The sequence below is a fragment of the Chenopodium quinoa genome, unplaced genomic scaffold, assembly GCF_001683475.1.
Source record: "Chenopodium quinoa cultivar QQ74 unplaced genomic scaffold, ASM168347v1, whole genome shotgun sequence".
Lineage (NCBI taxonomy): Eukaryota > Viridiplantae > Streptophyta > Magnoliopsida > Caryophyllales > Amaranthaceae > Chenopodium > Chenopodium quinoa.
In genome coordinates, this window is record NW_018745533.1 from 464,272 (window position 1) to 535,737 (window position 71,466).

General features: G+C 33.3%; 8 protein-coding genes across 8 annotated transcripts; 3 read left to right on the forward strand and 5 right to left on the reverse strand.

The window, feature by feature from the left end:
* The first annotated feature begins 1,872 nt into the window (after positions 1 to 1,872).
* On the forward strand, positions 1,873 to 4,883 carry LOC110715703 (vacuolar protein sorting-associated protein 2 homolog 1). The gene is made up of 5 exons (XM_021894299.1): positions 1,873 to 2,136; positions 2,614 to 2,744; positions 3,847 to 3,951; positions 4,129 to 4,389; positions 4,484 to 4,883. The coding sequence occupies exons 1-5, from the start codon at positions 2,100 to 2,102 to the stop codon at positions 4,625 to 4,627; spliced, it is 678 nt and encodes a 225-aa protein (XP_021749991.1). The 5' UTR covers positions 1,873 to 2,099; the 3' UTR covers positions 4,628 to 4,883.
* Positions 4,884 to 6,118: 1,235 nt separating this feature from the next.
* On the reverse strand, positions 6,119 to 7,513 carry LOC110715704 (RING-H2 finger protein ATL52-like). Its single transcript, XM_021894300.1, has one exon. The coding sequence runs from the start codon at positions 7,007 to 7,009 to the stop codon at positions 6,470 to 6,472; it is 540 nt and encodes a 179-aa protein (XP_021749992.1). The 5' UTR covers positions 7,010 to 7,513; the 3' UTR covers positions 6,119 to 6,469.
* Positions 7,514 to 15,118: 7,605 nt separating this feature from the next.
* Positions 15,119 to 16,772, reverse strand: LOC110715856 (serine/threonine-protein phosphatase 7 long form homolog). Its single transcript, XM_021894475.1, has 3 exons — positions 16,745 to 16,772; positions 16,213 to 16,647; positions 15,119 to 16,131 (listed from the first exon to the last, which is right to left on the reverse strand). The coding sequence occupies exons 2-3, from the start codon at positions 16,606 to 16,608 to the stop codon at positions 15,727 to 15,729; spliced, it is 801 nt and encodes a 266-aa protein (XP_021750167.1). The 5' UTR covers positions 16,609 to 16,647; positions 16,745 to 16,772; the 3' UTR covers positions 15,119 to 15,726.
* Positions 16,772 to 18,877, reverse strand: LOC110715855 (serine/threonine-protein phosphatase 7 long form homolog). Its single transcript, XM_021894474.1, has 5 exons — positions 18,641 to 18,877; positions 17,872 to 17,969; positions 17,137 to 17,793; positions 16,908 to 17,046; positions 16,772 to 16,832 (listed from the first exon to the last, which is right to left on the reverse strand). The coding sequence occupies exons 2-5, from the start codon at positions 17,962 to 17,964 to the stop codon at positions 16,813 to 16,815; spliced, it is 909 nt and encodes a 302-aa protein (XP_021750166.1). The 5' UTR covers positions 17,965 to 17,969; positions 18,641 to 18,877; the 3' UTR covers positions 16,772 to 16,812.
* Positions 18,878 to 25,737: 6,860 nt separating this feature from the next.
* Positions 25,738 to 30,211, forward strand: LOC110715927 (mechanosensitive ion channel protein 10-like). Its single transcript, XM_021894545.1, has 7 exons — positions 25,738 to 26,033; positions 26,118 to 27,616; positions 27,709 to 27,832; positions 28,009 to 28,302; positions 28,393 to 28,595; positions 28,743 to 29,035; positions 29,857 to 30,211. Exons 2-6 carry the CDS (start codon positions 26,286 to 26,288, stop codon positions 29,014 to 29,016), a joined length of 2,226 nt encoding a protein of 741 aa, XP_021750237.1. The 5' UTR covers positions 25,738 to 26,033; positions 26,118 to 26,285; the 3' UTR covers positions 29,017 to 29,035; positions 29,857 to 30,211.
* A 1,880-nt stretch (positions 30,212 to 32,091) lies between these two features.
* On the forward strand, positions 32,092 to 35,366 carry LOC110715935 (mechanosensitive ion channel protein 10-like). The gene is made up of 6 exons (XM_021894552.1): positions 32,092 to 33,495; positions 33,591 to 33,714; positions 33,847 to 34,140; positions 34,228 to 34,430; positions 34,593 to 34,946; positions 35,027 to 35,366. The coding sequence occupies exons 1-5, from the start codon at positions 32,306 to 32,308 to the stop codon at positions 34,855 to 34,857; spliced, it is 2,076 nt and encodes a 691-aa protein (XP_021750244.1). The 5' UTR covers positions 32,092 to 32,305; the 3' UTR covers positions 34,858 to 34,946; positions 35,027 to 35,366.
* A 468-nt stretch (positions 35,367 to 35,834) lies between these two features.
* LOC110715783 (replication protein A 70 kDa DNA-binding subunit A-like) lies at positions 35,835 to 40,019 on the reverse strand. Its single transcript, XM_021894397.1, has 2 exons — positions 39,380 to 40,019; positions 35,835 to 37,757 (listed from the first exon to the last, which is right to left on the reverse strand). Exons 1-2 carry the CDS (start codon positions 39,637 to 39,639, stop codon positions 36,146 to 36,148), a joined length of 1,872 nt encoding a protein of 623 aa, XP_021750089.1. The 5' UTR covers positions 39,640 to 40,019; the 3' UTR covers positions 35,835 to 36,145.
* A 6,454-nt stretch (positions 40,020 to 46,473) lies between these two features.
* LOC110715713 (40S ribosomal protein S3-3-like) lies at positions 46,474 to 49,593 on the reverse strand. The gene is made up of 5 exons (XM_021894308.1): positions 49,289 to 49,593; positions 49,014 to 49,185; positions 47,240 to 47,294; positions 47,019 to 47,150; positions 46,474 to 46,920 (listed from the first exon to the last, which is right to left on the reverse strand). Exons 1-5 carry the CDS (start codon positions 49,464 to 49,466, stop codon positions 46,726 to 46,728), a joined length of 732 nt encoding a protein of 243 aa, XP_021750000.1. The 5' UTR covers positions 49,467 to 49,593; the 3' UTR covers positions 46,474 to 46,725.
* Positions 49,594 to 71,466: the final 21,873 nt, after the last annotated feature.

The following is a 71,466-nucleotide window of genomic DNA, read 5'->3' on the forward strand; positions in this document are numbered from 1 at the left end:
GTCTATTTTCAGCCAAACATCATTGTTCCTCGTAACAAACCTACTATAGGTAAACCTCGTAGCCCAATTGTCAATCCTACTTCTTTGGTTGATAATAACCCTTATGTTATCCTTTATGCAAATGAGTCTATTGGAGATATACTAGGAGGGAATCCATCTCTTCCTCCTAAACCTCATGAGAAAATTCCTATAGATGACTCTCAAAGCAAACAAGATGATCAAGGCTCTAGCTTTCTAGATTCGGATCGGATGATGATCTTCTTTCAGGTTTTACTACTCCTCCAATAATGGAGTATGGCTCCAACTTACCTGAAATCTCAGGGAAGATTTCTGAAGATGATCAGCTTTTTATGGAAAATTTGGGTATTAACTCTCCCACGGAATCAATGAAGCGTAGAAGGGCTGATGATATCTCTTTTACAAAGATCAAAGCACTTGATGATTCTAACAATACATAAAATCCGAATTAACTAATATACTCCTTGGGTGTAAATAAGCTTCACGAACGAGTTCGGTCAACGCTCGATCAAAACTTGTTTGTTAAGCTAACAAAAAACCTTGAACAAAAGTATTAAGATTGTCAAATAGATGAACAAAGACCGAACAACATCATGTTCAACTTGATAATGTTTGTGAACGGCTGGTTCAAATTCATTTAAATGAATACGTTAAAACTTGAAAGAAATCATTTTTCTATGATAAATTAGGGCTCGTCTATTAAATTAAGCCCAATTTAAACCCGTTTAAGCTTGAATTTATACTTGAAATGCAAACAATTATGTTCATGAACAAAGCTCAAACAAGTCATATTCTTAATGAGCCAAGCTCGAATAAGATTTTTAAAGGCTCGTTCAATCTCGAGATATATAGGGCTTGTTCTCATAAGCCGAACTCAACTGAACTGAACTGAGCTGAAATGAATTGAACTAAACTAAACTAAACTGAATATTTTATAAGAGAAGTAAATTAGGAGCTGAACTGGACTGAATTGAACTGAAAATAAACGTATGAGAACAGACCCATAGTTCAAACATGAATAATTCTTATCAAGCTTAGCTCTAACAGATTGTAAATCGGATCGGCTCAGATAATTTGTAACCCAACATACCCCATTTGCCCTATATTTTTTTTGTCCAATTTAAGTTTTCACGGTTTTCAATATATGTTTCAAAACAAAAATATCTTTATACATGTAATTCCAAGTTCCAACATGTTAAAAAGTTTGAGATAATTCTTATAAGTAGTATTTGCCTATTTGGACAAGTATACTAAAAAAATCAAGACATTTATTCGTTTTGCGTACTTTCACTCATAAGTGTTTGGTAACAACTAAATTTGCACCATAAAGGCCAAATCGAAAGAATTCCTCAGACATGACTAACTATATCATATGCGTTAATCGCCCTTGTAATTAGATCAATTCATTATTCTAATACTTCCTCCGTTTTTAAATACTTGCTCCACTTTCCATTTGCAGCCGTTTTTAAATACTTATTTCATTTCCTTATTTGGAAAGCTTTTACAATATTTACTCAATTTATCTCACCTAGTGGTCCCAACATATATTCTCTCTCCTCCAATTCTATCCATTATTTTTGTTTTTTATAATTTTTATTCTTCCACCAACCCCACTCCCTCTATTTAAAAACGGAGGGAGTAATAGACATTGTAACTAATCTAAACTGATCCTACTAATCCACTAGATTAGTTATCCTTGACTAAACAAAACACAAAAATAGCCAAACAAGACAAAACAATCCACTTTATGAAACAAAAAAAAAAAAACAAAAAAAAACAACGTCAACTACCCACCATAAAACGCACCGTATGACCCTACACCCAGTCACAGAGGATCCAGAAATAATGTCATGTAGTAGAGGGGACCTTTCCGCGTTAAGCAACCAAGCTTTTTGTTTAGCCTTTCAACGGCTTCGCACCTTCCTTCCTCTTCCCCTCCTTTTATCCTCTTCTATTTTCAACTCTTTATCATCATATTTCATCATCTAATCTAATTCTACACAATTAAAATCCCCCAATTTTATTCAATTTTTTCTGCAATTTATTCGATCGAAAATCCTGATTTAATTTACTTAATCAATATGAGTTTCATCTTCGGAAAACGCAAAACTCCTGCAGGTTAATCATATTCTTTTTTGATTATTTATGTAATACAGTAAATTCTCCCTTTTTTTTTGTTTTTGATCTGATCTGTTATGTGACGGTCCAATTTATTTGATCATTTTGCATTGTAGATTAGTGTGTTGAATTTCATATAATTTGGATTTGCTTTGTTAGGGTTTTTGTTTGATTTTTAGAAAAAAAAAAAATTCAATTGTTTGAGTTTTAAGGTTTATTATACTGCTAGAGTAGTATAAATTAACTAGGTAATTCCCGAATTATGCTTGATTTTTAAAAGTGATTCTCTGTATTTGGAAATAGAACCATTGTTATCATCTTTAATGCAATTGTTTGTTACTAATATGTTTAGTGGCTCCTAATTTTGATGATCTTGAACTAATGAGATGGATTTACGTTGTTTTTGTTGATGTTAATATTAATTGGGTTATCAGTTATGCAAGATTTCTGAAGTATGTTTGTGATTTTGTGTGATAGAGCTTCTGCGGGAGAATAAGAGGATGTTGGATAAGTCGATACGAGAAATCGAAAGGGAGAGAGCGGGTTTACAAACTCAAGAGAAGAAATTAATTGCCGAAATCAAGAAGAGTGCTAAGCAAGGACAAATGGTTTGTCAATTTTATTCATTTTACGTTCTGTGTTAGCTTGTTTCGTGGCATTGATCGTTCTGCTTGAAAGTTAACTAGAAAAACTAGTTTAAACATGAAACATTTACTAATGTCAAAGTTAAGGTTATGATGGGTTGAATTGAGATAGGGCAATAAGCCGTATGTTCCTCTTATTGAATTGTGAAACCTTGCAGAGTCATCTTATTTAGAATCATTACATTGGTTTGTTTCCGTTATATATGAGTCTGCTCTTTTGAAGCATAGAGGTGATGATGGTACATGGTAGTGATTACTATGTTGTTTGACTCTTTATTGCACCTCAGCTACCAAACTACACATGTCGGTTACTCGATTTTTAGTCATTGACATTAGAATGGCTCTTGAAGATTTAAACACTTCATTTAGGGGCAAAAGTAGCCAAAAAACAAAAAACATAAAAAGGTTGCGTGGCATTTGGATGTATACCCCGATACCTGTGTGGCCATGCCTATCACTTCTATCAAAGTCTTACACCATATATAAATAGGGAGATTTTTAGGGAAAGTGAAGATTAACTTCTCCCTTACTTGGATGCCAATGGGGTAAATGATGGAAAAGAAAATTTCCTCGTCTTAATATTAACCAAATCCCTTCATTGTTGGTGAGATTTGGAAGGAAAAATGGAAGGTCACTCTTTCCCTCCCTTCCACTTCCCTTTCTCTTCCCTCTTTCTCCTTCTTGTTCCTTTCTCTCTTTACTATTGTTATCCAAACCTAGTATAACATAGTTGATATTTATAACATGCTAAAAAAAAACAAAAACAAATTTTATGGAGTAAAAACTGTCTATAATTGTACTGTTAAGGCTTGCGTGTACTGACTCCACTTACTATGCCGTATGTTGGAGCTCTAAGATGCAATAGGGTGATGTTGATAGTGATCATCTTTCACCATCTGAAAATAAGCTAATTTTATGGAGAAGCTTCATTTATTTCACCATGTGAAGCTGTAGAGTGCTGAATTTTGGAATGTTCTTGGCCTTTTATTTATTAATTGAAGGAGTCTTGTGTGCACTTTATTTATCAAATTTTGATGTTTGATTCTATGAATTCTTTTGTTGCCAGGGAGCTGTCAGAATCATGGCAAAAGATCTGATTAGAACAAGACATCAGGTTGAGAAGTTCTACAAGCTTAAATCGCAACTTCAGGGTGTTTCCTTGAGGATTCAGGCATGTCAAAATTCTCATTCAGTACAGTATTTATTTTCTTATTCAGCAGCATGCCATTCCATGCCATGATAGCGTTTAATCTATTTGGTGACTGGGCACCAGTGTCTTACTTTAGTGTTCATATAGATTTGCTTCTTGTTACACTGTTATTAATAATCATTTTCCTTGTACAAGCAGACATTGAAATCAACCCAAGCCATGGGAGAAGCAATGAAAGGAGTTACAAAGGCCATGGGCCAAATGAATAGGCAGATGAATCTTCCTTCACTCCAGAAAATAATGCAAGAGTTTGAGAGGCAAAACGAGAGAATGGAGCTCACCAGCGAAGTCATGGGAGATGCTATTGACGACGCTTTAGAGGGAGATGAAGAGGAAGATGAAACAGACGAGCTTGTTAACCAAGTGCTTGATGAAATTGGTATCGATGTCAACCAAGAGGTATTTTACTCAGTACTTTGGCAATTTCTTCTCTCTGATGAAGTTACCTCGCCAATAAATTCAATACATGTTTCTGATGATGTTTTGTTTGCAGCTTGTGAACGCACCATCAGGTGCAGTGGCTGCACCTGCAGCTAAGGGCAAGGTTGCCCAGGCTGAAGCAACGGCTACTGGTAATGATGATGGTGGGATTGATGATGACTTGCAAGCAAGGTTGGATAATTTGAGAAGAATGTAGTCTCATATGTCACATTAGTCCATGCTTTAAACAAGAGAGTTCAATATATGCTGTCTATTTTGAGCAAAAGTTTCAGCTTAATGTTTGATGCATTGCCAGCTGACTTTATTTTGTTTGTGTATATAATAAACTTTTAGATTGATTTGCTTCCTAATGAAGTTGCATTTGCTTGGTGAGGTAAAATAGATGATGTTATCAAGTTATTACCACTCAACAGAGTACATATGAATTTATATACAGTACATTATTTTGCCCACTTTTTCCATGTTCAGTGATTCCCCCCTGACTATGGTATGTGTATTTTTTTTTCTTTTAAAAACGTTTCTTTTTATTTATTGATTTTCTGTGTACTGCATTAATTTTATTTAGCTAATACTGATAACTTGAAGAGTTGTTCTTGCATACATCTGGTCTTTGGACATTTTTTGCTTCATGATGTTGATCTTGTTACTTTCTCACAATTGTTTTAAAGCTAGCAAATAGCTGTATTATCACTCTCTGGCTAGCCTCTGAGTCATCTTCTTCCTGGCACTTGGGACACTATTGCTATGTTTGGTACTGTATTGGTTGAGTTTTCCGGTGAAAGCAGTGGTGCTCATCTTCTTTTATCTACCACTAGATAATGTTGAAAGCAACAAGGGAAACTGAGGCCTCAAATTCAGATTTTACCGGCTGTTACTGACAAATTGACAGTCGTTCTCTATCCTGCCTTCTGTTTATTTCAGTTCAGATTCTGATGAAGGATGATAGGGTACACTTAGAGGAAGCCCCAGTTAATCAATTTGATAAACAAAGTACACTTGAGCCGCCAGCTTAATATATGTACGATTACTGCTCTTTGTACCAAGGCTGACAATGTCAAAGTTAGCTTGCTGATAGGAATTTTTAACAGACAACACCTTATTAACCATAAAAACTACTCCTATTGATAAACTGATAAGGACTGAATTGTTGAAATTTCAATTCTATATAAAAAAATCATAGTAAGAAGAATAATTGTGTTGTTGAACTGTACTCACTAGGTTTCGATATTTTTCTTATCTCTTAGCAATTTATTGTCATATATTTTTTTCTTTAATTGACCTGAAATTATGAAGAATTGGCATCTAAAACATGGTGTTTTTGAATTTATGAATGTTGCAACAAATCGAAAGTTTGGCGATTGCTAGTAGTCCAAAATTTATGTGTATCGGGAAGATGGGTAGAGATTGTTATATATACCCTGGGTGCACCGTACACCTACGAGTATTTTATTCTCATTTTGACAATTATTTTTCATTTAATCATCAATTAAAGAGCAAAAACTAACCTTGGATTAATTGGGTGTATAGTGTACCAGATTGTAAATAACAAATTCCACAAGTGGGTGATAGGTTTCAATTTGGCAATCGCCAGCTATTAGAACTCGCTAAAAACATATACTAGTATTAGTAACATAGATGATATTATGCTATCTTCTAAATGCATGTTCAAATTGTATATACTAGTATGTTGTAAAAATAAACCTCTTGTAAGATGTAACATTGCAACTAATAGAATAATAGATGTATTTTTTCTTACAAAAATTGCCATCAAATTAGTAACCCTTTGTGTATTACTTTACTTCTTAAGGTATAAAGTGGAATGGAATCCAATAATATAGAAGGAATTCAAATTCATCCATAATTTTCCAAGTTTGTATGATTGAAGTATATGGCTTAATGACAACACTACTTGTCTAGTTGTCTAATTTGAACATTCTCTACACAACTAAGACAACAAGAAGAGATAACTACATATTTAAAATCAAAACAAAACTAAACTTGAGCACATAAAAGAAGAAAACCAAGACATCTATAATAATTATACAGGAAGAGCACCTGAATCTGATAAACCTGCACCTGAATTATTCTCAGACCGAGCAACACCGATGTCTCCGCCACCACAACCACCCACCGGTGCTCGACAAAGCGGACAATCAAAATGCGAATAAAGCCACATATCAATACAAGGAGCATGAAAAGAGTGCTTACATCTAACCAACTCCCTAACATCTTCCCCTTCTTCAAACACTGACAAACAAACTACACACTCTTCACAGCAACTACTGTCACCTTCTTCTGGTAGACTGTTTTTGTACTTATATAGATTTGAATCCAATTCCACAATCTTCCGACCATTGAACTGCTTCGGAGCAGTTCCGATGACTTCCCTGTTTCTTGACCAAGTAGAGGACGGGTAGTCAGTGCACCAGTTAAGTGCTAAACAATGATAGATAGCTAAAACAAGTCCAGCCGTCACGACGACGAAGAATCCGCAGTATAACATGCTCAGATTGTAGTGACCGGGATGTTGCTCGCCTAGTGATGGAGGTTCTATATGATAGTGTGATGGATCACTCATTTTAGTTTGTTGGTTTTGTTTTCTGGGTTTTCTTATTTTATTTTATTTTGGTTTAACAAGTAAATAAATAAAGAAAAGTTGGAAAAATTCTGCAGGTTGATGTTATATGAAGGGGTTGTTAAAGTAGAGTTTAAGGAAATTTTGTTTGATTTGATTTGCGGTTTCCTAAGACTGTAGAATCATCATGGAAGTGAGGACAAAGCTTTATTTGCTATATGTGCTACCAAACAACGACGGCTGACATTTATTTTTCTTATTTTTATTTTTTTTTTAGGTTGTTGTCAAATTTATTTTCTAAATACAAAGGCTATGAACTTAGATCTTTTTTTTTCTTTTCTTTTTTCGTTAAAGGAACCTCTTAGAGGTTCCCTTCTAATGATGGATTTGAAAATCGGAAATATATTTAGTTGAGTGAAATTGTAGTTGATGAATTTTTTTATTGGGATCGAATGATACTGAGAATAAGCTTTATGTTCTTTAGTTTTATACTTGATGTTCATCAGAAGCACAGTGTACATTTTGAATACATTTATATCATCAAATTATTTTTCATTGTATTAAAATTGAAGAGCTCAACCGATAATATTCATTTATAATTTTCTTGTCCAATAATTTAAGAAGAAAATTATGGGTCCACCTCTTTGTAACTCTCATAATTATTGTCACATACTAGGACTCTCACAGATATGACATAAATAATTGCTTTCATTTATATGTCTTTGTGAAAACCCCTGTTTTTTTGTGGGTGATGTGAAGCTTGAGCTATAAAAAGCTGGATAGAAAAAATCTAGTTTCCTGGTATTAGATCTTTTTCTGTTGTGTGAATATATATCTTCCCCTAGGTTGTCCTTAACTATTTGATACTCCGCTTATCTACTATAGAAGTAAAGCAGATATTTATTAATGAAGAGGACACACTATTAAAAGGAAAATTAACACACGCGATTGGTGACTAATTGGGCCAAAAATTGACCTTATTCTAAATGCCATAAATATTAAAAATAAAAAATAAAAAATAAAAAAAAAATTAAAAATTAAAAAAATAATAGATCTTTATGGATAAAATTAAAAATTAGCTAGTTTGATACGATTAACTCGAAAATCATTACATTTTAAATAATAGATCGGATTTGAAGCATGTGTTATGAAAAGTTTTGTTTATTTTGTTGAGACGTGATTATATGCATCTCATATTCAAATAATGATGGAAATTGTAAGATCAAGCACCCATGCGGAGTCTAATTAAAGGAGAATCTGATTTATTTAATATATTAAGAGTAGTTTGTTGTAAACTTGTAATTAATGCAAAGGCTACTTGTGGGTTTGGGTAAAGCCTTTGCATAAAGTGGAAGAGAAAAGAAGTTTTACTTAACCTATATAAGTTGGTTGATTACGACAGTTATAGAGTTTTTAATCTTTTTTATTTATATTGTTCTCAAAAACACCGAATATCCAAAAATTGAAAAACTTAACTGAGGCAAATTCTTTTTGTATGCAATTCTTAGTATATTAATACTACCTCCGTTAAATATTATGTGCAATTTTGAAATATTTTATATCTCACAAATAATACTTCAAAGTTGCACATAACATTTAATGAAGTGATGCTTTTTTTTTGGAGGTTTTATTAATGGTTGGTCGCAATGAATCCCAGCATTATAAATTTTTCTATTTCAATCTAATTGACAATATGGGTCTGTTCACTTCAACTTAATTTCAGTTCAGCTCCAATCAATTTAGTTCAGTTCAGTCCAACTTTTAATTTCCTTCTCTTACATAATATTCATTTCAACTCTATTTTATTCAGTTCAGCTCCAATCAATTTGTATATGAGTGAGTTAGAGAGGTATTTTCTTGGAGGAGAGAATGTACATGAGTGAGTTAGAGAGGTGAAATGCATGGAGTACATGTGAGGGTAGATTTGTCAGTTGAAGTTAAAATACGATCACTACCTGGTAAAACATAGGCGTGGTTTAGTGATTAAAAAAAATCTTCTGTTTTTTATATCACGATATTTAAGAAAATTGAACCTCACATAATATACGAAGTAATACATTTAAAATGGGGTTAATAGGTTGTAAGGAGCATAATTAAGTGGGTCAAACGCTTTAAATAAAGGAAAAAAATATATGCAGCCCTAATGGCTACATATAAGAAGCTAAAAATAGAAAGAATTGACAATAAATAAACACTTATTACACCGATTTACTCATGAATTGTTGATAAAAATAGAAAAAGCCACAACATTGACCACAGCAACAATAAAAATACTAATACTAATTACTCAGGGTTCGTTTGGCATCGCTGTGATTTTTTTTTTGGTTTTTTTAGTTTTTAAAAGTATATTATATATGTCACATAATGATAAAAAAATTATTTAGACTTATTAAAATGATGATAATTTTGAAAACTGATAACAGAAAAGTGGAAACACCTTTTTCTTATTTCTTGTTTTTGGTTTTTAGTTTTAAAAAAAAAAACAGAAAACTAAAAACCAAAAATAATGTCAAACAAGCCCTCAATTAATCACAAAATTGCTAATAATTATAATAATATTACAAAGATAACAATAATAAATTTGATTAATTAATCAATAAAAATAAATAAATTTTACATCTTCCCAAAAAATTAGGGTGGATCCACTTAAAATTTCGGATCCACCTAGGAAGATTCGAAAGTAAGATTCGGAAATTTTAGGCAGATGTGGAGATCCGCCTAAAATTCCTGGATCTACTTAGGTGAATTTGGAAATTTTAAGTGGATCCTAATTTTTTAGGCAAGTGTTTTATTTCAATTTTTTTTAAAAAAAGTACGACGACTTATAGAATCCTTCGACGAAGTCTTCGGTGTCTGAACGTTGTCGTTGTCTATTGTCCTAAACCCATCGCTAATGTTTTGATAATTTATTTTTTTTAAAAAAAGCTCGGATTTTTGGTGGTAGATCGAATGTGGTGAGGTCGAGTTTTTTTTTTTAACATGTGGTAGTAAGTGCGGGGGGTTGGGAATGATAGTATACCATTATATACTACAACTTACACAAAGGGTAATATCGTCCTTCCATATCAAAAAGGGAGTGATGTCCTGTAAAATAGGAGCTTTGTTTAGCAGTTCAATTAAATAAAGGTAATAGTACAATTTTCACTATAAAAACCTTCTTTTTATTCTTTGCAACTACGGATTATTATGGAGTATGGCATATTTATTTTAGGAAAGTGTTGCAACTATAAAGAAACTGAGCTTTTTTGGTGCAGCAGGCCACACCGTGTGGCCTGTTGCTAAGTCAGTAAAAATAACGGATTATGCGAATATAACGGGGTTACTATTCACTCACATAACGGGGTTACTGGTTTTGTGGGTTACTTGTATTTTTTTTTTCAGGGATTACTTGTATTTTTTTTTCCTGGGGTTACTTGTATTTTTTTTCTGGGGTCACTTGTATTTTTTTAGGGGTTACTTGTATTTTTTTTCAGGGGTTACTTGTATGGATTACTTATTCACGAGTTACTTGTATTTTTTTTCAGGGGTTACTTGTATGGATTAATTATTCAGGGGTTACTTGTATTTTTTTTTCAGGGGTTACTTGTATTTTTTTTTTTCAAGATTTACTTGTATTTTTTCAAAGGAGTTACTTGTATGAGTTACTTATTCAGGGGTTACTTATATGAGTTACTTCAAGGTTACTTGTATGAATTACTTATTCGAATGTTACTTGTTATTTATTCAAGGGTTGCTTGTAAGCCCCATACCGCAAACCAGTAACACCCTACTAGTAACCCTTGAGCAAAAGTAATAACACCCTATAAGTAATCCCTTACCAAACCAGTAACACCCTACAAGTAACCCCAGAAAAAAAAAACAAGTAAACGAGCTGGTAATACCCTACAAGTAACACTCCTGAAAAAATACCCTACAAGTAACCTTTGATCAAAACCAGTAACACCCTACAAGTAACCCTTGATCAAACTAGTAACACCCTACAAGTAACCCCTGAAAAAATACCCTACAAGTAACCCTTGTCCAAACCAGTAACACCCTACAAGTAACCCTTGACCAAACTGGTAACACCCTACAAGTAACCCTTGACCAAACTAGTAATACCCTACAAGTAACCCTTGACCAAAACCAGTAACACCCTACAAGTAACCCTAACCAAACTAGTAATACCTTTACCAAACCAGTAACACCCTACATGTAACCCCTGACCAAACCGATAACACCCTACAAGTACCTGAAGGAGTTATGTCTTCGATAAGTGCAATTACTAGATATATCAAGGATCACTATTATGGAGATAATAAGTTCATTCTATAGGGTCGTCAATGTTTGGTGCTAGATATGACAATTGATCTTTGGGCTAGTTTAATGGCCCAAAGCCTTATATAATGGATCCTACAAGGTTACACATAAGAGTACTGGGTTAAACAAGTTAGAGGCCCATTATTGGGCCTCATGAGTTCATGACATACCACATTGATATTTGGGCTTGGATAATTAGAAGAGTCTAATGGGTTTTGGACTTGACATGGTTTTATTTCTAGATATGATCTATAAATATAAACCATGCCTAGGGTTGCATGATATACATAACAATTGACATACAGTAAATTGTTACACAATCAACCAAGCATCCCAAACCCTAACTCTCTATCTACTCGGCCCTCTCTCTCTCTCTCCTCCCTGTCCGTACGACCCTCCCTTGTGGGTGGCGCGTGGGTGGTGTTGTGGTGTGTTCGTGGCTCGGATCTCCGTTGAAGGTTGATTGAAGTGTTCAGTCACAACTAACTAGCATTAGTGGAGGTTTAATCCGTGCTCGTAGACTAAGTAGAGGAATCACACGTGGGGTTCTTGTTCTCCTTATTGTTCTTGTTCGATCACTTGTGGAATCACGCTTCAAAGGTATTATTCTTACTCTTTATGTGTTATGCATGAGATCCTTGGTTAGGTGCTATATGAATATGATTCATGATTATTTCCGTTGCGTAGTACCTATAATTCCCTACAGTGGTATCAGTTAGCCTCTTGCAATTACATATATTGAGTATCCATCCTTTGATAATCCACAATTTTAATTCAATTAGGAGGGAGAATAATTTAATTATGGGTCAATTAGTATATTAAATGTGATTTAACATATAGAATCATTAAAAGTTGTTTAATTTTCTCCATATTAGCCCTATTTTGACCCGATAATTTCCCTATGAAGTTCAAAAAAATTCAAACCCCCCCCCCAATATTTCGAAAATTTCGAAATCAAGAACCCTAATTTATGAAATTTGTGTTTTTGATTTTGATATAATTCGATATTATGTGTTTAAAGAATTTAATCCTTTTGATTTCATGTTAAATTATGAATTTTTCATGATCACTGATTTAATTTAAAAGTTAAATTGAATAGGGGATTAAATTCATGAAGAACCCTAATTTTGAAATTGAATATGATTTAATTTTAAAATGAGATGGACCACATTAATTTTAATTTTAATAAAAATATTTTGTTTTAAATTAAAAAAAATCAATCAAAAAAATAAATAAAAAAAAGGATTGAGGTGCGGCAGCCGCGGCTGGGTGGCGCAGCCGCGGCGACTGCCGCACCGGTGGTGGTCTAGGAGGGAGGGTGGGTTGGGCTCGGGTCGGTCAAGGGGCAGCGCAGCAGTGCACCACCCCGTTGTGTGTGCTGTTGCTGCTAACCTTGCATCGTTGCAGGGGCAGCGTACACTGCAAGGTGTACGGCCACCGTGGCCGGCTTCGGCTGACCACACCACGGTGGCTGACGCGGCTTTTTCAAAAAAAAATATATTTTATTTTATTTTGGATAAAATCAGTTTTTCAAAAATAAAAATTAAAAGATAAGTTTTGATTTTGAAAAGATAATTAACAAAGTTAAAGTTTTTAATTTTGTTAAGATAGGATAAATATGGAGCAAAAGATTCTATTTGGATACTAATTGATTAAATAATGTGATTATCCCATTATTATTTTAGGATATTAATTGATTTAAAATATGTGATTGGCAAGTAATTAGGATAGAATTTCCTAAAAGTTAGGATAATCATGGAAAATAAATATGATTTATCTTCCATAATTAAAATAAGATTTGATTCTATCTCATACCTAAATTAAAATATATGATATTTTATAATTGGTTATGAATAATATATGATATTATCTAATTACAGTAATTAATTAAATATGAGATATTTAGGAGCCATGTTTCCTTTACTGTGAACATTCGATGTTGTAGTTTAGGAAAGCATGATGAGTGATTTATTATATGGCATTTTATAATATATGATGTTATATATAGCTATATAGACTAGTATGACCCATAGATTCTAAATACGATCTGCGCATCGTTTCGTATTTTTGTAATCTAAATACGGTCTGCGTACTGTTAAGTATTTTTGTAATTTATTTTATTTTATTTAAGTAGTAGATAGAATAGAATAGTATTACAGGTTGCAGTTAATCCAAGAATCCATGGAGTGGAGGCCCAAAGGAGCAAGATGGATGAGATCCATGAAGGTTCAAGTGGGAGCTTTTGCTTTATTAGTTTTCTTAGGATTAAGGGGCCATACTATGTCATGTTTTATTTATGCATTAGTAGATTATGCATGTTAGATTTTATTTATGTTGTTTGATGATGCGCTAGAGTTCACTAAATAATCACAACATAATGAATCTAGGTCGTAATATTGAGGTAGCTTTTCCAATCAAAAACCCGATGAAACCTACGATATTTATGATGGGTCATGCCAAAGCAGGGTGTCATATTATATCTTAGGGGAGTGGGGGTAAAACAAATTTTACACTTTTGATTGGTTATACTCAACAAGGTTACCTAAAGAGTTTAGAACCTTGAAGCTAAGGGTAATAATTAAACATGTGATGGACAATTATTCAACCAAGAATTACAAAGAGTTGTAATCAGTAAAGAGTTTACTCACCTTGAAAATGTAATAGTTGATGGTAGGGCCAAAGTCCGGTCAATTATTGCACAAATAAAGGATCTTGGAATCATTCTATTCAACAGGGATCAATTAAATTGAATGAATGTTTTAAAGTTACCAGTTTTATAATCGCTTATGGTACTTTAAAATTTTATTAAACATAATTGAATTTTGCGATTACTTTTAAGTAACATGTCGTTCTAATTTTATTATTATATATAATCTCCTCGATTGAAAATAAAGTTGAGAAACGTTCTCAAAAGGTTAAAAGATAATCCATAAAACTATATTCCAATTTTGCTAAGATGGGTCTAAAAGGCAAGTTTTAGAAATCCATGTCACATGTCTAAGGTTGGTTTTATTCAAAATTTTTGAGTAAAATGCCCACACATCTTCATTTTGAAAAGTGTTTCAAGGGATACAATGAGATGGGAGGTACAACTCTCTAAAAGACAAGTATAGAAGTCCAATAAAATCTCTTATCTTCAATATGATTGAATATAAGAAAGTGATTGGAAAACTCTATGATCAAAAGTTGATCAAATGACGCTATTCTTCATCCACTTTATATAAGAGTTAAATAGTTGATTAAACTCTATTATAAATAATGATTGAATAGACTTAGCAAAATCATGAAATGTGCTTAAAGTAGTTAAGCAAAGCATCATTTTGAACCTAAGAGAAGTGTTCTAAGTGGCTCAAATGGGAAAGGTTTAGGAATATATGAGGATTGCATTAAAAAGTTATAGGCCAAGAAATGCAAATAAGTTGCTACTTCTCAAACCTAAAACTACTTATATGCTAAAAGTTGTTATGAACAACAAATGTTTCAAATTAAATGGACCAATTCCAATTGATTAGAAACTACCTCATATAGTTGGAAGGTAAAAGAATGGAAATGTTCCAAATTTAAGAAGTGTATTATAGAAATTGATTTAGCATATTGCTACTTCTTGGACATATGATGTCTTGTTTAGATCACTCATTGCACAATGTGGTTGAACTAAAGGAAGAAGTTATAGCTAAAAGAGAAATAAATCTACAAGTTTAGAAGCAAATGTTGCTACTTCACAAGTAGAATCTACAAGTCTAGAAGCAAAAGTTGCAACTTTACAAGTAGAACTTATATTTCACCTTACCTTGTTATTGGCTAGAATTAGGACGTTTTACCAAATTGAGCTTTAAACGGAAACTATTTACGAAAATGGTTGCGTGGCAAAACTATTTACCAAACTAAGCTTCCAGCATAAAACGCTGTCTCGGACAGCGTTTTACCCCTGGTTTTTTTTTTAAAAAAAAATTCAACTACAACTATTTTATATGTTCAACATAAAGCTCTGTCTCAGACAGCGCTTTATGCTTGAACATAAAGCGCTGTCTCAGACAGCGCTTTATGCTTGAACATAAAGCGCTGTCTCAGACAGCGCTTTTCTGCTGGAAACAGCAACCAGCATCCAGGCAGAAAACAAGCTTCAGCAAACAGCTTGCATGCTGCAGTCCTCCAACAGCCACCACAACAGCCAGCTCCACAGCCCTACCCCACCACCGTCGACCACCAACTCCGCCACTCCCCACCACGTACCACCACCATATTCTGGGAGTTCCGTCAACTTTAAGCACTGCAGAAAACTCGAAACAGCCCAACAACAGTCCAACCACCAAATTAACTTCAAAGCACACACGGAGTCATTCAAAAAAGATTTATTATATTAATTTCATAAGTGTTATGTACATCATTACACAAAATAACAGGGAATACAACAGATAATACTAGCCCGACTCATTTATTCGGGGTAAAGGTCCTGCCTCCTGAGTGTCGGCCCTCCGTCTGACACGTCGCCGCCTGTAATGAGTGACGGTGGTGAATGGGTCTCGGGGCGGTGGGGGAGTCAGCTGACTGGACGAGGGGTCCTCCTGGGTACCAGAGGGCGCAGTACTGTGGATGTTGTAATCCTCTGCGTGTCTGGGTGACGTAGGATCACATCCACCGCTGCTCTGGCCGAGATCGAACTGTGAGTTGCCATCATGACCGTCCCGCCGGTGGGCGAGATGAGCGTGACCATATCTCCGTAAGGTAGCGACGCCCATATCTCGCACCTGCTCGACCTGGGCTCTAGTGGGTCCGCACTCAAGGGAGACTGATAGCGCATCAACCATCGCCACCATATCCGCCGCCTGCAGTAATCATCGATCAGTCAGATCTATGGCATACAAATATGGAAATTGTTGAAAAGGAGTAGAAAAATAATAACTCACATATCCGCTAATGATGTCATATGCTGGATGGTAATGTGTGGATGGTGGTGCGTAGCTGGGGTTGATGAAGCGTCGTGTGATACGCCTGTACCACACCATGTACGGATCGTCGGGATCCATAGCCCCCTGCATTAGATCACCTCCAACGATGAACTCCAACCGTTGCTCCCATAGCTGAAGGAAACGCCAATGCTCCAGCGCCCAGCTGGTCTCCCCCTTTCCCCGACGATCAATGCCGTGAAGCTGTACACTAGTGTCACACCCCTGTGGGATAGTCTGGCGTAGTCCAAACTGCCTCATGACTCGGTCGGGCAGGTGACTCTCCACAACCTCGAAACAGATCAGGGGGACCCTAGCACGCCACTCCGCCTGATGGTCTAGCAGATGTGGAGGCATGGCATCTACCAAGTCAGGTACATACGGGTCCCATGTCACCTGTAAATACACATCAACAGTAATATTATGAATATGTTAGTTCGCAACAAGTACAATGTTAAAACAAAAAAGCTAAAACTGTATTTTAAATTGTTACCTGGTCCTCGGTGAGTCGGTCTAGGGCGTTTCGGTAATACGGAAGACCCCTCGCCGCATGAGCATGTGTCAGCCTGGGTACCACCCACCTAATATCGAACAATGTTTCAGTTAACAACCCCGCGCATTAAATAAAGCCTAACTCAATGAAAGTTGTATCGAACCTGCAACCATATGCCTCATCCGGTGTAGGGAGCGGGGGAGCATCGTACGCCTGGTACTGGTCGTCCTGGTCCTGCTCCCCCGACGGTGTATCGCAGGTCTGCCTGGTCTGCCTACATGGATATGCTCCCAAGCCCAGAACTGGCACACAGAGACACAAAACTAGCTTCAGTATGAAATATGTAAGTGCGTGGTGAAATAGTTTTTTTGGTACAGAAATAAGTGAGGTACCTGGAGGACAATCAGGGGACCTCCAATCTCGTTAGCACCTACGTGGGATGCTCTGCACAGCTGGCGATACAACGTCGCCAGACAGGCGCTACCCCAGCTGTAGCCTCGGATATGATCCCAGTCGTGGTCCAACAGCTGCATGTAAATGAGCTGGAGATGGCTCCCGCTCTTATTCCCGAACAACACGCCCGAGATGAGGAAGAACAAGTACGCCCGGGCGTATCTCTGAACCTGGGCGTCATCAGCCCCTGGTGGTAGCTCACGGAAAGTCTCACGGACCCAGCCGGTCCTCAACCCGGATCCCCTAATATCGGCGGGACCTGGCTGGACACCAAGTACCCAACCAACCAAACCGACGGGATCGACTAACGCGTGTCCTGTCACCGCAGACCCATGTACTGGAAGGCGCGTAAGAATCGCCACGTCCCGTAACGTAACGGTCGTCTCACCAACAGGTAGGTGGAAGGAGTGCGTCTCCTGTCTCCACCTCTCCGCGAGCGCAGTGACAAGCGCTCGATCGATCTCCCTATACGCCATACGGTGAAAACCACCTAAACCGACAAACTCGACGTACGCCAAAACGCGAGGATCGATTCCCCACCCCACCATGAACCTGGTGGTGTAATGCCTGCAAACGAGCTGCTTTGCCGGATCAACCTGTTAGAAAGAAATTAAGATCATATACCATATACACTCAACAAGCTGTAGTCCATGAACAAACAAATGCAATATTACCGTCTGATCCCATACGGCAACGCTGCGGTGTGTGCCCTGTAGTGTAAGCACAGAAGGGTCAACGGGTCCAGGCGTACGATCTTCACCGTCCATCGTATCTGTTCACATGCAATTTAACAAATCCCAACAGAGTTAACGCATTAGCAATTAACCAAAATGTTAACGATCAAATGTTCCAAATGTTATCAAATCATTCATAGTCATGTTCGGTTCTAGTGTTAGTGGTTCCATATTTCCCCCACTATACTCGACCCGGGGTCCATCAAACAGAATTTCTCCTCCCCACCGGCATAACAAAACTACATTTTGTGACGCCATATTCTACATAACCAAAACACATTTTAGGATTATCGAAATCTAGAGCGAGGTAAATTATCAACACTGAAATAAGACTCTTCTCACCTATAACAACTTCACTTTCAACAACTTCACCAATTTCAACAATTTCATGAACTTTGAATTATTTCAACAATTTCAACCTAAACTATTTCAATAATTTCAACAATTTCATCTCTTCTCACCAATTTCAACCATTAACAACTTCAACATTTTCACCATCATCAACTTCACCAATGTCATGAACAATTTCAATAACAATGTACCACATCACCATCAATAATTATCAACAATGTACCACATTTTCATTAATAATTAGCAACAATTACAGGCAATTGACATGAATTAACAACAAGTAAGAGCAATTACATACAATTCACAATAATTAACCACAATAACTATGCAATTACACTAAATTCAGTTTAGGGCTAACCACGAAATTGAGTGAGTGAGTGTGAGAGGGAGGAGGGCAGCAGCAAGGTGGCGGCAGCAGCGGTGGCGCAAGGGTGGGCGGCGGCGGCAATGCGGGTGTTTGAGTACGGTCGTGGTTTAGTGTGAGAGGGAGGAGGGAAAGCGTTGAGGTTGAGGTTGAGTTCTTGCGCATTCTGCTGAAGTGAACATGCTGATATATGGCCATGAAACGCTGTCCCGGACAGCGTTTCATTTAAAAAAAAAAAAAAAAACGCTGTCTCGGACAGCGTTTTACCCATTGAATTTTTTTTAAAAAAAACCCAAGGATAAAACGCTGTCCGAGACAGCGTTTTATGCCCTACTGAATTTAAAAAAATACAGAAGGTAAAGCGTTGTATGTAGTACATAAAGCGCTGTCTGAGACAGCGTTTTATGTTCAACATACAATTGTTAATAATTTTTTTTAAAAAAATACAAAAGGTAAAAACGCTGTCCGAGACAGCGTTTTACCAACTGAATATTTTTTTAAAAAATACCAGAGCATAAAACGCTGTCTCGGACAGCGTTTTATGCTGGAAGCTTAGTTTGGTAAATAGTTTTGCCACGCAACCATTTTCGTAAATAGTTTCCGTTTAAAGCTCAATTTGGTAAAACGTCCCTAGAATTAAATAAATGTTATTCATTCTTGCCATTATCAAAATACCATTCAATGTTAGTAATGACTAAGCATCAAAGATTCAAAAATGTGGAATAAATGTTATTCTATGCTTCATTGAGTCATAATGTGTTTTGAGTTGCTAAATAGGTTCAAAGTTCTATATGATAGAAATAATTGAACCATTTCTATAAATGAATTGTCTCTAAAATGTCAAATAATTCGAACAAAAATGAACATTGCATACGAAAGATCCAAAGGGATGGACTTTCAATATCATTAGATGATGAATCCATTGATATATGTAATTATCATTCTAATTTGAAATTTTGACAAAATCACCATTTAGAGAAATGATGATGTGAACTCAAGGTCGAATACATATTGATGTAAGAAAACCAAAGGTTGAAAGGCTAGAGACGGACAATGAAACTTCATTTATGATACGATCACTACTTGTACTTAGTTGAAGCATAAGAGTGAAAATTTTGAAAAGTTCAAAATGTTCAGTATGAAGTTCAGTATCAACTTGACAAGATAATGATTACATTACAATATGATTGTAATTGTGAAAATTTAAGTCAAGACATATACTTGGCAACACATTCAAAATATCGTGATATGATCGTAATAATGAAAATTTAAGCCAAGACCTTGATGAACATCCAAGAGTTGTGAAATCGTTTTACAACAAACTCCGAAAGAAAACCTTGTGAAGTGTTTATGAAGGGAGCTATCAATCTATATAAGATATATTTTGATAATGGATGAAAATTACCTATCTTCCAACCATTGTTCAAGGGATATACTTTTAAGAAGAGCTACAAAACTAAACAAACTACAAAAATCTTGAAAAGTTCGAGAGCCTTGAAAGAGTTCAAGAAAAGTGAATTCGAAAATCTTGAAGAAATTTGAGAAGTAATCGAATCAAAGCAACAATATGAGCATGATTCACCTCATGTTACAAGTGACAACGCATAGTCTCATTAAGTGTAATGGGAATAATAACCATGTGTCGAAGGTAGTACATTCCAAGTGCACATCCTCAATTGTCGTTTCTCATTGAAACTAAACAAAGTTGTTGTATAAGTTTCAATTGTTGCATCAAAACCCACAATGATGACTAGCATATGTAAAACTTAGTCAAAGAAATATGATTTCATATTGATTAAGAGTTCTAAAATATTCATTTTGGAACATGATGATTATGCAAGTAATAAATATGATTTGACAAGTTATGACTCCAAGTGGTTTAAAAACCAGGAAATCTGAAATAGATTCTAAATCTGTAAGCAAGTGTATGACACTTGAATAATTTGCCTAATTGGGTGAGACCCATTATAAGCAAAACAGACAAGAAAGAAAAAGGTTTTCTAACTAAAGCAAAGACTTATTAAAGGATTCAACTAATTCATAGTATGGCTACGATGAAAACTTTATATTAGTCATGTTGCAAAGATCTATTAAAGATATTTTAGTGATTACTACCTTATAAGATTTGGTAGATGGACTTCAAAACACTTTATTGAAATTGTTCATGAAAGAAGATTTGTATATGATACAATCAAAAGTTTGAAGATCCAATAATCCTAGGGATGCATAGCATCATGGAGTTAGTGTTCTTAATTTTGTGAGTAAATTAAATCGTTTGATGTTCTCGTAAAATGAAGAAAAGGTCTTGTGTGTACAAGATGTTTAGTGGGAGCTATGAAGTCTTCTTGGTCTAGTATAAAGAGCAAATTATTCATTACTTGAAGAGTCAAGTGGTGGGTAGTGCATTTTGTATGAAAAACCTTGAAGAGAATGATGAGTACATTTGGGATTCAAAATCTATAGAGATAGGTTTTGATTGATGTTTGAGTTTGGTTAAGAAGTTTATATTGATAAGATTCGTATAAGGTTCAACATTATATTGAAAGGAGTTTCCATCCCATGTAACATGGCACATTGCTTAATGATTCAATACTTTGAGAAAGATTGATGAAATTAAGGGGTTGAATGATGATCCTCATGCAATATGCAAAGGATGCATCATGCATGTCGTGGACTATACTCGTCTATTTGATTCACACGTTTTAGAACAAGTGATGATAGATTTCTATCAAAATCCAATATAATGTTGGAATACAAATTAGAAATTCCAGAGTTCCTTGCGAAAGGGCGAAGGAAAATTCTTAGTGTATGGAGATGAAAATGATTATAAGATTTAGAAATTGCAAAGTTCATGTTTATGAGAATGTCTCATGAACTCTACTTAATAAACCCCTTCCATTTCCAAAGCATGAGAAACATGCTAATGAAATTGGATTGAGGCAAATGATGTGATTAGAAGTCGTATTTGTTTTTGGGGAAAAACAAGTTACATGTGTAATACATTCATTTGCAGAATTATGTTTATCAATTGAAACAAAGTTTCAATCTTATTTAATCGTGGTTTCAAGATTAAATAAAATGTCCAAAATAATTATGAATTGATGGGCTTATCAGGTTGATGACCTGGTGAATGAAACCCCACAGGTGAACTAAATTCATATATTATTTAAGTTCCTAGTTCGGAATCGTTAAACTGGACATAAATGATTTCAATTCATGGACTAGCATGTAAGATTGATTGGATAGCGCAGTTTCATGGGCTATAGGAGCGTAGTGAAGCTCGGTCAATCACATGGATATGCATGAATGATGCATGATCGAACTACTGACCTACTTTGAAGTTCAAGTATAGAGCTTCCGGATATATTAGTGGATTCCTTTGACATGAGTGGAACATTGATTTCATTCAATGATTGATTTAACTGTGGTACATTCAAACGTCCAGTTGTAACTGGGGATTATAAAGGGTGTTTCCCGGTTGCTTCATGAGTTGAGTGGGAGCTTTGGTTGCCACAAGATTGAATTGAGTCTACCTATTTAATTAGGAATGTGTCTTGGCCCCTTAAAGAGGGAGAATTCAGAAAATGCATGGTCGTGCTCAAATGCATTACATAGTAATCATTTGTTCTGTGAATCTCACTCAGTATTTCAAGAAAAGATTTGTAGACTAATATGATCACGACATGAGATGCAATCATATTATCAAATCGACACACATTGACTTAAGGAATTTGAATATTGCGCACTTGTCTCAGACAAGCGGGAGATTGAAGGAGTTATGTCTTCGATAAGTGCAATTACTAGATATATCAAGGATCACTATTATGGAGATAATAAGTTCATTCTATAGGGTCGTCAATGTTTGGTGATAGATATGACAATTGATCTTTGGGCTAGCTTAATGGCCTAAAGCCTTATAGAATGGACCCTACAAGGTCACACATAAGAGTACTGGGTTAAACAAGTTAGAGGTCTATTATTGGGCCTCATGAGTTCATGACATACCACATTGATATTTGGGCTTGGATAATTAGAAGAGTCTAATGAGTTTTGGACTTGACATGGTTTTATTTCTAGATATGATCTATAAATATAAACCATGCCTAGGGTTGTATGATATACATAACAATTGACATACAGTAAATTGTTACACAAGTAACCAAGCATCCCAAACCCTAACTCTCTCTCTACTCGGCCCTCTCTCTCTCCTCCCTGTCCGTACGGCCCTCCCTTGTGGGTGGCGCGTGTGGTGGCGCGTGGGTGGTGTTGTGGTGTGTTCGTGTCTCGGATCTCCGTTGAAGGTTGATTGAAGTGTTCAGTCACAACTAACTAGCATTAGTGGAGGTTTAATCCGTGCTTGTGGACTAAGTAGAGGAATCACACGTGGGGTTCTTGTTCTCCTTATTGTTCTTGTTCGATCACTTGTGGAATCACGCTTCAAAGGTATTATTCTTACTCTTTATGTGTTATGCATGAGATCCTTGATTAGGTGCTATATGAATATGATTCATGATTATTTCCGCTGCGTAGTACCTATAATTCCCTACAGTACCCTTGACCAAACTAGTAACACCCTACAATTTTTGACGTAGAATGTTCGATCTAAGATTCCACGAAGAAAACGAGCTCACATTTCTTTAGTTCTCATCGATGTCACTACTTCAAATGTTGTTGATGATCTTAAGGATAATTAATCACAATTTTTCACAGCAATTTAACACCCAATTTCTACAATTTCGGGCTTTAATTACAACAATTTGGCAAAGACGAGAGAGAAAATTGAGTGGAGTAGAGATATAGTTGTTGGTGATGTGTGGTTTGGTTTGAAGAAGAAGCTAAGAAAAGAGGAGAGAGAAAATGGGTGGAGTAGAGATATGATTGTTGGTGATGTGTGGTTTGGCTTGGAGAAGAAGATAAGAAAAGAAGAGAGAGAAGAGTTGTGGTATTTTAAAAAAAAATTAATAAAATTGTGGCTAGCCACACCCTGTGGCCAGCCACATACAAAAATTTGTGATAAAGAAATGGAGGAAGTATCACTTAGGCTCAGTTTTGTTCACCTCATTTCCACTTATTTCAAGGCATATGTTTAAATAAGTTGTGATAAGGGTTAACTATGGCTACCCAAGTTTAATTTATAACTAAATTAAGTTCTAATAATTTTTTATAAGATCAAAAAAAGTTCAGATAATATAAGATAAGTAAAAATCAAGTGAATAGAATGCACTCTTAGAATGAAATGTTTTACTGTGGTTTGGGGTTCGAATCTGAATATACTCTTTTCCTAAAAACCCTGAATCTTCATCTCCCTTTCAACCATGCCTGACTCAGAAATTCAGAAGGTTTGCTTAATTGTTTTTGAATATTATGTGTATCGTCATTCCATTCTATCATAAGTTAGATATAATTTGTTCTTTTTGTGAGTTGAAAGTTAATAACTTGGAGTTTCCAAAAATTGATTAAAGATTATATGATACTCCAATTTTTAATTTGATATGGCAATATGGGTTGTTTTTAAATTTTAATAATTTTGATCAATGCAGTAATCCGTAGCAGAATGACTTGCATTCTGTTGTGTTTACTATGTAAAATTGATAAATTATTCAATTTATATACTGTAAATGGAGTATATTTCCAACCTCGAAAACCCATGTCCAAAGTGGGTATAAGTGTCTAACTTGGCTATTTTGTATGTGACAATTTTCCGTGAGTTTGGCCAAGATTAAGTCTAAATTGCCTATCCATGTCCGAGTGTTAAGGTAAGACACTAGCACCTGAGGTGAACTACATGGTCTAAGTAACATGGTATCCATCAAAAGTGAGCATTTTTGCAGAAAATGAGTTTGACAGGCATAGTGTGTACTTTGTATATGTTCACTGGAACGAACCAAGTTCAGCTACCAAATGAGCTATGTTACTCAGACTAGGCTAGAACTGTTGAACACGGCCATGTTATGGAAAGTATACTTAAGTTACATACCCGTGCCCACGTGTCAAGTTTGGTGACATGTGGATTCGGAGTGATAAACAAAGTATTAAAAAGTGTAGAAACTTTATTTTGGTTATTCTCATTAAGTTACAGGGAAATCACAAAAATTATGCTGCCAATCAAATGTACTTGGGACTTGGGAATTTTTATGTCTTGGGAATTCTGTTTTGGAAATAAACTCATGAAAACTATGACTTTATATAGGAACTACTCCGTAATTCTTTTATAGATGAAATGAGACCATTGTTTAATTGCACACTCTTTTTACATGGTTTTTTCCTTTGATGATATTATCAAAAGTAACTGAATTTCAATAACCTTCAATTGAACGACTTTATGATCTGAATTTATTATGGAGTAAGTTCTTTTAGGGAACTCAAGTCATCTATGCTTCTGGCTAAATCTGTTCATCTCTTAGAGGTATTACTAGCTAGCTTCCTTTGTGTTTTACAAGTTGGGGTTTAACTCCCTTTGTGCATGCTGTAGCACCCTCTAGTATGCTTCATTTTGAGAGAGGAAGGAATCAAGGGGGAGGAAGCTTAAAAAAGTACATAATTGATGAATATTCGGAATATAGGCTGTAGCACCTTCTAGTATGTTTAATGTGTGTTATTTTATAAACTTGTGTTTTGATCTCACCCAAAAATAATTTAACCTACACTTTTAAGGTTTGAAAAATGAAACCTAATTGTCTCCTCCGACCTACACCTAAAGGTGTTTTGTGCCCAACTCATGACTTGTGGAAGGGTGGTGTAATGTAATGCTTGCATGCTTTTAAAAAAATGTTCACTTATTTTTGTGTGTTATGTCGAGTTGGGCCATGTTGTACTTTTCTGTAAAAAAATGTGGCACAGCCCGATATGTACAATAACGTATTAACTTTACATTGTGTACCTACTCCGAGCCGTGTTGTGCTTTTTTCACAAGACCCACATTGCTACACAAGACCCTGGTCTCAATCTCACTAAGAGTAATGATAAAAATGGTGATAGCTACACTTAGCTGGACATTATTTAGCCACCCAGAAGAGTAGGTGTTGTTGTTTGTTGACTAATTAAATACAATAAAAAGGGGTTGAAAATTGAAATACATATTTTATAATCTTATCATATGAATTTGAATTTGATAACTCAAGTACAGTATTCTATCACACGTTCCATGAGCTTACTAAATTAATAGTTTGGTAGTTTAATTCTGACGTATTAGCATTTTAGCCAATGTCCACTAGTACCCAGTATATACCCACCGCCATTTTCACATTCTTTAAAATATTTCCCAAATTATATTATATAGTTGCTGCTCAAGATTTTTCTTACCAAATATGCAAATTGAATTTCATACCCAGAAAATGTTTTGCTAGAAAAACCATGTTCCTCCAAATTTGGAAGTAACAACTTTCAGGTTAGTCAAAGTTGCACTTATATAGCATTTAATTTATGTTGATGATTGCAAAAAAGTTCTGATATTAGAATGTTTTTTTGTCAGGTGATTTTGGGAATGATAGAATGAGCAGAATTGGTTATTCTTGGAGGTTTGTAATTTACTGAAACTCTGTTTATTCCTAGTAAAGAAAAACATGTATTTGGGTAATTGTTTACATTAGTCTGTTTATTCTGGGTGATTGTGTATATTTGATTCTGAGTAGCTGTTACAATGGAGGGTAGTAGTTATCAAAATGAAAATGATGTTGTATTAGCTATAGTTGCTGCTGGAGTAGCAGCAGATAGCAGTAAGTCACCAGAACAAAGCACTATGTTGTCAGACCAAGGAAAAAATTTTATGTTTACACCAATGTCTCCTGAAATCACTAAGTTAAGCCCCAATTCGACACCCCAAAGACCTCCTAAGGTTCCGATTGAGCTCATGAGAAGGCGCTCTTCTCTTGCTAGGTCGAAAACTAAGTCAAGATTAGTTGAGCCACCCTATCCTAGTGATGAAGCTTTGGTTGATGAAACCACTTATCTAGTGGTTCCAAAAACACCTGTTAGAACGCCTAAGGCGTCTCCTAGAGTTAGTGTAGGAACTCCAGTAAGCATCCCAAAATCACCTTTTTCAGTGTTAGGAAATGAGGAAGAGGAGGATGAGGATGTTTACAAATCCATTGACCTTCAATTGAATCAAAAATCTCGTAAGAGATTGAAATTCTTTGCTTTGTTGGAGTGGATAGTGTTCATTAGCTTGATGGGTTTGTTAATCGCTAGCTTGACTATCAAACAATTGAAAGGTACCGCGTTGTGGAGTTTAAGACTTTGGAAATGGTGTGTTTTTGTCATAGTAATATTTTGTGGTCGATTGGTAACAGGATGGTTCATGAACATTCTTGTATACTTGGTGGAACAAAAACTCTTGCTTAAGAAGAAAGTTCTGTATTTTGTTTATGGACTAAAGAAAAGTTTACGAGTTTTCCTTTGGTTGAGTTTTGTTCTTCTAGCATGGATTTTATTGTTTACACATGGGAACAACAGATCAAGGAAGACCAAAAAAGTTCTACATTATATTACAATGGCTATTGCTGGGTTTCTAGTAGGGGCCGGACTATGGCTACTGAAGACTGTACTTATTAAACTTTTAGCTTTATCATTCCATGTCAAAAGGTTTTTTGATCGAATTCAGGAGTCTTTATTTGATCAGTATGTTCTTCAAACACTTTCCGGTCCTCCATGTATGGAGATGGCACAAAGCTTGACCAGATCAAGGACTAGTGGTCAGCTAAGTTTAGAACGAATGACAAAAAGCTCAGGGGTAAAAGAAGAAGTTATCAATGTAGAGAAGCTTCACAAAATAAACCAAGATAAAGTTTCTGCTTGGACCATGAAAGGGTTAATTGATGTCATAAGGAGAACAAAGTTGTCTACTATATCTAATACCCTTGATTATGATGAAGATGATGAGACGGGTGAGCAAAATAAAGAGATCACGAGTGAATGGGAAGCAAAAGTTTCTGCTCTTAAGATCTTCAAAAATGTTGCTAAACCTGGCTACAAGTAAGATAATGCACCTTCTGACAATTCTCCTCTGAAACTCTGAACTCGGTCTGAAACTATTACTCTAACTTCTTATTATTTTGTGGACATAGGTATATTGATGAAGAAGATCTCTTACGTTTTATGAAAATGGATGAAGTAAACCAAGTATTTCCCTTATTTGAAGGTGCTGTTGACACAGCAAGGATCAGAAAGACAGCTTTAAAGAAATGGGTGGTAAGACACTGATTCTGAAATATGCTTGTTTTATTTGAAAGAAATCTTCCACACACGAGTCTTAAGTATTATAGACACGAGTCTTAAGTTCAGAGTATTAACTTCAAATTGCGGGTTAATATGGTTACTTTGAGTTTGTATTATAGACATAATTCTTACAAATTCGTTGGTTGCAGGTTAATTCTTACTTGGAGCGTAAATCACTTGCTCATTCATTAAATGATACAAAAACCGCTGTAGAAGAGTTGAATAGAATAGCTTCAGGCGTGGTGGTGATTATTATGATTATTGTGTGGAATCTTATGATGGGATTTTTGGACACCAAAATACTTGTCTTTATCTCATCTCAACTGCTACTTGTGGCATTTATGTTTGGCAATTCCGTCAAGACTGTTTTTGAAGCAATCATATTTGTATTTATAATGCATCCTTTTGATGTGGGTGACCGTTGTGTGATTGATGGTGTTCAGGTAAACTGAAAATGCCTATTACATGACCTTGATTGGATTCTGCTGCTCGATCTCATTCACTTGTACTAACCAATTGAGCGTTTTTGGCAGATGGTTGTTGAAGAGATGAACATATTGACCACAATATTCTTAAGATATGATAATGAAAAGATTACCTATCCAAATTCTGTTTTGGCAACCAAACCTATCAGCAACTTCTATCGGAGCCCTGAAATGGGTGACTCAGTTGAGTTTGCAATCGACTTCTCCACTACAGTAGATACCATTGCTGCTCTAAAGACTAGGATCAAATCGTAAGTTATCTGTACTTTCTTACACCAGAAAAATGGGAGAACTCGAGTCATGGCATTTATATTTAACCTTTTCAGTAATTTCCTTTAAACTAGTGTTTTTTGGTTTTGAGGTTGGTTCTTACTTCAACATACTTTAACTGGACTCAGGTACATAGAAAACAAACCTGAATACTGGCGACTAGGCCATAGCGTACAATTGAAAGAGATTGTGGATATGAACAAGATTAAGATGGTTCTTTATGTCAACCACACTATCAACTTTCAGAACATTGGAGAGAAAGGAGTCAGAAGATCTGATCTTGTCCTGGAGCTGAAGAAAATTTTCGAGGAGTTGCGAATCATATATCATCTTCTTCCACAGGATGTGCATGTTACACATGTTGGGGGGCCGGCAGCATCTCCTTCTTTTGCCCATTACTGACCAAGTTTTCAATCTCTTGGTATGTATAGTTCTTGCCTTTAACATGTTCTGCACCATTAGATAATGAACACCTTTTTTAGGATGTCTGGAAAAAGTTGTCATTTGTCTTAGAATAATACTCCGTTGTGTATTATGATTGAATATTTGTAATATGTCCTTGCATAAATCAAAGCATGTATACAGTAAAAAGGTGATATGGAGTGGAGAGGAATTATAACACAATTTCTATGAAGGAACTATTGTAAAATCATTTCCTATATAAATAATAAAAAAATTATGACAGTTCGAAAAATGATTTCAGATAGAGGGAGTACACTCAGTAATTGGCTAATTGCAACAGTTAGTTATGGAAAATAGGAATCAATATTTTGCTAGAAGTGGAATGGGTTTAAGAGCTTATACACAGCAGAATGTTGTGGCCTGTGCCGAAAAGCTGCAGGATGTATATTAGCGTCTGAGATATGACCCCTTTTTTTTGTGAGGGGAAGAGTTTGTACATACCAATTCCTTACTACTCTGAGATAGGAACCCTTTTATTTGTGAGCTAGGACCCCTATATTAGCGTCTGAGATAGGACCCCATTTTGTTGTAAGCTATGAAGTTCCGACAAAGCAATTATTCTTTGAGGGAAAGAGTTTGTACATACCAATTCCTAACTACTCTTCATATCACATCTTAAAAATATGTTTTGAATTGCTGGTAGTCAGAAACTCAGACCATTTCTCTGTTCTATACTTTCAGCTAGCCTCTATGGTTCAAGCTTCAAGTGTACATTTTGTTGGTACAGACTTCTTTTCCCTGCTTACATTTGTGTCTAATTGATTAACCTTTCTTGCATAGGTCTCTTGGCAGGCTCAGCGGTGGACTAAGTATAATTTACTACAAAGAAGGTTACATACGATTTTGTGAAGATACATCGGCCCATGAGCAAGTGGTAGCACATCCAAATCCTGAAGAAGTGTACAGTTATGATGAAATTTAGGTTCCAAATATTATACTACATACTATTGCCCAACTAGTCTTCTAAGTTATATGTTGTCAGACCAAATTTTCGTCTAAGATGGGGATACTTTGTAATTTAGGCATCCTGCAACTATGCATTGTTGTACTTTAAATTACCATTTTTTTCAAAACAAAAAAAATATATATATATATATATATATGTTTTATGAAATCTTCAATGTAATTTCCTTCAAAAAAGAAATTCAATGTAATTGTTGCGTGTCTTATACTTAAATTGTGACGCATAACTATTAGGGGTTGTTTGGTTACACAAAGAAAATGGGAGAAGTGGAAAATCATGGGAATTTGAAAATGCATGAGTTGTTTGGTTGACAATAAAAAGTGTAAATGAGGGAATTGCAAATTCATGGGAATTATGACTTCCCACAAAACATGGGAAGTTAATTACCTAACCCCCCTAGGTAAGTCAAACTTCCCATGATTTGCAACTTCCCTCATGCCAACCAAACAACTTTATACAATTCTCATGATTTTAATGTAGGAATTTAATTCCCATAAAATACAAATTCCTATGGGAAGTAATTTCTCATACCAACCAAACGACACCTTAATACGTAGTGCAAAGTTCTCTTTTTAAAAGAAGACATTATATGGTAAACTCTATAAATTAGTGCAATGGTTTTAAAATATGTAATAAAAGTACAAAATTCTGGCGTCATACATATATACATTCAGGGGCGGACCCACCTTTAGTCATAGTGGATCCGGTGACACAGTATTTTTTTAAAAAATAAAATATCAAAGAGACCCCTTATTATAGATAGGTGATCCCTTTGATGCTGCTATTGGTAACAACAAACAATATCAAAGAGACCTCTTATTAAGATAGGAGCTCTTTGATGCTGCTAGCTTTTAAATATTAAAGAGACCTGTTATTTATATAAGAGGTCTCTTTGATGCTGCTATTGCATTTCGCAATTTTTTTGCGCTACTTTCTTTTTGTCATTAAAGAGACCAGTTATATTTAATAACTGGTCTCTTAAGTTATCTCACTTTTTTTTGTATAATTTTTTAATCATTTTTTTTCCCTTTTTATATCTTATATTTGTACAACCAATTTTAATATTTCCCCATAAAGCTTATCAATTAACTAAAAATCATAAAGTTAATTCAATATAATAATTTTATTGTACCATTTGTTTATAACATGTTATTTGTACTATTTTCGACTTGTAAAATTGAATTCTTAAGTACTGTATTTGGTTGTGGTATGAATTTTTGTGTCCTATTTTTGGATTGAAATCAATTTGGTGAAATATATATATATATATATATATATATATATATATATATATATATATATATATATATATATAATTTTTGGATTGAAATTAATTATGAACAAGACATGGAAAAAAAAAATTGTACTTTCACAAATGATCAATAATTGATGGTGTCACACTATCTCGGAAATCCTGGATCCGCCACTGTATACATTCATAAATAGAATTGAATATTTGAATAAATCTTTTGTAATTTAAGCCACAATTACCTTCTTACCTACTCATACTATTAAACTCACCACCCGCCAAATTGAGATTATTTAAAAATTACACAACTTATTGACTTCTTCAGTCAATGCAGATAGTTAGTTGCTTTAAAAAAGTTGTACTGTAACTTGCAATCCAATCCCATTTAATGTTTGTTGGGATTATGGAACTGCAGCTGCAAATCGAGAGTTTCGAGGTCTGACATCTATCTGTCTGCTTATGTTAGCTAAAAGGTAATTTCTGTCTTTTGTGCTTAATATTCCCTGTTAAGTTTATGTATTAGATGTCTGTGGAAATATTGCATGATAGATATTATCTTGTTTCTTAAAGCTTATTTGGGTTTGAGTTAGTTACTTGGACTTACTTCGTGTATTTATATCATTTTGTTTGATGATTCTTTGATGAAACTGAGCTAGTAGGAGTAAGGTTGTGTACATCTCGAACTCCTGATATAAAAACCAACCAAAGTTATAAATATTATACGCGGTAATAGACTATGGATTATTGCTATTGTAGTAGTTTGAAATTTCTGTAAAGTGCCCTCGTGTTTTTGTAGGGATAAGGTTGTGTACATCTAATCCTGCTGCTTGTGGAATCTTCACCAAATTGTTGCTGTTGGTGGCACTTGTGATTGAGTTCTTTTGAAAGCAGCTCTCGTCGATGTTGTAGGCTTGTAGTATCCGTTCTTGCTTAGAAAGTAGTATCCGACAAAGTAAAGGGAAGTGACTGGCAGAGTTGCCAAAGCAGGGGAAATTATCCCTCAAATACATACTGAAATGTATCCTGAAGTTACTATAGTAAATCCCATGTTTGAACCTGTACTTCCAAATGAACGTACCAGGAGACGTGCTGCTCTAGCTAGATCAGCCTTATCAAATTCCAAATCTAGGTTCTTTGAGCCACCTTATCCCGGTGATGAAGTTTTGGCTGATCAAAGTACTTATATGGTGGGTTCAAACAGACCTTATACAAATCCGGCACAGGTTTATCCTAGAGTTAGTATGGCTATTCCAAATGCTACTTCGGTTTTCCAAAGTTCACCATTAAATGCCTATGGAAAAGATGAAGTAAATAATGAGGATGTTTACAAGTCCATTGACAAGCAAGGGAATCACCAATTTCGTTGGTTTGTTTTCGTGGAGTGGATTGTATTTGTTTGCTTGATGTGTATGCTGATTGCTAGTTTAATAGACTACAATTTGCAAAATACCACAGTATGGAGTTTAGAACTTTGGAAGTGGTGTGTTCTTTTTACAATGATGTTTAGTGGTCGATTGATAGCAAAATATTTCATCAATGCTATTGTTAACTTGGTGGAACGAAAACTTCTTTTCAAGAAGAAAATTCCCTATTATGCCAATGGATTGAAGAGAAGTGTACAAGTTTTCCTTTGGCTGAGCTCAGTTCTTCTCGCGTGGATTTTGTTGTTTATTCGTGGGAGCAACAGATCAAAAGAAGCCACCATAGTATTACATTACATTACAAAAGCTATAGCCGGGAATTTATTAGGGGCGGTAATGTGGCTAGTGAAGACTACATTAATCAAGACCTTAGCTTTATCTTTCCATGTCAAGAGGTTCTTTGATCGAATCAAAAAATCGATATTCCATCAATATGTGCTTCAAATGCTTTCTGGTCCTCCAATCATGGAGAAGGGAGCAAGAGTAACCAGATCAAGAAATTTAAGTCAGCTGAGTTTAGAGCGAAGGACAAATAATAAAGGGTTAACAGAAGAGGTTATTAATGTGGAGAAGCTTCAACAACTAAACCAAGAAAATGTCACTGCATTGGACATGAAAAGATTTATCAAACTCGTAAGGAGAACAAAGCTGTCTATTAGTTCCGGTTTCCTTGACTTGGGTGAAGTTGATGGCATCGGTGAGCTAAGTAAAGAGATCAAGAGTGAATGGCGAGCAAAATTTGCTGCTTCCAAAATCTTCAACAATGTTGCAAAACCTGGTTATGAGTAAGATTATCACCTTATGGCGGTTTTTGAGTATAATAATATAGTACCTTGGTAAAGTCACTCTAAATAAATGTTTTATCATTTTGTGTAACTAGGTATATTGAAGAGGAAGATCTCTTGCGTTTCTTAAAAATTGGTGAATTAAACCAAGTACTTCCTTTAATTGATGGATATATTGAAACTGGAAAGATCAAGGAGTCTGCCTTGGAGAAATGGGTGGTAAGTCTCTGAATTTGGAGAACATTTGGTTAATTTTGTTCTTTTGTCCAACAAAAAGTCTGCTATATAAAGCTGTAAAGGTTTTGATCAAGTAATATTGATATAATCTTACACAGTATTTTCCGGTTGCAGGTTACTGCTTACATGGAGCGTAAATCACTTGCTCATTCATTAGATGATACTAAAACAGCTGTGGATGAATTGAATATTTTAGCTTCAAGCGTGGTGTTGATTGTTATAGCTATTGTGTGGACTCTTGTGATGGGATTTTTGACCACCAAAATACTTGTGTTTGTTACAAGTCAGCTCTTGCTCGCTACATTTATGTTTGGCAATGCCTTCAAGAATGTGTTTGAGGCAATCATATTTGTATTTGTAATGCATCCATTCGATGTAGGTGACCGTTGTGTGATTGATGGTGTTCAGGTAACATAGAAATGCATAATATTTTATCATGTTACATTCTGTAGCTAGATTTCTTTCATTTGTTAATCAGTTGATGTTTTCTGACAGATGGTTGTTGAAGAGATGAACATTTTGAACACAATCTTCTTGAGATATGATAATGAAAAAATATCCTATCCAAATACTGTTTTAGCAACCAAACCTATCAGCAATTTCTATCGGAGCCCAGAAATGAATGACTCAGTGGAGTTTGCAATTAACTTCTCCACTACAGTCGAGGCCATTGCTGCTCTGAAGGATAGAATTAAGTCGTAAGTTGTCAGAACTTTTTGCACAGGACAGATACACACCCACATTACGCTGAAGCCATGTTGCATCTATGTTTAACGCTTTCTGTAATTTGTTCTTCTTTCCGCTTGTGTCTTTGTCATTGAGATGACTGCTCATTTCAGCATACTTTTGTGATTGATCAGGTATATAGAAAGTAAACCACAGCACTGGAGACCATGTCATAGCGTGCAGTTGATCGACATTGTGGACATGAACAAGATTAAGATGGCTCTTTTTGTAACTCACACTATTAACTTCCAGAACATTGCAGAGAAAAACAGCAGAGCTTCTGATCTTGTTCTGGAATTGAAAAAAGCTTTCGAGGAATTAGGAATTACATATCACCTTCTGCCTCAGGATGTTCGTGTAACCTATGTTGGGTCGCCTGCATCTGCTTCCAATGCCTAGATGGCTAAATCTGATTACACAAGTTTAATGGTTTTCTTGCATTCTACAGTGCTCTCATTCTGCTGGTGAATCTACAGGCTGTGTGCACTGTAAGACATTATATACTTGGAACTATGCATGCTGATTCTCCATTGTTTCCTATGGCGGACTGATTGGTTTTTTCTTGCAGATTTTTTCACAGGTTTAACGGTGCACAATCAAGTGTGACTTTCTGTACAAAAGGGTTAAATATGATTGTTTGAAGCTTCCTTCTTATCACTCAAGAATAAGTGTAAAAATTTGTGCTGCAAATAGTGCAAATGTAATACAAAATATTTGTTGCATGTTTATATAGACGCTGAGTATTTTCAAATCCAATTTCGTGGTTAGGTTTTAGCCTCTATGTATTTTCTGCATTTCCTCCTCAATTTACTATGCTTGAGACAGCTTGATTAGCTTTGAAGTCCAGACCGAGCTTATAATGGCTCAGCTCCTTGGTTTGTACTTCGTAGTTTGTATTACTGCTTGAGATTTACTTGACAGAATTTGAAGTTTAAAAGGAAATTTGACCATCTGTTATTATGACAAAATTTCCTGAAATCATCCATGTATTTATGAAGAAAGAATTACTATGTCAAGCCAAAGCTTTGGCCACAGCAAGAGAGCACAGTCTGAACACACGGAATCTTGATTTGATTGCTAAGCTTAGACTGGCCATTCACGCGAATAATCCCAGGATACCATGTCGTAGAAAAAGAAGGGGTAAGATCAGGAATAAATAAGAAGTTTGTAATATACCCAATAGAAATATACTTGCTGTAGTACAGATAGCGAAACATATCATATCAACAGACTAACACAAACAAATCATATCAGCAATTATGCTAAATAGAAATTTTCTGTCAACAGACAAACACAAACAAATCATTTCAGCAAGGAAAGCAACATTAAACTAAATAGAAATTTTCTGTCTGCAGTGAATCGGGTAGGAATCACGATGATCCAATTCATTTTTGCTTTGATAAATGAGTAAAGAGAGGGTACAGGGGGAAAAAAGATGTACCAAACATCTACAAGCATACATATAAATGTCTGTAGTCATATTCTCGCTATATCCACAATTAACCAACACAAATTTAAAGTAGATCTTCTCTATTACACTAGTGCACCTGTTTCTTACAACTAGATGCTGGCAAGTTTAATCCGCTTATATAACATCTACAAAATACCTAACAGAATCGAATCAGCAGTTGCAAATTGTCTCACTTTTCACTAGAGATTAAATTCAGAACTCTTAACAACTTGATATTCATCGTCTGCGTTGCTTCATGATCATATCAATCAAAAACCTGCTTTCAGCTGCAAAGTCCACTCTATCAGCTCTAATTACTGTTGTTTTTACTCTCTGCTCTTCACCAAAAGTTTCCTCTTTTATCTTAAGCTTGAAAAGGAATGGAACAAAGATCTTACTGCGAATAGCCTCAGCAAACATTTCATCTTGCTCTTCGGATTTTAAAGTGTACAGCTCTTTAGCAGAGCAGCCTAAGATTTCTTCCCCTGCTTCTTGAAAAGCAGTTACCCAGGTCACGCCTGAATGATCCTGTATTTGTGCTTGTAGCAAATAGCGATAATCACACTCCTCAAATTCTTGATTGCATCGATCACATACCCATCTTGTGTTTCCCGACTTTGTGACTTTCTTACTGCACTGTCTATCACCAATCATCAATGGACAGGCTGTGTAACAAAAGTTATCTGTTTTTATAAATGATAATGTTGCCTTAACTGTAACCCAGTCCGGCTTTTCTGACCTTCCAAGACCCTCATCCTTGATCTGTAAAATGGTTTTGCGAACCTCATTCTTTCCTCCAAGAGGCATAACATCTCTAGAGATAGAGTGGGCAGCACAATCCTTTCCCCCTCGATGAAACCACTCATTCAAACGCTGAGCTTCAGGAATATCGGGGTTAATAAAAAGCTGGGTTGAAGAAATTGTACCAACAGATTTTCCGCTGAAGTCATTGACCTTTGCAGCCTTCACAGCTAAGACGGGAAAGTACCCAGAATCAACCAATTCTTGCAGCTCCTGACCTTCTCGGTTGCAGAAGTCTCCCCATAGGGTTAGCTCAACGCTTCTGCCTGACATGTCTTTCAAATTTAAATTTCTTCTCTGTGTTTCCATCCCATTCTTCCTCATAATGGGGACTGAAGGATTAACAGATATCACAACACCAATAATGTCTAAAATGGAATTGTTTTCTGCACCCTCAATTTCGCTAATAGGTCGGAAGTTAAACTGTTGTTTGGGTATGGAAACATCTTCATCTGGGCAAAGATCAACAGTAGAAGTTGCTTCCAGAAAAATCTCCCACTCATTCTTCAGATGATTGAAGTTCTTTTGTGCAGGTTTTAAGGTACCCTTTGAGATCATATAAACCTTCCCAACCTCAATAACATCATAAAAGCGGTCAACAACTGCATTAAAGCATGTAACACGAATCTCACTCCCGTCTGAATCAAGGAGATCAAAGGAAAACACCTTCCCATCACCTTTAGCATTGTTATAACGGCGAAGATCTCCTTTAGCTGTGACTCTTGCTTTAATAGCCCAACGCCCTTGATAAGGATTTAATGCAGCAATTGGTAGTATACGTGCTGGTGCCTCATTCTTCACAACAGGGCCATGATTTTTATAATTAGGGGGTGGCTGGTATGCAGGCTGAATAGTCGGTCGGAAGTTTTGTGCATTGTTATTGTTACTTAGTGTGGCCACGTTTGTATTGCTTCCTCTGACAGGATTAGCAACATTATTATTAGGCAATGCATTTCCAACAGAAGAATCAGCTCCAGAGGGCATCACTGGGTTCCCTATTATACCACAATCAGGAATAATAGTTTCCATGTTCAATACGACAATAATCCTGCAGAAAATATGGCCCTTATAAGTTCTTACCCAACAAGAAGCATGCACACGTAGGCCCCGTTTGGTTTAATGTAAAACATTTTCAATGGAAAATTAGTTTTCATGAAAAACATATTTTCAAGGAAAAACACAATTGCAAATTAGTTTTCCTTTGTTTGGTTGCATACAAGAAATATCCAAAAAAAAATAAAAACTAAGAGTGAAAATGTAAGGATGAATGAGAGGGAAGTAAAAAAGGAGGTAAGGGAGAGAGAGGAAAATGTGGCTTCCCTTGTTTTGGGAAGGAAAATGTTTTCCATCATTAAGGATGAATTTTCCACCCTTGGAAAAATTGTTTTCCACCCTTTAAGAAACCAAACAAAGGAAAATGGAAAAAAAATGGAAAAGTCATTTTCCATGAAAACCTTTTACATCAAACCAAACAGGGCCGTATTGTAAATCACAGTGAATTAAATTGTCAAGGACGCTAGTAAAGTTCAATTACTACTCATGTTCTTCTGATTAAATCACTAGATAAGCCAACAGCAATAAAAAGAACGCCACTATTTTATTTGGGTCTGCCTAAAAGTATCAGAAATCTCAGACAACATGAAGCATGCCCAAGTATTGTAAATCACAGTGAATTAAATTGTCAACTTGTCAAGGATGCCGTAAAGTGTTCAAACTTCTATCACTCATGTTCTTCTGATAAAATCACTACATAAGCCAACAGCAATGAAAAGAATGCCACCAATTTCGTTAGGTCTGCTTTAAAAGTATCAGAAATTTTGTGCAATATTAACAGGATGTGTGAAATTGTGAATTACTAAAATTACTCTGATTCAACTACACACACAAGCTCTACCAATAGAACTCCATAACTGCTTAATGAAATGCCCAAGGATACTTACGAAGCTTATGCAATATGCATTGCCTTAACTTTCAATTCCAAAACCGAAACTGACATTCTCTATGACACTACAGAGGAATAACCGAATAATTACACAACAAATTATCTCCTACAGGATGCAAAACGTCACATCATTAGCATAACTTATTGACCTGTGTTATTCTCCTCCGCAAGCATTTTGCACACTTATATCAACACCATCAAGATTACACAATGATTATAGAAATCATATGCATATACAAAAAACAGAAACACACTCTTCCCCTCCATCTCCATCTCCCTCTCTCGTTTTCTCTCGTTCTTTAGGACAGAAAGACACCAATCAAAACACATTTATCCGTCGACCACAACTCCGACTCAATATCACCAATGTATCACAAGCAACACCTTCAACCTTATTACCTCGTATCTCATTACCTCTCCAAATCGACAAACAGTTACTTCACTCTTCTCCAACAATCCGGTTAAAACAATAATCACTTACCAAAATTCTTCAGCTCCAAATCTCCAAAAGTTAACATCATAAAACACAAATTCCAGAACTATACCTCTTTGCAAGCTATTGAATACCTCAATGCTAACCAAAATTACAACTAAAGCGCCATTTTCAGTAAAATATACCAAAATAACATCAAATTATGCATAATCACATCATTTTCACAAAATTACTACTAATAACCATTGAAATATAACGCCATTAAAATTTCTGAGAAAATTAATCAAAAACATACTTGCGATTTTGGACGGCGCTACAAATGTACTCAATCAATTGAATGACGGAACCTTTACGAACTTCACCAGACTTAACACGGCCGTTAAGCTGAGTCGCAATCATCGCCTGCTGAGTCGAAACGGCGTCGGATAAGAGAATACGGTACCGTTCCTGGTTAGAATTAATGAGCTTGATGTCCAACACCTGAACCAGTGGTTTGGAGTTGATATCGCCATCCATTATTGCTGAAAGAGAATTTTTCGTCAGATTAATCGGCATTTTTTCGACGCTTTGATTTGATTTGATTTGAATTTTGATAATGTTGTACAGATTTTCGGATGAAGAAAAAGAGGAATTGTTGGAGATGAAAGAGTATTTTTCTGATAATTATGAAGGTGAATTGAGATTTCTGGAAAAATTGGGAGAATTGAAGAAGGATGAATGAACGTTAATGGTGGATAGAGGTTAGGGTTTTGAAATGGCGGGTGAATGTTGAAAAATAGGAGGAAGAACTGAAAAGCAAAGATTCTTGTATTGGAAGTTTTTAAATTAAAGACGTAGGCACGTAACCCGTGAACTTATGAAGGAGTGAAGGACTGTTCTACTCTTTTAGGGCAATTTAATTGAGGGGGACCTCTTGGTGCAATAGGTCTAGGGGTGTCCATTATTCGGATAAAAACCGCAATTCAATCCAAATTAAATTGAGTATCAATTCAAATCGGATCTAATTTTAAATCGGATTAAATTGGATTGGATTGAATTTTTTTGAAATTCTTATTTTCGGATCGGATTGGATTGACGTTATTCGGATCCAAAAAATCGGAATAATCAAATTATGAAAGCGTTATTTTACAAAACAAAAAAAAAAAATAAAAAAATAAATACTCGTACTGTATGTTTCACTACTTGTTAAAATCATGTACTACTACTTTCAAGAATTGAATTTTATTTTGATAATCGCATTAGACCCAAAAAAAAAATAGCAACGTATTTTAATTCGAATTTTCGAATTGGATCCAAATAACCGAATTATAATTCGGATTGGATTTGGTAAGGAATTCGGATCGGATTGGATCTGAAAATTAAAAACCAAAATTTATTTCGGATAGGATTGGATTTGGGCTAAATCCAAATCGAAACCGAATGGACACCCCTAAATAGACCAATGGCACAAGGTCACCTTGCATCCTTGAAGTGTAAGGTTCAATTCTCATCAGCAACAAATCTCATTCATTCTCTACTTTTAGGACATTGACATCTACAAAATAATTTTACTTTAGATGTATGAGAATAACTATATACTCCCTCCGTCCCCGAAAGAACGACCCATTTGGGTTGATTACGCGGGTATTAAGAAAGTTAAATAAAAAGAAGTAAAAGTATATTGAAAAGATAAATTTATATGGGATTTGTACAAAAATAGAGAGAGAAAGTAATAAAATTACATGGAAATCAAATTTTTATATGGGGAAGCTAATTTTGCACAAATATTGTTGCAAATTGGTGGGTGTTTTAATGCAAATGGGTCATTCTTTTTGGGACTAAAATTAATCCAAATGGATCGTTCTGTCGGGGACGGAGGTAGTACTGTTTAATACAAACTATTTCAAAATTCTATTGAATGAAAAGCAACTTAATCAAAATAGATATTCCAAAGTAGTTAATGTTTGTTTATGTTTTAACAAATATTAAATATACATGGCCCTCTATTCAATTACTATACAAATATTTGCATAATTCAATCAAAAATATATACATTTTTTTTTTATCTATAACTTTGTTAGATGTCTAATTTACTTTGGATTTTTTGTATTGACTATTCATCCCATTTCTTGTTTGTATTCAATTTTTTCCCCTTCAAATTGGGCTCTTGTTTTGGTGATTGATTGTAACTCTACCGGCATGTTCTCTTCAGTTTATTTTCAGTTCAGTTCAGTTCAATTCAATTCAGCTTCAATAAGTTCAGTTCAATTCATTTTGGTTCACTTCTTAATTTCATTCTCTCATAAAATATTCAATTCAGTTCAATTCAGCTCCAATAAGTTCAGATGACTTCTTAATTTCATTACACTAGAAAGTTTTTGTTTTAGTAGTAGCTTCTTTTAGAAGCTTAGTATTTAGGGGTCGTTTGGTTCGCACGGGGTAAACGGAATGGAATGAACAAAGGGATTCAAAGAGAATGGAATGAAACCCATTCCATATAACATGTTTGTTTTACAAAAACCAAAGGAATCACCACCACCATAGCACCACCACCAACACCACCACAAAACCCCCTTTTCCTTCACTTTCCCACTTCTTCAGCTACCCCACCGCCCAGCCACCACATTGTCGGCATCCCCCGGAGCCCGTCGCACCTCCACCACCTCTCTCCTCCCCGAAAAACCTCCACCCACTCATCAAAACCCTAATTATTCATCATCTGAAACCCCACAAAAACCCTAATTATCGGCGATGAACAGGGAGGTGCGTTGAGGGAGGTGCGACGAGGGTTAGAGGCGGTGTGAACAGGGGCGGTGCGAAGACTGCGAACAGGGGCGATGAGAACGAGAGAGGTACGATGAGGGAGGTGCGACGTAGGTAGTGGTGCGACGAGGGAGATGCGACGCAGCTGGTGGTGCGAACAGGGGCGGTGCAACGTAGCTGGTGGTGCGAACAGGGGCGGTGCGACGTAGTTGATGGTGCGAACAGGGACGGTGTGTAGCTGGTGGTGCAAACAGGGGCGGTGCGTGGCTGGTGGTGCAAACAGGGGCGGTGCGTGGCTGGTGGTGCGAACAGGGGCGGTGCGGCGTTGACCGGGGTAGGGCTCGATGTGCGGTGGCTAGGGAAAAGGAATGGAAAAGTCTAGGGGGGATGGGGAATCAATGTAGAGGGATTTTGGGTGAAGTCAAAAATAAAATTGGGTAAAGGGAATGATTAAATGTGACAAACAAACATCAATAAAGGGAATGAAGCATGTTCATTCCCTTTCCCTTTGATTATTAACCCCAACCAAACGGCCCCTTAGTTTAGGTACAAACTACAGATTTGTTTTCCTTTGATCAATTAGTCTTTCCTTGAGAATTAGAGATAGGGGGATGTCTAGATTTCTATTGGTCTTTTCCTAAAATGGGAAGACTTAAGAATCATTTACCTTTTCAATTACTTTTTAAAAAATATAGCTTCATGTAACTATATGGGATTAATATAGTTAACATGTTATAAAATTTTAGATTTTTAACTATTCACCTTTAAATCTATTAATGAATTGATTTGTTTAAAAATAATAATAATAAGCAATACAATCATCCTAAAATATCATACTAAAAGACAAGCGCCTTGATGTGAGGATGACAATTGTCACTCTCTCATTGGCTTATCTTATGTATAAAATATATCTATATAATTACTGTTTACATATTTACATATTTAAGCATAGTTATTTTTGTTAAACTTCAAACAATAAAAGCAAGTTTCTATACATGCTTAAGATTTTCATGATTTCCTAACATAAATATTGATTTAATTTTTTATAATAAATATATACTTTCCAATACTACAAATAATCCATAAAATCTTTCCAATCTTTATTTATAGTTAAGTTAAAGAATAATAACTAATTTGAAGCAATATGATTAAAGTGGCATAATTAAGGAAACAAATATTTCGTATTTTGAAATGCTAATATTGTTTTTTTTTATGAAAATTAAATAAAATCGATAATATTTAGTTTGACGTCAATTATGAAATCAATTCAAACATTTAAAAAAAATCAGATGTACAATAAAATATTGTGCACCTATTATAAAAGCTACCATGTAATGAATGAAAGTTATTTATACTTTATTGATAAAAGTTACTCAAAATAGTCTACAAGTTATCCTAAATTCAATTCAAGTAATCGGAGAATACAAAAGTTTTTGATAAAGATACAAAATAGTGTAAAAATTACTTTTATCGTTTGTTGTACTCCTTGACAAATACTGAATGCTGAGCCGAAATGTTGTCTTGGAAAAAAAATACATAATCTTGAACATAAATTTAATTTTAATCGGCCTTTCATTTTCTATACAATGTCTTTTACAATGACCTTTTGTTTTTCTTGCATTAAAAAAAAAACTGAACCAATAACCAATCTAAACAAGAGGAATAAAAGTTAAATTGAATAGGCATTTGACGGAAAAGGGATAGATATAAAATGTATTATAACTATTACTCATGTTTTAAATTGTAATATTCGTATTAACAATGCTATTACTTATGAATTTTTTTTAGAAAAACTAACATTTTGATTTAAAAATCGTGCATTGCTCATGTACTATACTAGATATACAACAATCATGTGCAATAATTTATATTGTTTTATACATAATAATACTTTTAACTATAATAGTATGTGTATATAATATAATTTTTATAATATAAAAAAGTATATGTATATAATATAATATTTTATAACACGTGTCCTCCATACCAAGTGTAGTCACAATCACCACTACACCAATTGGTTGTTGGTGTAGTGGTGATTGAGACTACACTTGGTAAGGAGGACCTGTGTGCTCCCCTGCAACAACAATCGGAAGGGGAGTGGAACCTAAAAACCTAGAACTGATCCTCAAATCTGGATTAGCCCAAAGGGTGAACCGAATAGAACACCCAAAACTCAATGCATATATGACGGGAATTAACTTATCCTTTATATATCTTATACAAAACTCCAAAGTCTATTTTATTTTTTTTTCAAAATATAATAATAACATTTGTAAATTTTTGTTAATATGAAAGATATAAACCTATCAAAATGTATATATAATTAAATTGTTTAATAACTTATATCGAATGCGTAGTTTTATTAAAAAAATTTGCATGTAATCATTAAATGTGTTGGATGTTGTGTAGCTATGCATTGTCCAAAACTTTAGTTGAGCGACTTTGATTTAGTGATTGTACGGTAAAAATATATTGACTTCGATCTTGAAATCTAATAGTCTAATAAATTCTAAATAGAAAAATTAAAACAAAAGGAAATGAAAATAGTAAATGGCTTTAAATATTGAAATAAACATAACCTTTTAAATTAATTTAGCGAATTCAAGAGACAATTTTAAGGTATTTAAAATTAAATGGGGGAAAATATATGTAAAAAGAACATTTTTAGATATATAAATGTTCATGCACTATTATAAGAGTTTTGTTAACCTTTTTATAATTAAGTTAGGGATAAATCTTAGTAATATATACTCCGTATATTTTATTTATATAAAATTATCAGTATCCATACCTATATACGAAGTATTTGTGTCGTATACTATATTTAATCAGTTGTTGGTTATATATTTGACTATTATATAATATATAGTTTTTGGCACAATGCTTAACTTAGGAAAATATATGTTCTGGTAGGTCAAATATAAGGTTATTATTGTGTCTATAGATTTAATGAGTGCGACGGGTAAATAAAACATGTATATATTAGATTGATTGTAGCTACTGATGCGGATGGTATGATAAGAAAATTTTAGTATTTTCTCAACGGGAGATATAAATAAATTAGTCCACTTCTTATATAGCTATGTAGAGTATTATTCAATTATTTTTCAATTAATAAAATAACATTATAAAAAATTAAAAGAAATTCAAATAACATAAAATATTATTCAAATAACGTTCCCTTGTGCATCGCACGGGCACTATGCTAGTAACTATATACTAAAAAGACACACCAGGTCACCAGCAATGACACGTGCCATTTCCTAGTGTGTCCTTAGTTTTTTACTTTATTTTTTTTGTAAAAAATTCTATTTAAGAAACAAATATTTTACATATATATAATGATAATAATTACTTTATATATAGAATATAAGAGAAGATTTAATAATGTATCTTTCCCAAATATTCTTAACATAATTTGTGACATACGGTTTTTTTTAAGAAAGACATAAATATATTTTTTTTCTTCATTTTTTTTATTATATAAACAATAAAATGCGAATCTTTTTTTTTTTTTTGAAGAAACGTTAGAGATCATATAAAATCAAAGCAAATCGGCTTCCGCCAAATCAATGATGCAAATATCAAACCAACAAATGATATTTTTTTATTTCCTTGAATAATTTATGATCAGAATTTTAATCAATCAATAATCTATAATTAATTATAGATATTTCAATAATACTTCCAAGAACGACACATGTTGATTATTTTTAATTGGTCGAAAATATACTTTTTCTTATGTGGCGCCCCCAATGCTCTCTCCAAAAATGCCTACTTTATTTATATATATTAAATTTTGATCAAATGTTTGAAGTTTAGAAAATGCTCCAACTGAAAAATGACTACTTGTAAGAACCATGAACAAAAGAAAAAGATCTCATAGGACATTTTAGTCATGAACACAATCAAATTATCGCTTTTCCCAACTTCCAATATTAAAGTCTCTTTCGAGATAGAAGTATACGAAACTGTACGGTTAGTTTTGAATAGAAATAAATCGGGGTGGTATAATTTTATAACTTGATCATGAGCTTAAACTTGAATACTCTATAGCAACCAAACTGCAAAGATTGGATAGACATCATAAATATTGAATAATGAATATTCTATACAGTCTACTCATATGCATAAACTTTATATCAAATGGTTGTTGGTGCAACGACGATTGGGACTACACTTGGTAAGGAGGACGGATCGCAATTTGTAAGGGGCTGAAGAGTCTAAGGGTAACTCGGCCACTCGGGTGGAAAACCACCTAAAAAAAAAAGCATATTCAGGGCAGTGGTTTGGGGTTATCTGCCAATGTTTGTAGCTAAATGAGTTGCCCCATAACACAATGTAGTTTACAAAATACCCACGATCCTTGTTAGCAAGTTCAAGGATTTAGTCCAATACAGTTATACAGGATAATATAAATTTCGACTTTATTTACCAAATTCAATCAATTTTGAGAAGGCATTCTTATATCAATCATCTAGTATAATTTCATAGCTTTGCAGAAGAACATCAAGCAATGAGCTTATGGAGTAACAAGACCAAACAGAAGAGAATCAATACTACCCTCAGATCCCAAAGTTTTTTTTTAAAAAAAAAAAAAAGATCCAACACAAAAGTTAAAAGGTACAAAAATACCAATAAGGCTATAACCAAAACAAAATGACAATAAATGCAACATATTCCAAGAATTTTGGTTTACTGAAATCAAAATATGTCAAAATACTTACGGTCAATCTCATAGAAACTACAAAACTTTTCAATAGCACATAACAAAGACATTGCAGAAACACCACTGGCGACTCAAACAAGTCATCATATTGTATGAATTCTGGTAACTCAGTAACATACCAGCCCAAAAAAAAGAGAAAAAGAGTCTGTAAACTAGCCTAGTGAAGCTTATGCAACGGCAACAGGTACTGGACCACTGGAATCTACAAGATCAACTTCTGGTGCCAAAACTGGAACCCTAGCGTAGACCTCATCTTCCTTTGGTGGGAGGATAACAACAACATCAGGGATTGGCTTTTGAGGTCCAGTCTTTCCCTTGGGGTCCCAGTCAAGCATAATCTTGACCTTAATTCCGAGCACTCCCTGTATTAGCACAATATAAACCAAATTAGACACCAACAAAGAACCAAATATGGAAGATAATCCAACACACAATTTATATCTTGCCCACTAAAGATTACCTGTCTAAGGAGCACGTGTCGGATAGCTGAGTCAATGTACTCAACAACTGGTTGACCTGAGGAAATCATATATCCATCCTTGAACTTCATGGACTTAGCACGCTGTGCCCTCAATTTACCACTAACAATGACCTGTTCAAACAGCATAAGTTAAATTACAAGAAACAGTCAATTGCAAACTATATAGGGTAAAAGGTATAATTAGGAGATTATCAACAAACCTCACAACCCTTGGCACCACTTTCCATGACAAACCTCAAAACACCATAACAGGCCCTGAAAGAAATAAGCATACACCACCAGAAATATTAGAATGAGGAAAAAACAGAGTAACCAGAAATTGTTGCATATTAACTGAGAATTACTCATACGGTGAGGTTTTGTTTCATGGAGGGCATAGTGACAGCAAATTTGTTTAACAGATAATAACAACCAAACACAACACCACCACTTCCAAAGAATAAATAAATCAAAAAGAAAAAAAAAACCAAGGAAATAATAACCATATCTTGTATTCTTGTGCCCTCACTAACAGTGCTACATGAAAACTAACATATCTCAGTAGGAGAATGAAAGAGAGGAAATTCAATATAGTCAACTTCCGACACAAGATTGGTACAGAAAGACCAATTAGCTTTGTAGATGACATTAGATGAAAACGTCGTCGTCTACACATTCAAACAATTTCAAACATGAAAGTTAACATATTTTATATGCACATGGCCCTGTACAGAAACAAGATAAACAAGCAATAACAACAATAGTCTATCACAAAATTGAAATATGAATACTGAGCCAAAACATCGTTCTTCTAAGATACTTTCTATTGATTCCCGTCCTTTATTTTTCCTTCCTTTAGTGGAGGGTATAAACACTAATTATACTAAATGATCTCTATACAGACATTAGAAATCCATCTATCTCAACAACAAATCAATAAAATAAAACAAAAAATAGCTCACAATGGTGGAATAAATGATTATTCATACAACATTTAAGTATAAAACCAGGGTGATTAAGGGCTTTATAGATGTGCCCTCTAGCAGGTTTTACGTGAATAATCAAATTATATCACGAGGATAATAGCATTGAGGATGGATATAATCTAGTCACCTTCCGACACAGAATAGGTACAGAAGGACCAATCTGCTTTATGGATGACAGCATTTGACTTTTACGATATTATATTTAATGTCTCTATACAGATTACAGACATTAGAAATCCATCTATCTCAACAACAAATCAATAAAATAAAACAAAAAATAACTCACAAAGGTGGAATAAATAATTATTCATACAACATTTAAGTATAAAACCAGGGTGATTAAGGGCTTTATAGATGTGCCCTCTAGCAAGTTTTACGTGAATAATCAAATTATCTCACGAGAATAATAGCATTGAGGATGGATTTAATCTAGTCACCTTCCGACACAGAATAGATACAGAAGGACCAAACTGCTTTATGGATGACAGCATTTGCCGTTTACGATATTATATTTGGACAAACGAACCACAAGAACAAATACAGTATAACCAATGCAAATATCACACAAAGTATCTTACCATCCGATGAATCAGTTCATGTATAGAATTAATGTCAGATAAACATCTAAAAAATGCACATTGCAAACAAATGCAGACAACCCGGGCAAATTTATTACGTAATTCTGACAATAACAGTCATAAATACATATTTCTAGCAAAATGCTAATCAACCCAGTAACAAATAAATTCAATACATTACTTCAATACAACAATTTGAAGTCAGGAAAAATTAAGACGGAACAAATTCCATTTCATGAGTACATATTGAATGATCTCAGTATACATCAAATTTTATAATTACTCATTTCGCAAATCAACAATCAACCAATACATTATTAATCAACACGACAACAAACACTAAAGTTCAAAGCTTTGTAATTTAGACGATAAATTTAACGAATCAAAACTAAAATCCAATGAAAAAAGAAAAGGTTTAACAATGTATATACCTTCTAACAGCAAGACCTCCAAGAAGCTTGTAACGAAGAGACTCGCACTGAGCAATAGCGCAAAGACCCCTGTTGTTAACCTTCTCAGCATACAATTCAACAGTGTTTTCTGGAAACTTAAACCTCTTCTGCACAATCGAGGTCAGCTCCCTAATCCTTCTTCCCTTCTCACCTAATCCAATCCAAACAATCACAAACCCAAAATCAAAATCGGAAAAAACCCAGAAAAATTGAACCAAATCAAATCAAAGACAGAATAAAAGGGGGGAAATTACCGAGAACATTTTGGGTACGAGTAGCCCTAATGATGATCTCAGTTCGCATAGGAGTAACCCTAACTTCAACACCAGAGTAACCATCTTCAGCAAGCTCACGAGTGAAAACTTCGTTGAGTTCAGCATAGAAGACACCATCAGCGACGAACTTTCGCTTCTTGCTCATCTGGGTCGCCATGATTGCAGAGATCTCCGAGGAGAGAGAGAGAGAGAGTAAGTGAGAGATAAAGAGGCGGAAATGAAGAGGCTAACCCTAGAAATCTAAAACCCTAATTTTGGATGACAGAGATGAAGTGAGGGGTATTTTATGAGGTTGATGAAGGGATCTTGTGGTTTTGGACTTTCTGAGGTTATGGGTTTGGGTTTGAAGGAGATTGGGCTTTTTTTTTTTTTTTTTTAGGTTTTTATTTATATCTTTTGGGTTGACAATTATTAATGCACTAGATCAGCTCCCGTGCGATGTACGAATATATTAAAAAGAATTTATAATTGTATACGTGCATTTTCAAGTCATATTATCATTCAATATATGTAAAATCTTTGTATTAATCAACACCAAACTACAAAAATTAAAATAGTACTTTGTATAATTAAAAAAAAAAAAAAACATGTCTACAACAAAAGTCAATGGATCAGAATTTGTAATTAGACGAAGTAATCACATATATACAGGGTTAATATTTGTTTTCCTTAAGATTAGCTATATGTAACTTAAAATAAAAGTATTTTAATATTTAGCTTTTCCAAAAAAAAAATTTAAAAAAATATAGAATAAATAAAGAAAATTGGAAGAGGAAAAAAAATTATGCGGGAAAAAATTTAAGGAGAAAGTGACACGTGTACGATTTAAAAACAAAGGATGATGTTAGCGGTTGTTATTTTAGTATTAATTATACTCCTTCTGTCCCTATTTTTTTTGCCTTATATCTAATTTTTGAGTCAATTTTTAATAACTTTGACAGCAAATTCCCATTAATGTATAAGAAATAATATAGTCAAGTGGGATCTTTTTGGATTCGTCGAATTATATATTTTTATTAATATCAAGGTTTTATAATATTTACACTTATAGAACTTGAGATATACACATTTTAACACGTGTCTCGAAGACCGTGAAAAGTCCAATAGAGCAATAAAAAAGGGACAGAAGGAGTAGATTGTATAAAAAAAATGTGACCCATTCACCAATTATACCAATTGGTTGTTGGTATAGTGGTGATTGAGACTGCACTCGATATGAAGAACCCGTGTTCGATTCCCCGCAACAACAATTGGAAGGGGACTAAAATCTAACCACACAGACCGATCCCCGAATTAACCTAAAGGATGAAACAATTTAAACACCAAAAAAATGTGACCCATTATAACTTTTTACAAAATAAAATTAATAAATCAATTTTTGTCCGATCTTATCAAAATAACTAAGAGCTTTCTTCAAACTACTATATCCTCTCCCTCCCCATGCCCAATGACAACACATCTTGAGTTCAATTGAACCATGTTATTTCATGTGTGAGAAAAAGTGTATTCATTTTAGGTCTTAGGGCATGTTCTGATTTAATGAACTGAGCTGAATTGAACTAATTGAAGCTGAACTGAACTGAACTGAATTTAATAGAGCTAAAATGAATAGTTTATGAAAGAATGAAATTGGGAATTGAACTGAAATGAAATTAAGCTAAAGATAACAGGTCCTTATTAGATTTTTCTCAACATTAATTTTTTAAATATCAAATTTTTTATAATTTTTGCTAATATGTAATCAAGAATATTTGCATTAGAAAGTATACATTGGCAAACGTGCATAATGAAATGTGTCATCTAATATGAAACAGATGAAGTATGTTTTTTCACTTTATACTAGTACTATGTGCACGCGATCTCGTGCGATTTTACTTTTTAAAAAAGAAAAAATATAAATAAATCCAAAATTAATACAAAATAAACGATTAAACACATTACACACGAAATTTCAAGAAGAAATTCAATATGTCTAAATACTTTTATGAATAAGGTTAGTAAATATGAAATATAAATTAATTACTTACATTGACAAAAAAAGCACTTTACCAATAACGATGATAAACTTGAAATTAATCAATAGATATTATTAAATTGAATCCTTTTTCCCCAAAAGAAATATAGAATTGAAACTTTTTTCACTAAGCTAGACTTATTCGTTTAATTTATTCTTTTTATCTTATTAAGTTATTTTTTTATATTATTACCATTTTCAAGGTCTATAGATTCTACTTCTTGGCACAGTTACAAAAATGTAGAATCCATAGACCTTTTTGACAAGACAAGAAGGTCTATGGATTCTACTTTTTTGTAACTATGCCAAGTGTTATAGAAGTATTGTAGATAACTTAAAATTTAGCAATCAAACCTACAATCTATCTATAATCTATAATTATAAATAATTAAAATACATAAGAACAACATGGTAGTGTCGTGTATCACCATCAATATCAATCTATATCTATTAACAATTACTAAAACAGAAAATTGCTAACATCATCCTCTTCTCAAATTGTATACGTGTCGCTCTCTCATAAAAAAATTTCCCGCCTAATGCACTTATGATGTCATAAATATTTTTGGTTTTTTTAAAAAAATTGGTTATTTTTTATTTTAATCTTTGAATGTGTCAATAAACAAATAAATATTTCTTTTTTGTTTGGAATAAATAAAATTGATGTCGAGCTAAAACATTTTTAATAACTACGATATTTTTTTAAAGGTTTTACTGTTATTTGTGTGTGTAGACTAAGGATTGTGCAAACAACCTAGCTATGAAGTCATGTATTGTAATAAAATTATGTATGTTGTTATACAAAAATGAACTAATGTGTCGTTAAATGTTACCATTGCTTCGCAGTATTTCCAAGGTGCTTAATTTTTTTTTTTTTTTTTGTTATTACATCGCTCCAATTTATTTAAGTTAGAATTTCGAACTCTTAGATATATAAATTTGTATGTACATGGTTTGATTAGATCAAATTAGCTTTAAAATTTTATATTTTGTTACTTAGTAATTTATGATGTGTTTTTTTATGATCTAATTTATAGGTATGTACGGGTAAATAATAAATAGAAACAATTTATTTCATTCTAATAATTTTTTTAATCCGTGCATCGCACAGGTCTAATCTAGTCTATACTAAAACAGAGGGCACTCAAAGCAAACTTGACACATGTCGCTATCTCATTGAAATTTTTCCCGCTCATTTTCACAATTCTAATAAAGCAATTTTAATAGTATATGTATCTTACATCTTTTTATTTCCTATAAAATCTTATGAATATATTTTTTGGATCAAGAAATAATATTTATCTAAATAAATTTCACCTAACTAAATTTCGATCATATTTGACAACAATATATAATCATATATAATATAATAATAATCTTATTTAAACCAATAATATATACTCCGTATATACTAAAATAATTTGAAGTATGAAGTTGTCAAAATTTATTTGGCCATGATGTAATTATTATAAATAAAAGAATATTACTACATAAAAAAATAGTAAATTTTTGGTGTTACTTCTATTTTCAACAATTTTTTGTGGTCATCTTTATACAACTACGTGTCGTTCTTTTCATCAGATAGATATTTATTATGTATCGAACTACTAAAATCGAGAGTACTCAAGCTACACTTAGATATGTATCACTATGTGATTAAAAATTTTCCGTTAATTTTTTACCCATAAATATATCAACTAATTATATTCTACTTATTTTAGTCAAGGTTATATTACATTTTATTAAAAGATATTATTGATTGTATATTAAATATAGGCCATCCCTATATATGACTAAAAATATAATTAGAATATTAGTCAACTAAAAATTTCTACGCTTAATTTTCCACCCCTTAATATATTAACAAAATCAAAGATTATATATAAATATATAATGAAATAATATAAAATTATAAATATATTTAATACTTTTTATAATTTACAAAATATTTAGGGTGAAATTTGATACATAGAATATGTAAGTAATTCTACTTTGATATGAGTCATAATAAGTGAATCTTTTTTCTTGTTGTCAAAAATAAAAGTGAATCCTTTGACATTTTTGTTCCAATTTTTTTAATATAATGTCTCTAACAAAATAATAAAAGTTGATAATTATCTAATGTAATAGTTCAAAATTAAAGAAAAAAAATATGATAAAAACATCCATAACATATTCATATCTAAATCTCAATTCAATACTAAAAAAATTCAAAGAGAAAATACTTACCTTACAAAGAATTGTATTAGTATTTTCATTATATGCATAATTGAGAAATGAAATACTATGTTATACTAGAACTGGTACAGGATCGAGTACAAACACAAAGCGGGTATGTAATACGACTGCGTAAAAAATAGAGGATACGGGTACAACTAATTTAGTATGGTATAATATATTCTGTAAAAAAAGATTTTATAAATTCTTCAATAGTATTTGATAAAAATTCCTTTATATGATGTACATTTTAAGAACAAAAAAAAAATCATTCAAAAATTCATCAAATTTAAATCAAAGTTTTAACAAAATTATTTTAAAATATAATAATAAAACTATATATCAGTGTATTTAGTACCCATAAAGACACTGGTGTAAATTGCGTGTTCGCTACGGGTACGGGTACGATGATACTAGAGGTACCCATGATAAAAGAAATACTACAAATACATCGATACGAGATCGGGTATGGACACAAAATAGGTATGCAATACAATTGCTTGGAAAAAAAAAGATACGAATATGGCTAATTAAGTATAGTAAAATATACTATTTAAATAAATATTTTATAAAATTCGCATTATTAATTATTTGAAATTTTTTACTTTGTAGAAGTATATAATTCAGAAATTATATTTATAATGAAGACAAAAAAATCATTTAGAAATTTATAAAGGTCATAAAAAATTATATCGATTTTAAAAAAAAATTAACTCAACATTGAACTATATTTACGATATACGATACTGTGATAAAATTGGGTACAATTTATTGTAATGAATAAGAAATTAATGTTAAGTATTTCACTATTATGCACTTAGCTAACCTTAATTGATTTTGTAGATACTTAGAGCTTTTTAAAATGTGCAATTGCACGGGAACTATACTAGTATTATTATTAAAACTCAAATGCAATGAGTTACAATCTGTCACGTGTCAATTCCCCCCTTCCCCCCTAATCAAGTCAAGCCAACAAAACTACCACGTCATCTACTGCCACATCATCAAACCTTTTTTACCTTATTCGCCCTATTATAATAGCAATATTTATTTACCCTATTAAAATAACAATTGATATATTTTTTAAAAAAAAGTCATTGTGATACATGACTACATCATTTCTTTTAAAAAAAAATACTTCACATACGGGAATGTCATGTCCATCATGGTGGAGGAAGGGTCATCGGCTGCCGACGCCGTCAATGTTTTCACTTGACAGTTTGCAACCCCTCAAAAAGAGGTAACCGATCTATGATTTTGAGAAGTATCCTAAGTGATATTTGAGTTTTAATTGTCTTGATTGTGAAATAAAATCATTTAGTTGTCTTGATTGTATAATTGTGGTACCTGGTTTTTAGTGGACAGAAATTTGTCTATAAAGGTTCCACCTAGGTGTCTGATAAGACTTATAATTAAAAACTTAGAGTCGCCACCATATTTTTATCCGAATAAGGACGAATTTTAAAATAGTCAATTTTAAGAAATAAATCTTAATAAAAAAATCAATTGCTAACTCCATAAAAAGAAATAAGGCACAGGGTTCGGGGTTTAAGTTAAGAGAATCGAACGTCTAGAACTCGTCTTCCCTTCCGTTCTAAGGAACGAGCTCTTACTATTGCGTTGTTAAAAATAAAGTTTTAAGACATGTAAACCACATACAAAAAAATAATTAATATAAGGTAGGTTTGAGCACCAAAGTTGCACTACGTACCGATCTTAGTGAGATTTTGAATTCACTCACGGATCAAAACCTTCGTAGTTTGGACAGGTGCTATGTTTTAAATAACCAATTCCATTGGGTTTTTAATTTGGGTAGTTGACCTAAACGTCATTTTTGTAAGTGGGATTTTAGTGATCTTTGACGGATTCACTCATAAAAGTAAAATGAACCACCTTTGTTGAGGAAAATCACCCCGATTAGTGATTACAAAAAAAGTCTTTTGAACAAGACCATTCAACTAATGCGTCCCGATTGACAACTTTTAAGTGGGTCAAGGTATTTTTTTGGAGTGAAACTGTAAGGGTTCACTATATAATCTCACTTTGGGTTTAAAATCACTCAAGGGTAATTTTTGTAAGGTTTTAAGGGTTATGTGTTTAGGCTTAATGGAATTGACCAAATAAAACACGACACCTGTCAAGGCCTTACTTCCAAATAAAAGGGAACAATAAACTATTTAATCATATCCGATTGTCAATTAATCCATCGGGTAATTATGATGGGATATAAGCTTATTTTTATGGAGATGGATAATTGTTACAACCTTATACAACTAAATAATTAATCTTAACCTCAAGTTTAGAAATGAGGCCATAACCTTATAATTAACTATCATTAATTATTAGAAATAAAAAAAAAAAAAAAAAATTGTGATTCATTCTTGTGTCACAAAAGGGTTTGAAATAAAAAGGTTCACGAAATTATAAAAGAAAATAATGTTTGTTAAAACATTATTTCTGAAATCATCTTAAAATAAAATAAAAGTCCTTAAGACATCATTTATTTCAAAAGTCATCTTAAAATAAGATTAAAGATTCTTAAAATAACACTTAGAATTAAGGCTTGTTAAAACTCTTATTTCTAAAGTCATTTTAGAAATAAGATTAAAGACATTTTAATTATAACTCCATAAGTTAAGAAGTATATATATAATGTAGTGTAATATAGGTTTCATACCACCATTAGTTTCTTACAATTTTAAAAAGCAATTAAGAGAAAAATGTGCATATTTCATCTCTTTGATAGCTTGGACTAAAAAAAATCATTAAAAATCATAGAAAAATCGGAAAAATTATCGTGAGATATGGTTGGAAAGCTCTTGAAAAGTTCTATCACTTGAGCTAAAGAAATGGAACTGATTCTGGTCGTAAGGGTTGCTTCACAGGCCATCTTAGGGACATGGTAAATAATTCTTTACTTTTGAGCAACCTTTGCTTCTCTTAATTCCTTGGGTCTTTAAGCTCACTTTAAAAAATAAAACATTCCTTAAAAATATACATTAGGCCGTCACATGAATGTATTAACCTTTCATATTTAAAATGCATTAGCAAGAGATGCAATGCAAAATGCAATTAACCCCCCTCTTTGTAACCTATCACCTCACCAATAGGCTTGGCTTTCTAATTTGGAGTAATGAAAGATTTAGGGCTAATTTATCACCTAATATCGTCATTATCCATATTGGTAACACCACATGAAAACAAACACATAAGTTAGCATAATAATTAAGGAAATTAGTAAAGGAATAAAGATAATACCTTGAGCTAGATGTAGCAATTTTTTGGATAACCCTTCTTACTTATCAAAGATGAAAAGATGATCACTCCTTAATTAAAGTGCAATAAAAGAGACTAAGTGATTTGTTTTTTTGGAATTTTATGATACTAAAAGAAATTAATGCAAAAATAAAGCTAAATAACTTTTTTATTTTTTATTTTTGATTAGAGAAAAAAAAAACCTGAAAAATAAAGCTAAATCTTGAGAAACAAAACCCTTATTTTTTGGTTTTTAATATAGACTAGGAATACTTAAGCAATTAAATTAATATTTTTTAACAAGGACATTAAAGAAAAATAATGCATTATATATATATATATATACACACACACGCGCCACGTGTCATCATGACTAGGTAGATGATGTGATTAACATAAGTTCGATTATTGCACTAATTTTAAACTCATATAATACTACAACTTATATTACTATAATAAATTGTTGAGTAATATTACTAACTAACAATAGTAAAATTAACAGGAAGTGATATTAGTACATAATAGCATGAGTTTAATATAACTTACAACTTAGTATATTAAACAATTTAATTAGCAAATAACAGTTTAATTGTTTAATATAAGTACATAACAACATGGGTTTAATATATTAAAATACAGTTTAATATATAGTACATATACTAAGCAAGCAATTAGTACATAACAGTTTAATATAACAATTTAACTAGTACATAACAACATGAGTTTTGTATAACTTACAACTTATATTAAACTCATGCTGACTAATACAATTACTATACTAACGGTAATAATTATAGTAATTAAGTTAAGAAGTATAGTATTAATTATAGTATCGTGCTTTAAATCGTATATGGCGCCACAAGAAGGGAAATATTATCCTTATATATTAAATATACAAGGACAATATGAGAAAAACATTAGAGTAAAAACCCCGAATTATATAGTCATTTTGTTAATTACATTGTTAGTTAATTAAGAAACAACATATTATACAAACTTCTTAATTAATTGTATTAAATAATTAATATAGCAAATGTCAAATTACAATTTATAGACCCATTAGAAGTTCTCTTGTATTTCTATTTCAGAAGTTTCAAAAATGCCGAGTTCTTAATTAGCAAACTAAAGCATGCATATTGCATAACATTGATAATGTTATATTGATTTTTAGTTTAGAAAAAGCATGATGTTGCACCAAATCTTATATCTAAAGAAAATCAATCTTGTAAACAAACAATGACAGCAAACTAAAAACGAACATCAAGAATCACAAAAGTGTAAAAGACACAACAATTGCTTACCCCTTCAATTCTAGTTACTAGTATTATACAAACCACAGAAACAGAACCCAAAGTTGTTGGTCACATACTACATCAAGCAATGTAAATTGCATTCAAATAGACGTACTACCATAGTTTTTAGTAGAGCGTTAATTGAGACAATACATTCGATACTGAATTTGGCACAACACACATGTTATCTCTTCCTTGTTATATTCCTGGAAGAAGGTCCAGTGCTGCCTTTCTACTCCTGGGCTTCGGTGACAGATGTTCTCACATGAAGATTGGTTAACTTTGTTCAACCCCTGCAAATAGGGGAGGACCTTGGTCTCAATTATAATCGATCTGAGATGAAAAGTGTAAGAGGATGACAAATTCTGTTCGGCCATTTTCGTGAATAAACCTTCTATTTTGCCTTCAAGGTATGACAATACCCCGTACAAATACTTATAGTACTCCGATGGATAATCCGACTTTATCTTGGCAAGGTCAGCCCTTGCTGCCTCAAATTCACGTTTAATGAAAAACTTCTTCATCAAACGTTCCTCTTCTTTTGAAGAAGTTCTGATTCAATTGGCGGCCCTTAGCTCCTCCTCTAACTGCTCCGATGATGACGACTCTGATGACGAAGAGGATAAATCAATCCTTGCTCGTTTCGAAGATGAAGCCATGGATGAAAATTTTGCAAGTTATGAAGAGGAGACGATTTCACTTTTTTTTTCGGGAGGATGATGAGGATGACGAATTGAAGAGTCTGAATATATAAAGAGTCTGAGTGCCTTCGAAAATACAAGGGCAGTAAAAGCTTCTTCTAATATATAAATACAGGGACACTTTTCACGAGAATCCTCCAAATCCCCAATACTACACGTATATTTAAACTTTGATAGGAAAACTTTCAATAAATAAATCACATAAAGTACATACCCGGTTTCAAATTAAGTGGGTCAAAGCAATTTAAATACATTGTAATTATTCATCGTTCTAATTGAACTCAAAATAAATACAATTGGTTACAAAACTTATTTTGAGTGATGAAAATCTATACTAATATATTAAAAGGCGTTTCCAATAATGCCCACGTAATTTGAACTCACAATCTCTAACTCTAGAGTTAATTGTCTTACCCCGCACCAATCTATGTAAATTTTTACGTGAACTTTTGAATACAAAATATTATTGTAACAAATGAAAATATGAACAACAAATTTAATTTAATTACAAGAAAATTGAATCATAAATTACAAGTTATATTACTGACCAGTTCCATGTAATAATATGGGGCATCGTCCGGGCCCATAATCTAGTTAATTAAATTATTTTACAATTTATTCTAAATACAATTAATTAATTTATCATACAATTTATTGACACATATTTAACATGTACATGTAATCGATTATATTATGTGGCAGTTTAATTGATGACGTGCTATTTTACAATTTATTCTAAATACAATTAATTAATTTATCATAGAATTTATTGACACATATTTAACATGTACATGTAATCGATTATATTATATGGCAGTTTTATCAATGACGTGTAATCCCCCATGATTTTGTAATTATAATAGTTATATTTTATCATTAATTATATGATTATTTTACGATAATTGTATAATTTTATAAATATTTCGAAAATAATAAATTAGTTTTAAGCTATTTAGCCATTACTAACTATTGACAATAATAATTTTACCTATACAAACTAAGGGCCTGTTCCGATTGACTGAACTTAGCTGAACTGAACTGCACTGAGCTGAGCTGAACTGAACTGAACTTATTAATTAGTGATTTTTAACTACGGATTAGTGATCTTTGATTATTTATTGATTATTTATTACTATACATATGTTTATATACAAATGTACATATTAAAATATTTACAAAAAATATACTATATAATTATAAAATTTATGGAAAATATATTAAAAACTTGAAACCTCTAAACATTTTAAACACATATACTATTTAATTTAAAAATAAAATAGTATTATGACAAAAGAACACAAAACACTTACATGTATCTAACCCATTTGAACAATGAATTGTATCAATATTATTATTATTATTATTATTATTATTATTAATTATTGATTATTATTATTATTATTATTTATTGATTATTATTATTAGTATTATTATTTCAATTATTATTATTATTATTATTTATTGATGATTATTATTATTATTTATTAATTATTGATTATTATTATTATTATTATTATTATTATTATTATTATTGTTATTATTATTATTGTTGTTGTTGTTGTTGTTGTTGTTGTTGTTGTTGTTGTTGTTGTTGTTGTTGTTGTTGTTGTCGTCGTTGTAATAAGAGCTTAAAAGAATGAAATTTGGCTATATATCATTACCAATATCATTAGACATAAATTAAGAGCTGAACTGAACTGAACTGAATTTCAACGGAAGAGAACATGCCCTAAGAGCCTAGTCCAAGTTACCTCAAAGCCCAACCTTACACCACATGTTTTTTTAAGCTTTGGTATATATTTGGGCCTAAACAAGTTATCCTAATTATATTTGGATTAGGATACCCTCAAACCCAATTCTTATTAATCATACCCACCTTATTTCCCTCACTGCTTCCTCCTCTCTCACGTACAACACCACAAGAAGAGAAAAAAAAAATCGCAAACCCTTGCTGTCGCCGCGCCACCGCCTGACCGCCCCTCCTGACGCCGCGTCGCCCCTGCACAGCCAGCCGCCCAGCAGTTCGCCCCTCCTCTCTACTCCTTCCTCTTGTTTTATCTTCCTTTATTTTTGTTATTTTGATTAAAGCTTCAATTTTTGTTTGATTTTAATTATAAAAATTATTGTTATTAGGCTTTAATAGTATGTTTAAATTACAAAAGATTATAAATTTATGGGTTTAGTATGTCTAAATTATTAAATAAAATTTCAGATTATGTATTTTGTATATTTTAGGGTTTAAACCTTAACTTTTTCATGTTTTAGGGCTTGAAAACGAGCTAATCAAGTTATCTAATTATACTATACTTAAATTTTGTTAAAGTATAATTATTTTGATCATATATAAATTTTCAGATTATTAAAGTTTCAATTTTTATGAGCAAGTGATGTTAGTTTCATGTTTTTATGCTTCTAAACCTATAAAATAATTATTGTGGGTATGTTATGATAAAAAAAGCTTTGAACTTTAAATTCTAATTTTAAAAATAATTTTCAGATTTAATACTTTTTATTTTAAAGCCTCTAATTGCATTTAATTGATATATTTTTGGGTTTTTAACACACTAACTTGCTATATAATGATTATTTCAAGTAATTATGCTTATGGGGTTATTTTATATACTTAAAACAAATTTTCAGATTTAGTTACTTACTTTAAAGTTGCTGTAATTTGATATAAAACACTATATTTTCATAATTCTAACATATGAATTTATAGGTGGGATGTTATATTATTAACTTTGACTATTGGGGACAATTTAAAGGCTTTATTTTGATGATTTAAGAGGTTTTAAAGTAGTTTAGTATTGCTGTAAATTTATTTGCTTTGGTATTGATTTATTTCTAATTGTTTGGTTTAGGAGAGGACTTTGTAGAAGGCGACTTCTAGTTTTAAAGTGGCCAACCAGATTGTTTACACAAGGTACGTACAAGATAAGAAACCTTGCTTGTAGGTGCATGTTTAAGGACGGATCGAGAACTTAGTATCATGTATAGGATTGACTGGGTTAAATTGTTTGGTTATAAATTGTGAATTTCAAATGTTGTACACTAGTTTTAATGCAAGTATTATTTGTGCTCTAATTTTGCAAGATGCGCTTAAGGGCAAAGGTATGTGATTGATGTAAGGATTAAATTATTACTAATTCATGATTATGCAAACATGATGAGTAAAGGAGAAATTCAAGTCTTGTAAGACAAGGTTAAGGTTTTGGGGTGCCTTATGCAGTCAAGGTGTTTATACACCGAGGTAGTAAAGGAATAATTAATAAATGTTGTTTGTCACTTATAAATCAAGAATTTAAATTGAGAATTTGCCATGTTTGATTGAATTGTGTTTGGAATGTTTGTATTGTAATGTATATGAGTCATCACCAAATCTAAACTTGTAAATCACGTAAAGTGCAAGAAGGAAGAGCAATAAAACTCTGGAATGGTGCACAACTGGAGTAATGACAATCAGGGGTTGGGGTACATGGGGTATTAGCCGTGTACTTTTATCGAGGCCGTCTGATCTACGAGTCTCCTATTTTAAATATTATTTTTCTAAAACTAGGAGTTATGTGAGATCTCTGACTAACTACGGTCACGGAGTCGCGCCCGTGGTCGTTGGATGTTTATTGATGTTTCCGAAAGGAGGCATGGGGTTTTTCTTTTATTGATGTTCCAAATGGGACATGGGTTGGACAACCTTGTCTATTGCAAAATCCAGTGAAATAAACAAATGAGTCAGTTAATATCAATTAGTGAGGTCTTAATAAATTTGATAATAGAGTCATGAGTTGAGTCTGTATTTAATGATGCTTATGCTTGATTATTAGTAGCATGTTAGGTATTTTCTTAATTTATTTCGCAGCTTTTATGTACTCAGCTTTGCTGACTGCGTGCTTTTGTGTGTGTCTTTCTTTGGTCATGGCCTTAGCCTTTCAATGACCCTGTGACGATCCAATTTTTACACTTGTAATATTGGGGAGCAGAATAACCACATGTTCTAACACATGCAGCATTCATCAAGGTTGTGGGATCTTGAGTAGAGAGTTGGTTATTTACATTTTATTTCTTTTGCAAGTTTGAATTTATTTTAATTCGATTTTATTCGACACTATTTCTTTTGGTTTGAATTTATTTGAACACTGGATTTAATCACTTATTCACTTACTACTTTTATCGGGTTTTGAATAAGGGCCTTAATGGTTCCAACTTGTAACACATATTTTGATTTAATCCTTTTGTTTTGAAGTTTATTTATAACTGTTTTAGTTTTCCGCTGCTAATTTCTGAGATAACCTTAACGTTTGAACACGTGGCGGTATCACGCCAGTAATTCTCTTGACATTGTTCAGGTTTCTCACAGGTTTTTAAGAGAGAATTATTGGGGTGTTACATGACGTGTCTAAATAAGAAAAAGAAAGTGGCATGTGGCGATATGACACTTCTTGCCTTTGAGTTTTAATAATAATATTTATTATAGTAATTATCACACAGAAATTAAGTTAATCGGTATAGTATTGAGTTTTATTACAGAGACATATATATTCTTGTGGCGCCATATATGTCCCTGTAATTAATTTAGCTCATGTTTCACCTGTAATTACTAGACTATTAATAAGAATAATTAATCTACTAGTTTAAATCTAGTATAATATTAATTATAGTATGTGATTTTAAAATCATATATATATAATAATAATAATAATTTATTTACACCCTTACTAGACTATTCCTTTATTTGCTGTCTATGTTATATATTAAGGATGAACTCATGAACGTGTATTTGTTTTTTTTAAAAAAATTGATTTTATTAATTAAATTACCCATGTACAATTCAATAACTGTCAAAATTTATTTGTTTAATAAAAAAAATAACAGTTTTCTCAAAACAAAAAAAAAGTTTTTATAGTAAATTTGTATATTAATGAAGGGTATTTTTGTAAAGGGAAAATTTCCAACCAAAAAAGGGTCTTCCCTTTAAAGAGTAACATAGATAATTTAAGTATTTAATTTGCACAAAGGTTTGAGTAATATTGGTTGTGAAAATATATAACATAAATATACAAAAGGTGGGAGCGACTCACAACTTATTTACAATAGTAAAAATGTAAAATGACCCCAAAAGATTTCTAATGAAATTTGATAAAGTGTAGACCAATGACTATGGCAACCATGTCATCATAGGTTGTGAAAATATATAGTATTGTAATTAGTACATGTTGTCATGTACTAATTACAATACTATATTGAGTTTAAAATTAGTACTGAGTAGTTAAATGGTAATATTACAACTTATATCACTATAATATATGTTTTAATCTATATTAAAATAGTCAACTTATATTGCACTGTCCCTGTAATTAAATGGTTAAAATACAGTAATATTGAGTTTTAAACTAGTATTAATTATAGTAATATATTATTAATTACTATATTACTAGATTATCTAATGATATTGTTAATTATAGTAATTAATTACGCTTGAGTTATAGTAATTAATTATAATTACATTTTTCTAATTTGTAACCCGTTTAGAGGGAATATGAATTATAGTATTACTATTGTTCATAGTAATTAATTATTAACAGTACATAATATTAATTAATTAATACTAAGTGTTACATAAATTATATGTATTAAAATACATATAATTTTGTTGGATTAAAACCACAATTAATAAAAAAAAAACCCATATTATTTATTATTATATGATAATAATCACAGATCACTTATCTTTAGATATATTATTATACATACACATATACTAGAGGCACGCAAGAGAACTCATAGTATCCCATTGAGTTTTAATATCATATAATAATAAATAATCAAAGATCATCGTTTTTTTAGTAATAACTTCCTAATCACTCTTTTAACTGTACATAGATATATACAAATATATATAGTGATAAATAATCAAAGATCACTTATCTTTAGACATATTATTATTAAAACTCAAATGCAAGGAGTTACAATCCGCCATGTGTCAATTTTCCCCCCTAATTAAGCCAAGTCAGCAAAACTACCACATCTTCTAATGCCACATCATCAAACCTTTTCACCTCATCCATCCTATTATAATAGCAATATTTATTTACCCTATTAAAATAGCAATTGATGTATATATTTTAAAAAAACAAAAACAAAAACAAAAATCCCTTAAATGCATTCAAGTCATTGTGATACATGTCCACATCATTTCTTTCTAAAAAATTAAAAAAAACTTAAAAGACGGGAAGGTCATGTCCATCATGGTGGAGGAAGGGTCGTCGGTTGCCAATGCCGTCAATGTTTTCACTTGACGGTTTGCAACCCTTAAAAAAGAGGTAGCTAATCTATAATTTTGAGAAGTATCCTAAGTGATATTTGGGTTTTAATTTTCTTGATTGTGAAATAAAATCATTTAATTGCCTTGATTGTAGTATAAATATTATTAAATGGAACCATTGAGATGATTTTAGATGAGTTAAATAAGTAATCGTTATGAAGATTTGTGACTATAATATTATCAATTTTTGACTCACTAAAGTATTGAATCATTTAAAGAGTAATTAGAATTGCCGAAAAAAAATAATAAGACTAAACTATTGAATTGCCTCATATTATAACAGTTAACTATTAAATTTTTTTGGGTAAATTTGTAGAATTAAAGGTTGAATTAATATGTGTGACATTAGTACTACCGCTCAACCTTGAATTTTGTTTGTAATTCCTGTGGTCGAGTGATCAAGCAAAGGTGTTTTGCTTTAAAAGTATCCTCGCTCATTATTATTAAAACTCAAATGCAAGGACTTACAATCCGCCACGTGTTAATCCCTCCCCTCCTAATTAAGCCAAGTCAGCAAAACTATCACATCATCAAACCTTATTCACCCTATTGTAATAAAAATATTTATTTACCCTATTAAAATAGCAATTGATATCTATATTTTTTTTTAAAAAAACAAAATCCCTCAAATGCATTCAAGTCATTGTGATACATGACCACGTCATTTCTTTCTAAAAAATAAAAATACTTCACATACGGGAAGGTCATGTCCATCATGGTGGAGGAAGGGTCGTCGGCTGCCAACGCCGTCAATGTTTTCACTTGACGGTTTGCAACCCCTCAAAAAGAGGTAACCGATCTATGATTTTGAGAAGTATCCTAAGTGAAATTTGGGTTTTAATTGTCTTGATTGTGAAATAAAATCATTTAATTGCCTAGATTGTACAATCAATATTATTAAATAGAATAATTGAGATGATTATAAATGAGTTGAATAAATAATCGTTATGAAGATTTGTGACTACAATATTATCAATTTTTTACTCACTAAAGTTTTGAATCGTTTAAAGAGTAATTAGAATTGCCGAAAAAAAATAATAAGACTAAGCTATTGAATTGCCTTAGATTATAACAATTAAATTTGTGTGTATTAGGAAGACTCATTGTTGCGATCGGAACAAGGCTCAAGTCCAAGTCATAAGTTCAAAGCCAGCATTGAGAAGTAGTTTACTGACCTAAACAAGCAACTAGGCTAGATTAGGTAGCCTAACTCCAGATGGGGTGCAAGTGAAGAGTTTGGGCTGTTGTAATTTGTTTTATTGGACCGCTTATATAATCAGTTTTGTTCTTGTTGGGTTTTGATATAAAAACTGATGTTTTTCTAGACCTGATCAAGGATATATAGCCCGGCTGTGGGGAATAAATTCAAGCGTTAACCCCTAGCTTGAACCCCACTGTGATCATACACTAAAGTTGGTGGCGTCCAAAAGGGAAGAAGATAGAGCAAAAGAGTCGCCAACAAGTTTTAGGAACTTGTAAACCTTTCACAGGGTGAAGGCTACACCCCTTAACGATCCAAGAGATCGTCAACTCCGTAAGGTCTAGAACCAAATAAGGGTTCGGGGATAAAGGCACAAATCCAACCTAAAAGAGATTAAATCTGCCCTAATAATAGGCCTTTACTTTATTCTGATCATATTCATGTGCGCTTTCTGACTAACATACAATCAATAGGATTAACCCTAAACCTGTTTATCTATGTTGGTTGAATATTAATGCACAAATAAAACTATTATTAGCGATCACTTGAAATTATAATCAAATTAACCCTAACAAGATTATTAATTATCTTATTAAGCGTGATTACAAATACCAAATTCCCTTTAAACATGTAATAAAAGGCGTGACCAAACAATAGAAATAAAAATTAAGCAACATAATAAATAATCATAAAATTATAATCATAATAAAAATAAATTATAATTAAAACAATAATAATGATCATCACAATAACAATTATAATAAATATTATAATCATAAAATCATAATCATAACAATCATAATAACTAATAATCATAATAATCATAATAATAATAATTATAACAATAATAAAATTATAATCATAATCAAAACAATTATAAAAATAATCATAAATCATGTTAAAGCATAATAAAAATAGCAAGATCCTAGGCATGATACTAACAAGATTAATAACAAACCCTAGCATGTCACTAAGCAATAAAAATCAAATCTTTAACCCTAACATGATACTAACAATCATAAATATTAGGAAGAAAATAGGAAGCATCGTAACAATCATATTTGATATTAAAGTTATCCTAGACATGATACTAGGAATATCATAATAACAATTTAAACATGATTTCTACATCATAACATCAATAAATCAGTTAAAGTACTAACTTTGATGCCTCGTACCTCTTTCTAATAACAAAATACACACGTTAGTAACTTCAAGGAAAATAATAAAATCAAACAATCAAATTAAATAATGGAAATAGAGATTTGGGACCAAACCCTCAGAAATTAAACCTTTCACGTCTAGGGCGAAGGCAACTTCGAATATGGCTAGGTGTATTTAGATCTAATGAATGCGGAATTTTGTATGTGAAAGCAAGTTTAGAAAAGAGAGAGAGAGAGATGAATGAAGGATTAAGGAAATCTTGATGAGAATTAGTGAATGATTAAAGAGAATGAGAGAGAATTGAAAACTGGTTGTAGGTGAATGAAAACGGAGTTTTTACGTCGTTATTTATAGAGAAAATCAACCAAAAAGATAAAATTAACAAAACAGAGTATTGGCGCAACAAAAACAGAGCTGGCGCCAATGCTTAGCGCCAGGCGTCAATTCTTAGCGCCAGGCGCTAATGCCTGGCGTTTGGCGCTAACACTGTTTTTGACGCGCTTTCTCAAATCAGATAAGTTTTGCCGTACAAGAGGATAAAATCGTATCTTTTCCTCAAAAATGTTCTTTGATTTTAATTAAAACTCTGAAAAGTCAACAAAAAGTCAATTTATCAATGCTAATTGAATTAGGAATGAAAAGAACCTTCTAGAAGAATCTAGAAGACTAAAACCATTCCTAATTACATTAGGAATGATAAATTATATTAGGCCCTCCTCTAGATCATTGGGCCGCATATAAGGCTCAAACCGGGCCCAGTTTAGTAAATTGGCCATAACTTCCTCAATATTCATCGGAATTGGGCTTATAATATATCTTTGGAAAGCTCTTGTCAAGCCCCATCCAACTAAACTACTATTGGACCCATATCATGGACCAACCAAACTGGATTGGCTATTTTCTTAAAATAAGTTTTCAAAAACAGAGAGAAGAGAAAAGAAATTAAAACTATCCGCAACACTAAAATTTCCACACTTTCACTTCATTCGATTATGATTCGACGCGAAAGGTACTCATCATTGGGTTTGGTTTTGGGGAGACACAAATGTGTGTCTACAGAAGCCCCCACTTTGACTGAGTTTGGAGAAACACAAGTTTCGAAAACAAAAGTCAAAGTATCAATAGGGACGGAGAATGATTCAGAACGTTCTGCGATCCTAAATCATTCTTGCAATGCCGATACCTGCAAACTAGCGTTAGTTAAACAGATAAAAGAGTTAAGAAACGTGTATCTTGCACCGTCGAGCACACGTCTCTGAAAGTAACCAATTGTTGCCGCTTTACTGTTGTTTTGATGACCTCTTGCAAGCTAGAGAATGCCATCCCGCTTGAAAACTGCTACGCCTGTAACTGCTTCCAATATAGAAGATTGCTTCGCCTGAAACGATCCTCCTCCGCTATGATAATATTCCTCGTCCAAGGGAATACTATCGAAGATTATTTCTCTTGAAACAATCTTCTTCCGCATTGATAATATTCCACGTCCAAGGGAATACTATCGAAGATTATTTCTCTTGAAACAATTTTCAGTTGTTTGTGACAACTCTCCACAAGCTAGGGAATGCCGTCGAAGATATCCTCGCTTGAAGTCATCCTCATTTGATGCGATAATTTTCCAAAGGAAATTACCGAAGATCTCCGCTCGTCGATCTTCAAAAGTTCGCCTGAACTTTGCTTCCGCTATGCCTGTACGTCGGCGCTTCCGTTGCTTCGAACCTGTACGTCTGTGCCCTTTTGCGAATGAACCAGCATGCCGGTGCCTTTTGCGAATGAACCACTATATCGGTGCCTTTTGCGAATGAACTTGTATGTCGGTGCCTTTTGTCAATGAGCCAATGCTTAGGCGCTTTAAGCTAAGTGAGACGATCTACCATCAGGTCGATCACTTGGTATAATCAAGTCGATTACTAAAAATCATGTCAAATTGCTTAGAGAGGCTAACTGGCGTACCAAGGAATCCACAATATGTTGCAAAAAGGTAGAACAACCTCACCGAGTGGCTGAGTGTTCTGGCGCCGCGAGGTTGTTTGAGCATTTCAAAGGGAACTAGTCCCCCTTGGTGATCTTGCACGATCCCTGGTCGATGCTGTGTAGAGGAGCTACTGTCGTTGTTAGCTCCTAACTCCAGTTTCTGTACCGGCTGAGAATGTGGCGGTACGCTTTTTCGGCTCTTATCTTTAAGTAGCCCCCAAGTAATGCTTCACAGACTAGGTTTTGCTTTATCGGGTCGATGCTGTTGAGTTCGTGCTACCCCGTATGTCTATCCATTACCAGGGGACATATGGGCCGATTGAGGAGATGATTCTTCTGGTGGCGCTTCATAAAGCGGTCGATTCCTCGCTACTAGACTCGAGTAAGCTTATTTATTTGCAAATTTTGTCCACATATATTATGCATGTTTACTGACTTATTTCTTTGACAGCTCTTGCGCGAGGTGATTTGTACCTGTGCTTTTTATTATTTGACTTTGTATAGAACTTTGCCTTTTAGTTAAAACTCATTTTTAGACATATTTTGTATATACATACTTATTATGAATTTATTTATGTTTGCTATTATTATGTGCATGTTTGTGTGTGCAAGAAAAGTGTGACAAACAATTTTGTGCAAAAAATTCCGTCATTTTTATTATTGATGGAGGGTATCCGACTCTCTCCCCCAAAAAAGAAAAATGAAAAAAGGAAAAATCAAATAAAATGCTTGTGTTTATAACAAACTTTGGAAATTAATCTAAATAAAATCCAAAAAGGATAATATAATAATAATATAATAGCTATATTAATTAAAAGAAGAATAAAAAGATGTTTAGAAAAGATAATCGGGGCCTTAAAGTCATTAGTCGACTCGAATTTAAGGTAAAAACGCGATTTAAGAAAGCGCGGCTGACGTGACACCTTGGCGCCAGTTGGCGCCACGCAATTGGGTGTAGCGCCAGGCGCTACACTTGGCGTGTGGCGCCAAGCTTTGGCGACTAGCGCCAATCGCGGAGTCTGGCGCCAATTGACGTTGTCTCCGTATTTCATCCTAATTAAAACTGCTCGTAATTTGTGTATAAATAGCCCCCTGCCCAGCCGATTCTTCTCATAATTTCAGCAAATAAAATAATTCTTGGCCTTAGGAAAATAATACCATGTCTCTAGTCACCAAAACTTTTACTCAATACACCCAGGAATGGTGTCGATCTCTTAATGCTAGAGACAGAAAAGAATTAGATTTGTTTCACTTGGGGGGAATTTATGGCATAAAAGGGGTAGATCTTGACTTAGATTTCATTCATACCGCTCTAGAATTTTGGAATGTTGATACTCATTGCTTTAGAATAGGGTATGATGAGACCCTTTGCCAGAAGAATTTGGCGCTATTTTTGGCTTCCCTGCAATAGACCTCATAGTAATCCCTAGAGTAGATGCATATTATTACAAGAATTTTGAACGCTTCTTCACTTTAAAGAAAGGGCTTTATCAAAAATAGTAGATGGCAACATAGTTAATTTCAAAGAATTTGCACGCCATTATTTTGATAAACCTCTTTCTGAATCTTTTCATATTTATAGAAGAAGGGCTTTCTTATTTTGCACGCTTAATCAATTTTTTCTTAGTAGTGGTAAAAATAACGAAGGTCAATCAATTATAACCACCGTACTAGAACAAATTGAATCAGGGAGAAATCCAATGCCATTGATAGTTGGAGAGACTATGATTAGTCTTGATGAATTGAAAAGGAACCCAAAAGCACCTTTTCGCGGCTCTCCAATTTTATTACAGGTAGAAAAATAACAGTTTTAATTACAGAAATCAAAAAATATTTTTTTTATTGTAATAATAATTTAATTGCATTGCAAAATATTATCATTATTATCATTATTATCATTATTATTATTATTATTATTATTATTATTATTATTATTTTTTTTTTTTTTTTTTTTTTTTTTTTTTTTTTTTTTTTTACAGATGTGGCTAATGGAAAGACTAGAATTAATTAGCCCTCCGGACAA

Bases quoted from the DNA above. Each gene is read 5' to 3' on its own strand.
- LOC110715703 (XM_021894299.1), top strand. From the start codon at position 2,100: ATGAGTTTCATCTTCGGAAAACGCAAAACTCCTGCAG. The intron at 2,137-2,613 runs GTTAATCATATT...TTTGTGTGATAG, and splicing joins AAAACGCAAAACTCCTGCAG to AGCTTCTGCGGGAGAATAAG. The intron at 4,390-4,483 runs GTATTTTACTCA...TTTTGTTTGCAG, and splicing joins GTATCGATGTCAACCAAGAG to CTTGTGAACGCACCATCAGG.
- LOC110715704 (XM_021894300.1), bottom strand. From the start codon at position 7,009: ATGAGTGATCCATCACACTATCATATAGAACCTCCATCACTAGGCGAG.
- LOC110715856 (XM_021894475.1), bottom strand. From the start codon at position 16,608: ATGCCTCCACATCTGCTAGACCATCAGGCGGAGTGGCGTGCTAGGGTC. The intron at 16,132-16,212 runs GTGAGTTATTAT...TGATTACTGCAG, and splicing joins ATGACATCATTAGCGGATAT to GCGGCGGATATGGTGGCGAT.
- LOC110715855 (XM_021894474.1), bottom strand. From the start codon at position 17,964: ATGGACGGTGAAGATCGTACGCCTGGACCCGTTGACCCTTCTGTGCTT. The intron at 17,794-17,871 runs GTAATATTGCAT...TCTTTCTAACAG, and splicing joins TTGCCGTATGGGATCAGACG to GTTGATCCGGCAAAGCAGCT. The intron at 17,047-17,136 runs GTACCTCACTTA...TCTGTGTGCCAG, and splicing joins GTCCCCTGATTGTCCTCCAG to TTCTGGGCTTGGGAGCATAT.
- LOC110715927 (XM_021894545.1), top strand. From the start codon at position 26,286: ATGGAGGGTAGTAGTTATCAAAATGAAAATGATGTTGTATTAGCTATA. The intron at 27,833-28,008 runs GTAAGACACTGA...CGTTGGTTGCAG, and splicing joins CAGCTTTAAAGAAATGGGTG to GTTAATTCTTACTTGGAGCG. The intron at 28,303-28,392 runs GTAAACTGAAAA...CGTTTTTGGCAG, and splicing joins GTGTGATTGATGGTGTTCAG to ATGGTTGTTGAAGAGATGAA.
- LOC110715935 (XM_021894552.1), top strand. From the start codon at position 32,306: ATGTATCCTGAAGTTACTATAGTAAATCCCATGTTTGAACCTGTACTT. The intron at 33,496-33,590 runs GTAAGATTATCA...TTGTGTAACTAG, and splicing joins GTTGCAAAACCTGGTTATGA to GTATATTGAAGAGGAAGATC. The intron at 34,141-34,227 runs GTAACATAGAAA...GTTTTCTGACAG, and splicing joins GTGTGATTGATGGTGTTCAG to ATGGTTGTTGAAGAGATGAA.
- LOC110715783 (XM_021894397.1), bottom strand. From the start codon at position 39,639: ATGCCGATTAATCTGACGAAAAATTCTCTTTCAGCAATAATGGATGGC. The intron at 37,758-39,379 runs GTATGTTTTTGA...TATTTTCTGCAG, and splicing joins AGCGCCGTCCAAAATCGCAA to GATTATTGTCGTATTGAACA.
- LOC110715713 (XM_021894308.1), bottom strand. From the start codon at position 49,466: ATGGCGACCCAGATGAGCAAGAAGCGAAAGTTCGTCGCTGATGGTGTC. The intron at 47,295-49,013 runs GTATATACATTG...TATTTCTTTCAG, and splicing joins GGAGGTCTTGCTGTTAGAAG to GGCCTGTTATGGTGTTTTGA. The intron at 46,921-47,018 runs GTAATCTTTAGT...GTGCTAATACAG, and splicing joins GACACGTGCTCCTTAGACAG to GGAGTGCTCGGAATTAAGGT.